The 72,089-nt window shown below is 39.7% G+C and overlaps 1 protein-coding gene across 2 annotated transcripts; it reads left to right on the top strand.

Annotated features, from left to right (window-relative positions):
- Positions 1–53,024: 53,024 nt before the first annotated feature.
- Positions 53,025–61,357, top strand: LOC145520397 (sodium-dependent phosphate transport protein 2B). Of its 2 annotated transcripts, XM_081526697.1 has the most exons (2): positions 57,492–57,545; positions 57,576–61,357. In XM_081526697.1, exons 1-2 carry the CDS (start codon positions 57,492–57,494, stop codon positions 59,571–59,573), a joined length of 2,052 nt encoding a protein of 683 aa, XP_081382823.1. In that variant the 3' UTR covers positions 59,574–61,357. The 2 variants fall into 2 exon arrangements, with proteins under 2 accessions (XP_081382822.1, XP_081382823.1); XM_081526696.1 differs by having other exon boundaries at positions 53,025–61,357.
- The last annotated feature ends 10,732 nt before the right edge of the window (positions 61,358–72,089 follow it).

Genomic DNA, 72,089 nt, shown 5'->3' with positions numbered 1-72,089 from the left:
ACTGTTCTAAGGTAAAGAAATGGGTCCATTGCTTGTCTCAAGACAAGGATGTGGGCAGAGATTTATCAAGGATTGGTGTCTCATCTTTGGACTTCTGAAGCCATTTGGCCCTAAGCTAAGTTCATAGATTAATTGAGGACACACCTAATAGGATCCTTTTTCCTAAAACTGCCATTTCAAAGAACATCATTATATCTGAAGGGACTTGGTTTCTTGTCTTTTATTTCTTGTTTCTTTTTAAACATTTTATTTTACATTTGTAAGTAGACCACATGTTGTTGTTTAGTCCCTAAGTTGTGTCTGACTCTGTGACCCCATGGACTGCAGCATGCCAGGCTTCTGTTCTTTCACTGTCTCCTGGAGTTTGCTCAAACTCATGTCCATTGAGTCAGTGATGCCAGTGATGCCATCCAACCATCTCATCCTCTGTTGCCCCCTTCTCCTCTGTAGGTAATCCTAAAAGCTTGCTGAGTGAATGGTTATCATTGACAGAGAGGACCGTGTTTTGTATTATTGTTCCCAATTATTATTTATTAGTTATCATTCCCAATTATTCTTACCCCAGAGTGGTCTCTGAATTCCTCCCATGGGACACCCAGTGTCTAAAAAAAACAGTTTATCACTGGTCTAGGTCAACCCTACTACCCAGTTTACAGCATCTCTGATGATTGTTCACCCAGCCTGTCTTCAAATATAAGATTTTAGACTTCCTGTTTAGTGGAATCTGAGCTAAAGATATATTATAGCCATCATCAAAATACAGAAGTAGAAGCTGCTGATATCAAGATCTCCCTGGGATACCCAGGATAGGATCCTTCAAGCAACAGTCAGTATGCATGTGGGTCAAAGCACTCAGAGTAGCAGGGTAGAGATGCAGTGTCAACCTCTGGGTCAAAGCAGCTTTCTCCTGCCCAGGGGAGGCAGGCAGGAGGAGTCCTACCAAGCATTCCTTGGAAAATGGGGTTGGGCTCTTTGGCAGCATCTTTATTCCTCACAATTGCTTTAAGCCTCGGGGCTGCTGGCTGTTTGAAATAGCATTTTAATTAAAACATTTACCCTAAGTGACAGGATCAATCTAATGAAAGGTTGAAGCGCAGAGAGTATTAAAAACGTGTTTCATATTGCCGTTTCTCCACTAAGGCCCTCTCAGGCCTCTCTCTTCTGTTTTGAAGTCCAAGGCTTCAATAGATGAGGTCTCCTAAGGTCACAAAATACATGTCTCTTTCCCTCCATAAAAGAGAGCTTAACAACCAATAAACATTTACAGGTGGCACTATGGGAAGAGGGCTTCCTCATTTCAGGTTCCACGTCCGAATGAACTGAGGACAAGAAGTACTATATGTGACAGGTAATCGTGAATAAGCACAAATGGAAAGCTGGACTTCCTACTGGTGGTTGTCCAGAGCCTCTTGGTGTACCCACCGGAAGGCTAAGCCAGAGTTCCCACCCCACCTGAGTCAGGTGTTACGGTCTTCCAAACACCTAATACCTAACAAACAAACCGTCAAAGCCCAGGCTTGTGAGAGAGAAGAGTGGAGAGAAAGGCAGAACTCTATATGAAAGGAAGTAATTCATTTTAAAATATACTGTATTTAAATACAATATTCAAGTGAGCATAGGATTCCACACTCTGCTGTGAGGAAGGGTGTGGCTGCTGGAAACCAAACTGGGAAGAAACAAAGAATCAAAGTTGGATTTTGGTAGAGGTATCCCAGCCCAGGAGTAAAATACCAGCAAGGTGCCGGCTGGGAGACTTTATATACAGAGCACAAATAAAGCAGTGTTTCTGTCAAAACACTTGGTGAACCCTCAGAACAGAGAACTCAGGCAATCAAACAGAACTCTGAAACACAACACAAAACCTAGCAATCAATCTCTTTGCTTCTGAATTATGCTGACAGTGGCAGCGTTCTTCCAAATACAAATGATTGGTTATTGTACGGTAGCAACAAAGTGCTGGCATGGGTGGTTTCAGGTTGTCAGTGTATGAATAGGAGTCAGTTGGGTCCCTGTTGCATAATTCGCATTGCTGGAGATAAACCATATGTGCAGTTTCTGTCCCCAACAGATCAAAAGGTGAAGTGTCTTGAGTGAAGTGACACTGGGTGGTGGTCCTGAAAGCAGGGGGCTCTGGGTGGTAACGGTCAGAATTGTATTCCGTTCCCTGCACTTCTGCTGCTTCCACTTTATTCTAAACTCACCTCCTTCAAGAATTTTTCTGGAGGCTTCCCTGGTGTTCCCATGGTTCAGACTTCACTTCCAATGCAGGAGATGAGGGTTCAATCCCTGATCAAGGAGCCAAGATTTCACATGCCTCACGGCCAAACAACCAAAACATAAAGTAGAAGCAATGTTGTAACAAATTCAATAAAGACTTTACAGTTGGTCCACATCCAAAAAAAAAAAAAATCTTTCTACTTGCTGGCATTCAGTCTAAATATGAGGCACAGAATGAGAACATTTGCTTTCTGCTTGAGAGCCATAAAAATCTTTCAGAGAGAAACATCCACTTAAAAACCAGAATTTTTAAATCTAATTTCCATGTATATGTAGAATAATTAAACCTTGAAATTGGAAAGGATTTCAGAGGGTATCTAGCCCAAACTCACCTATCACCAACCTGGCATGGAGCAGTGTATGAGACTGGCAAAGTACAAACAGATATAGACAGAGAGGGAGATAGACTAGAGATAGCCCAGTCTTCAGGCCACCATCTTATTTAATGTATGCTTAGTCGCGTCCGACTTTCTGAGACCCCATGGACTGTATAACCTGCCAGGTTCCTCTGTCCATGGGATTCTCCAGGTAAAAATACGGGAGTGGGTAGCCATTCCCTTCTCCAGGGGATCCTCCCAGCCCAAGTATCAAACCCAGGTTTCCTGCGTTGCAGAAGGATTCGTTACCATCTGCTCCACCAGGGAGCCTAACGCGGTGTGTGTGCGCTTAGTGGCTCAGTCATGTCTGACTCTTATTTAATGACAAACATCAAGGGCACACCCACTAAAACTGGGTTTAAGACACGGGTGAATACAATCACCATTATTATTTAACCCGGTATTGATGTGTTAGTCAATGCTGTTAGAAAAGAGAAACCAGCAAAGGCATAACAATTGGAAAAGAAGCACAAAATTATCTCTTCGGGGAAAAATCCAAAAGACTTGATGGAGAACTACAAATATTTAGAGAGTTTAGTTAAGAAGCAGGAAATTGTGTCTCCCTCCACCCCACCGCCCTGACACACACACACATTTAGCACGGCACATTTCTGTTTACTCTTTGTTTTATTCCATTAGTCTATTTTTTAATTTGTAGTCCAGTGCCACATCATTTTAATTACTTTAACTTTACAATATGTTTTGATGGTGTTAGGAAAATCCTAGTTTTTTTTTCCTTTTCAAAGTCATCTTGATTATTTTTTCTTGCATTTTTTCCTGTTCAATATGAAACTTACGGCCAAATCGTCAGGTTCCATTAAAAAATCTTTTGATGTTGTGATTGAGAAGGTCTTGAATTTGCACATGTATTTGTGGGAGAAGTGACATCTCTATGATAGAAGACTTCCCACTGTGTAGCATACATTGTCCCTCTAAGCAAAGCCTTCCCTGACCACCCTGTTTTAAATTGCATTCCTTCTTTTTTTTATTGTATTAAAAATAATAAAATTTTTTATTATTTTATGGTTGATTTACAATGTTGTATTAATTTCCTCAGTACAGTAATGACTCAGTTATGTATATACTATAATATATGTATTATTTTTCATATTCTTTTCCATTATGATTTTTCACAAGATATTGAATATAATTCCCTGTGCTATACAACAGGACCTTGTTGTTTATCCATCATATATATAATACTTGCCTCTGTTAATCCTAATCTCCTAACCCTTCCCTCTTCTACCCACCTGCTCGCCTTTGACAAATACAAGTCTGTTCTCTATGTCTGTGAGTCTGTTTTTGTTTCAAAGATGTGTTGATTTGTATAATATTTTAGATTCCACATGTAAGTGATATCATATGGTATTTAATGTCTTTCTATTTCTGACTTACTTTGCTTAGTATAATAATCTCTAGTTCAATCCATGTTGCTGCAAACAGCATTATGTCACTCTTTTTATGGCTGACTAATATTCCATTGTACATATAGTGTATGTGATAGGTATGTATATATCTTTATCCATTCATCTGTCAGTGAACATTAAGGTTGTTTCCATGTCTTGACTATTGTAAATAGTGCTGTTATGAACATAGGTGCATTCCCTTTTTTTAACCTCCTTAAGTAGGTTTATTCCTGTGTATTTTATCATAAATCTCTGGAGGTCTGTTTCTAAAATCCCTATTATATTTTATCAGTATATCCTTTTGTAAATAGCATGTTGTCTGAATTATTGCAGCTTTATAGTGAACTTTGTTATCGAGTAGCTTTACCTTCCAGCATTTGTCTTCATTAGACCTATTCTTACTATTCTTCACCTTGTCAATTTCCACAAAAAGCCTTCTTTTTAATTAGAATTGTGTCAACTATGGAAGAATTGACATGTTTATAACACTGAGCCCACCGACCCATGAACACGATATCTCCCTCTATTATTTAGGTCTTCTCTAATTCCTCTAAGTAAAGTTTTGGACTTTTCTGTGTAGGCTCTTCCACATATTTTGCTAGTTTTTCTTCCTGGATATTTGATTTTTTCATGTTATAGATATATATTTATAAATACATATTAAAATAATCATTTAAAATTTTGTTGTCTATTTTATTTCTGGTGTATGGAAATACAATGCATATTTTTGTATTGTATGCTGATCTAGTATCTAGCAATTTAGTGGTTTGTCTGTAGATTCTTTTGGATTCTGCATGTGCAGTCGTGTCATTTGTGGATGATGACAGTTTCATTTCTATTATTCCAATCCTTATATCTTTTTTTTCTTTCTGGCCTTATTATGTAGCTGGGACTTCCAGTATGTTGGCTGACATGTGATAGCAGATATTCTTGTGTTGTTCCAATTTTAAGAGAAAGGGTTTCAATATTTCTTCATTAAATATATTTGCTATGTCTTTTCTTATTTGGTTGGTTGTGTGTGTGCATGCTAAGTTGCTTCACTCATGTCTGACTCTTTGTGACCCTATGGACTATAGCCCGCCAACCTCCTCTGTCTATGGGATTCTCTAGGCAAGAATACTGGAGTAGGTTGCCATTTCCTTCTCCAGGGGATCTTCCCAACCCAGGGATTGAACCCAGGTGTCCCGCATTGCAGGAAGATTCTTTATCATCTGAGTCACCTGGGATCTAGATTCTAGATAAACAGATTTTAAATTCAGTAGGTCTTTGTAGATAAGGATGTGATCAAGGAATCTAGTTTTTACAACACTCCTCTAAAGATTCTGCTGGTAGCCAGGTTTGAAAACTACTCTCTTAGGGAAGTCTTGGGAGTTTGAATTTTACATGCTGAATTTTAAAAAGCCACAGCTAAGTTTCTACTCACATCTATGTTCCTTTACAATGAAAGTCAGAATTTATATTCTCTCTATATTTTTTGCAAAGGACTTTTATATAATTTCATCATTTGACCCTCACAAAGTCCTATATTATCCATGTTATAAATTAAGTCTAAAGTAAACAGGAAAGAAAAATTAATTTTTTTGTATTCCTTCCAAATACTGTGCCAAGTGGTTTAACTTGACTCATCTCATTTACTTTTTAAAACAGACCTTCATAAAGTATCCTTGCCCTCAAAGACCTTAATTATGCTACTTGCCAGAGGACTTGTAACTAATAAGTACCAAATTGAAATTTAAGGCAGTGAAATGGTTGGGAGTTTGGGCTCCAGGATCAGTGTACTTGGGTTCATTTCCTGGTTTTGTCAATTGTAAGCTGTGTATTGGAGAAGGCGATGGCACCCCACTCCAGTACTCTTGCCTGGAAAATCCCATGGACGGAGGAGCCTGGTAGGCTGCCGTCTATGGGGTCGCACAGAGTCAGACACAACTGAAGAGACTTAGCAGCAGCAGCAGCAGGCTGTGTATACTTGGGAAAAGTTACTTAAGCTTCACAGTCCTCAGTGTCCTCATCTATACACGGGTAATAATAATAATACCTACTTCACAGATTAATTTATTATGAAGATTCAATAAAACAGACAAAGAGCTTAGTACACTGCCAGGCACCTGGTAAACCCTCATAAATGCTAGTGGTGTTTGTTATTATTATTATGTTTTACTCCAAAGCCCACACTTACTGCATCATGCCAATATCTCCATAAAGGAATGTGATGAAGAAAAAAAAATACATAATACCCAGTGGCTCATTATTTATTAATTTTACCTCTAAAGTCCTAAATTATATAACTTCCTATTCAGTAAGAATTTCATACATATACTTCACAAATTTCCAATTGATAGCATCTGAGCTAACAGGTTTGATCCTTTGTCTTACATGGTTGTATGTAGTTTCATGGTGAATGTTCCGCCCCCTTACATGCCTCCACCAGCTGAATCTGCATTATTTCTGTAAGCTTTTGGAAGCTAGAACTAAGTTTTGCCCCTATATAGTACTATGAAATCATTAAAGGATGTGATCACAGTTTGCTTTGTACAATAATTATCTATATACCTATCTATCTTAAAAGACATCCCAGGCCTAGGCCGTGTCTAATTCAACTTTGTATTTCCTTGGTGTTTAGTTAAACTTTGTATTGTTTTAAATAAATATGACTATTAACTGAATGTTACTATAATCTACTATAATCTTTAAAAAACTTTTAGAAATAAACTTTATTGAAGTATAGTTACACACAATAAAATCTACTCACTTTTAAAGGATACACAGTTTGATGAGATTTGGCAAATGTATACTCTCATGTAACTCTCCCCCAGTCAAGGTAGAGAACGTTTCTATCCCCCTAAAAGCTCCCTCATGTCCTTTGCAGTCAGTTCCTGCTACGTTACCATCATCCACCCTCCCCCAGGCTATAGGCAATCCCTGATCTGATTTCTATCACTAAAGATTTGTTTTATCTGCTCTAGAATTCCATTAAATGGAATCACATAGCGAATACTCTTTTGTATCTGATTTCCTTTGCTTTTTATAATGTTTTTGAAATCATTCATGTTGCATATACCAGTAGTTTACTCCTTTCTATTTCTGAGTCATAGTTCATTAAACATCACATTGGTTTATCCGCTCATCTGTTGATGGACATTTGAGTTCTTTAGTTTGGGAGTATTATAAATGAAAGTGCCATAAGCATCCATTTGCAAGTCTTTGTGTGGTTCCTGTTTTTACTTTTCTTGAGGAGTATCTAGGAATGAAATTTCTGGGTCAGACGGTACGAATACACTGACTTTATAGAAGACTGACAAATAGTTTTCCAAAGTGGTTGAACTATATTACACTCCCTCCAGCAATGTATAGCAGTCCTAGGTGTTCTATTCTTGCTAAAAACTTGCTAAAACTTGCTAAAACTTTTTTGTTTTAGCCGTTCCAGAGTGTATAGTGGGATTTCCTGGTGGTTCAGAGGGTAAAGAGTCTGACTGCAATGTGGGAGACCTGAGTTCAATCCCTAGGTCAGGAAGATCCCCTGGAGAAAAAAAAAATGACAACCCACTCCAGTATTCTTGCCTGGAAAATCCCATGGACAGAGGAGCCTGGTGGGCTATAGTATCCTTGCCCGGAAAATCTCATGGATGGAGGAGGAGCCTGGCGGGCTACAGTCCATAGGGTCGCAAGAGTCGAACAGGACTGAGCAACTTCACTTTCACTTGCAGAGTGTATGGGCTTCCCTTGTGTCTCAGCTGGTAAAGAATCCTCCTGCGATGCGGGAGACCTGGGTTCAATCCCTGGGTTGGGAAGATCCCCTGGAGAAGGGAAAGGCTACCCATTCCAGTATCCTGGCCTGGAGAATTCCACGGACTCTATAGTCCATGGGGTCCAAAGAAAGTGAAAGTCGCTCAGTCGTGTCCGACTCTTTGCGACCCCATGGACTGTAGCCTACCAGGCTCCTCCGTCCATGGGATTTTCCAGGCAAGAGGACTGGAGTGAGTTGCCTAATTGTGGTGTTAGTTTTCATTTCCCTAGTGCCTATATTAAGTATCTCTTGTATATCCTTTTTTGTGAAGTATCTATTCAAATCTTTTGCCCACTTAAAAAATAAGTTTCTTTGTCTTCGTAATATGTATAGCTTCTTTATATTTTCTGCATATAAGTCTCTTGTCAGTTAAATGTTTTTTTCTTCCATGCTGTGACTTTTTTTCATTTTCTTAGTGGTATTCTTCTAAGAGTAGATTGCCATCTTCATGAAGCCAAATTTATGTTTATTTTTCTCTTACTGTTAGTTCTTTTTACCTCTTATAGAAGAGATCTTTACTTATCTTAAAGTTTTGAAGATTTTTCTCCTAAATGTTTTTCTAGAATATTACAATTTTTGATTTTACATATAGATTTATGATGCATTTCAAGCTAGCTTTGTGAGATGAATGTGGAGGCTTGTTTCTTTCCAGTTCTTCCAGGACCATTGGTTGAGAAGACTTTTCTATCCCCATTGAATTACCCTGAAATATTTTGTTGAAAATTAATTAAATTATTTATGAATGGGCTTCCTAGGTGGCGCAGTGGTAAAGAATCAGCCTGCCAATGCAGGAGACGCCGGCTTGATCCCTGGGCCAGGAAGATCCCCTGGAAAAGAAAATGGCAACCCACTCCAGTATTCTTGCCTGGGAAATTCCATGGACAGAGGGCCCTTGCAGGCTACAGTCCTTGGGGTCGCAGAGTTGTACATAACTTAGCAACTAAGTAACAACAACATATATAAACACACACACATATTTTTTATTGCACTTTGTGTTACTGTGCTTTGTAGCTACCATGTGTGTTTTGTTTTGTTTTGTTTTATAAATGGAAGGTTTGTGGTAGCCTTGCATGGAGCAAGACTATTGGAGCCATTTTTCCAATAGTATTTGCTCACTTTGTGTCTGTATCATATTGTGGCAATACTCGCAATATTTCAAACTCTCTACCAGCAAAAACGATTATGACTCACTAAACCTCAGATAATGGTCAGCATCGTCTAGCAATAAATTATTAATATTTTAAAATTAAGGTAGATATATGTTTTTTGTAGACATAATGCTAATTTATACCTAACACACTATAGCATAGTATAAACATAACTTTTATATGCACTGGGAAACCAAAAAATTTTTGTGACTCACTTGACTGCAATATTCCCTTTTTGATGGTCTAGAACAAAACCCACAGTATCTCTGAGGTCTGCCTGTACGCGCAATGGAATATTATTCAGCCACAGAAAGAAATGGAGTTCTGATACTGTATGTCATCCATTTCAACATGAATGAAACTTGAAAACATTGTGAAAAAGAGCCAGATACAAAAGGGCAAATATTATGTGATCCCACTTACTTGAAATAAATGGAGTAGGCTAACTCATAGAGACCAAAGTAGAATAGAAGAAACCATGGACTGAGGGGTGAATGACAAGAAATTATTTCTCTTATTGAAGTATAGTTGATTTACAATATTGTGTTAGTTTCAGGTGTACAGCAAAGTGATTTAGTTATATCTATGTCTATTTCAGATTATTTCCATTATAGGTTATTATAAGATATTGAATATAGTTCCCTGTACCGTACGGTAAATCCTTGTTGCTTATCTATTTTATGTATCAGTTCAGTTCAGTCACTCAGTCGTGTCCAACTCTTTGAGACTCCATGAGTCGCAGCACGCCAGGCCTCCCTGTCCATCACCAACTCCCAGAGTTTACCCAAACTCATGTCCATCGAGTCGGTGATGCCATCCAACCATCTCATCCTCTGTTGTCCCCTTTTCCTCCTGCCCCCAATCCTTCCCAGCATCAGGGTCTTTTCCAATGAGTCAACTCTTCTCATGAGGTGGCCAAAGTATTGGAGCTTTAGCTTCAACATCAGTCCTTCCAATGAACACCCAGGACTGATTTCCTTTAGGATGGACTGATTGGATCTTCTTGCAGTCCAAGGGACTCTCGAGAGTCTTCTCCAACACCACAGTTCAAAAGCATCAATTCTTCGGTGCTCAGCTTTCTTCACCGTCCAGCTCTCACATCCATACATGACCACTGGAAAAACCATAGCCTTAACTAGACGGTATAGTAGTTTGTATTTGTTAATCCCATACTCCTAATTTATCCCTCCCCTTCCCTTTCCCTTTAACCAGAAGTTTGTTTTCTATGTCTGTGAATCTGTTTCTGTTTTGTGTATAGATTCATTTGTATTATTTTTTAGAGTCCATGTATAAGTGATATCATATAATATTTGTATTTCTCTCTCTGACTTTACTTGGTATGATATTTCCTAGGTCCATCCATGTTGCTACAAATGTTTCATTCTTTTTTGTGCCTAAGTAATATTCCATTGTATTAATATACACCACATCTCCTTAAGCCAATCATCTGTTGATGGATGCTTGGATTGTTTCCATGTCTTATATGCTGCTTTGAACCTTGGGGTGCAGTATCTTTTCAAATTAGAGTTTTCATATTTTCTGGATATATGGTCAGAAATGGGATTGCTAGATCATATGGTAGCTCTATTTTTAGTTTATTAAAGACCTTCCATATTGTTTTCCAAAGTGGCTGCACCAACTTACCTTCATACCAACAGTGTAGGAGGATTCCCTTTTCTCCACATCCTCTTCAGTATTTATTATTTGCAGACTTCTTAATGATGGCCATTCTGACTGGTGTGAGGTGGTACCTTATTGTAGTTTTGATTTGCATTTCTCTAATAAGTAGCAATGTAGAACATCTTTTCATGTGCCTATTGTCCATCTGTATGTCTTCTGTGGAGAGATGTCTATTTAGGTCTTCTGCTCATTTTTTTATTTGTTTTATTGAGTTTTATGCACTGTTTGTATATTTTGGAATTAAGCCCTTGTCAGTTCCATCATTTGCAAATACTTTGTCCCATTCCATAGGTTGTCTTTTTGTTTTGTTGCTGTTTTCCTTTGCTACGCTAAAACTTTAAAGTTTCATTTGGTCCCATTTGTTTATTTTTGCTCTTATTTCTTTTGCCTTGGGAGACTGATTTAAGAAAATATTGATCTGATTTATGTCCAGGAATGCTGTTTTGCCTGTGTTCTCTTCTAGGAGTTTTATGGTATCAAGTCTTTTATTTAGATTTTTAAACCATTTTGAGTCTATTTTTTTATATGGTGTGAGAGAAGGTAGTCTAATTTCATTGATTAACATGCAACTGTCCAACTTTCCCAACATCACTTACTGAAGAGACCATCTTTTCTTCATTGTATATTCTTATCTCCTTTGTTGTAGATTAATTAACCATAGGTATGTGGGTTTATTTCTGGGCTCTCTATTGTGTTCCATTAATCTGTATGCCTGTTTTTGTGCCAGTACCATGCTATCTTGATTACTGTAGCTTTGTAGTATTATGTGAAGTCTGGGAGTATTGTGCCAAGTAGTTCTTATTTCATGAGCATGGAGTTTCTGTTTTAGATGATGAAATTATTTTGGAAGTAGATAGTGGTGATGTTTGCACAACATTGTGGGTACAATTGATGCCGTTGAACTTAAAATGGTTAAAAAGACAAATTTATGTTCATATATATATATACATACACATTATAGATAGATATATATAGGCACAATAAAAAAATTCAAAAATATTCCATTCCTCCCTCCTGCCTTTGTATACTTTTAAAATTCTGTACATTATAAACACTCAATACCTTGTTGTTATTTTCCCTTCAAACAGTAAATTATTTTTTGAAAGAAATAAAAAAGAAAAAATCTTTTATATTTGCCCACACATTTGTTATGTCTGAGACTCACCATTCCTTTGTCTAGATCAAAATTTCCTTCTGATATTGTTAGCCTTCATCCTGAAGTGCTTCCTTTAGAACTTTTTGCAGTGCTGGGCTGCTGCTGCTGAATTCTCCCAGAGTCTGTTTGCTTGACAATGTCATTATTTCACCTTTAGTTTTTAAGAATATTTCACTTGGAATATTTGAACTTTTTCTATCAGCATTTAAAAATCATCTAGTTTGCATGGTTTCTGAAAAGAAGTTAAAAGTCATTATTATCTTTGTTTCCTCTGAATTAGAATGTGTCTTTTTTCCTCTGTCTACTTTTAAGATTCTCTCTTTATAACTTGTGTTCAGCAATTTGATTATGAAGTGTCTTGATGTAGTTTTCTTTGTATTTATTTTGCTTGGAATTCATTGAGTGTCTTTGACTCATGGGTTCATAGGTTGGTTTTGTTTTGTTTTTGGTTTGAGGGAAAAGAGAAAGTGTTAGTTGCTCAGTCATGTCTAACTCTTTGTAACAACACAGACTATGGCCCTCAAAGCTCCTCTGTCCATGGAATTCTCCAAGCATGAATACTGGAGTGGGTTGTCATTCCCTTCTCCACGGGACCTTCCTGACCCAGGGATCGAACCCGGGTCTCCTGCATTGCTGGCAGATTCTTTACCATCTGAGCCACCAGGGAAGTCCAGTTTGAGGGAAATTTGGCCTTCATTTCTCCATTTTTTTTTTCTGCCTCTCCCCCTTCTTAGACTTTAATTACATTCATATTTGACCACTTAATTTTGTCACACAAGTCGCAAAGGCTCTGTCTATCTTTTTCCAAATCTTTTTTTCTTCTTCATGGGATTTTAGTCTTCATAGTTTCTCTATCTATGGCTTCAAGTTCCCTGATCTTCCTTCACATGTTCTTAATTACTATTAATCTCATCCAGGGAATTTTTCATTTCAGATATTGTATTTTTCAGCCCTAGAATGCCTATTCAGTCCTTTTACACATCTTTAATTTCACCCTTCATTGTGTTCATGTTTTTATTCAAACCCTTGAATATTTGTGTTAGCTTTCAAAGTTCTTGTCTGATATTTCCACCATCTCTGTCATTTTTACAACTGTCTTTGTTGACGAATTTTTAATCATGCCTGTGGATCACATTTCCTGTTTCTTCACAAATCTAACAACTTTTTCTTGGATACTGGATATTGTGACGTTTTGTGTTGATTGTTTGAATTTTGCTATCTTCCTTCAAAGAGTATTATGGGCTTTTGGCAGACAGTTAAAATACCTAGAGATGAATTTGGCCTTTTCAAGGCTTGCTTTTTAAGTTTTGTTATGTATGTATGTTAAGGAACAACCTTAATCTATAGTTAGTTTAGCCTTCTTTCTAAGATATGGTCTTTCGGGGGTGCGTACTGAGTGATCTGGGTGCTTAAAGGGGTCCACACTTGAATGTCTCCTAGCATTGTGTGACCTCTGTGAACTGTGTTCCCTGCTGCTTATGTTTTCCCTGGTAATTGTTATACATCATTGTTATTAGCGCTGCTTTGTGGTCTCATTCTATGCATGTTCTTATTCAGGCTCACACAACCTCTGGAGCTTTTTCTCAGTGTAGCTCCCACCTCACTATTACTCTACCCCATAAACTTAAGGATCTTCAGCCTCCCAGAACCCCAGTCTCTGTCTCCTTGCTTAGCAAGACCTACGTGTTCTGCTTATGTCCCCCTTCCCTATACTGAAGTCCAGAAAGTGCAGTGGCAGAAAGCTGGGGTGAGCATAGAACTTCCCTCTTTTGTTTCTCTTCTCCTGAGGATAGCAGTTCTAGGCTCTCTATGGTCTAATGTCTAGAAAACAATTGTTTCATAAACTTTGTTCAGTTTTTTAGTTGTCTAGTGGGAGGGCAAGTCTGGTACTAGTTATTCATCATGGCTGGAAGCAGAACTCCAATCTGCATTTCAGTCTCATGGAAAAAATAATAGCTTATAGCTGTGTTCCTGCTCAAGGTTAAATAGGGATGAGTGAAATATAGTCAAATAAATCACCAATTGTGTAATCAGATATAGCTTGGAGAAACTTTAACTTTTCACTTTAAAGAAAAATACTTTAAGTTATATTGCCAGTTTAATTTAAGGTCCCTTCTTTCTCCCAGGCCATGCATATTTCTAGAAATTTTCCCTTCACAACCGGCCTTTAGTTGATCTTCAAAACAAAAGAAATCTATCTCTAGTGACACTAGCAGTCTTCTGTGATTCCCTTCATCATAAAATTAGGAAAACTTGAGTATATTCCATATGTGCCTTCAGTCACTGAGATGCAAATAATAAGCTCCAATTTGCTTCAAGTTTACCGGAATTAAGTCATCCAACCATATTCTTGAGGTCAAGAATACTAACATTTGTATACGATTTCATAGAGAAAATAAAATCTTTCTTTATAAGATATGAATGTGTAAGATCTGCTTTTGAGATTATGTCCAATTTTGTCGATTTGGTTGACAAAGAGGTTGCCAGGGTATAATGTGTTATCCTTTTCACACTGTGAATCAATGTGTGTGCTAGAAATGCCATATAAGCCTGAAGGCCTATCTGAGGACAAAGGGCGATGAGGGGAGGAGAGAGACGGGGAATGGATCCATTTTGAGGTGCTGACGATTAGAAGCCTCCTCAGATCACAAGGAGATAGCAGCACTTCATCCATGTTTACTGCACCAGCCTTCAGAGTAACCAAGACACGGAAACAACCTAAATGTCCTTCCATGGACGAGTGGATAAAGAAGATGTGCCATGTGCATATAATGAAATACTATTCAGCCCCCAAATGAGGGAAATATGAGGCAACATGGATGGACTTTGAGGACATCATACTAAGTGAAATAAGCCAGTCACAGAAAGACAAATACCTCACGGTTCCACTCATGAAAAATCCAAAATAGTCAAATTCGTAGAATCAAAGAGTAGAATGGTGGTTGCCAGAGGCTTGAGGTGGGGGAAACGGGGAGTTACTAATCAATGGGCTAAACAAGACAAATATGTTCTAGAGATCTATACAGCCTTGTACCTAGAATCAACAGAGCTGTATTGTATGCTGAAAATTTTAAATGGGTAGATCTCATGTCAAGTTCTTACGACCATGTGCGTGCTCAGTCGCTCAGTCATGTTTGACTCTTTGCCACCCCGTGGACTGTAGCCCACCAGGCTCCTTTGTCCATGGGATTTTCCAGGCAAGAATGTTGGAGTGGGTTGCTATTTCCTACTACCATAAGAATTAAATAAATAATAATAATAAAAAAAAGGATTGCTGATTGTGTTCATGATATAAAGATCTCACAAGAATGTTAAAAAATCAAGGTTAAAAAAAACTGAAGTCCAATTCTTTAACGACTTTCAGGTTTTTATAACATGCCTGGTGCTTTGACTTTATGAATGGAAAAAGGTGGCATGTATCCACTGGCTTAATCTAAGGTGTCAACAATCCCTCTCTGAAGCTATTGAAATAAGAGGAGTGCCCACAATTACTAAAGATCTTCCGGTGATAAAAGAGAAATTGCATAAACTCCTGGCTCCATGCATCAGAATGATTCAGCGTTTCATTAAAAAAAAAAAAAAAGTACTTTCATTGACTTTCCAGTTAGGTTAATTTTCAGGAATACTTTCTCCTCATACTTAACCGTTGAAATGCAACAACTGCTCACTGCCCCCAGGTTGCAGGCATACAGCTTCTGAAAGCTGGTCCGAAATCTGCTTTTACTGCGTCTTCTCTATAAGACAGGAAAGAGACTGGCTGAATGGCTGAGCCAGAGCAGAATTCTACCTGCTGGCAGGAAATTTTCCTAAGCCATGTTAGCAAGGAAAAGATGACTGATGAGGCAAAGAGCATGCTCCAAACTTGCAATCGACCTGAAAGAATCAGTACCTGGCCTTGTGCTTATCAAGTGCACTCCCTAGGGGACCTGATTAAAGAAGGAAAGAAATAGGATACAGAGCCACTGCCATAGACGTGCAGTGGGAACATCTACCTAACAAAGCTCTTGTTGAAGCCATGCCTAGTAAGCTTCAGATCCTTCAGAGAAGGGGGTGGAGTCTGAATAGCCGTGAGTAAGCAGTCAAGCTTTTAAACCATCAACTATTCTGGAAGGAAATTGTTCTGAAATTTGTTTTGGCTTTATAAACAAAATGTAAGAAACACCGCTTTCTTGATCTGATCATCAGAGTGATGGGCTGTGTGATAGGATGATGTCATCAGGCACAGTGAAACGCTAGGATACGTTTTCACTACAACACTAACTGATTCTGGATGCCTTGCCCTTTAAGTTGTTGTCGTTGTTGTTTTTCCCTCCCTCGTGTCATTTTTCTTTGGCTCCTACCTCACAGATACATTGTCAGTGGTCACAATGTCCTGTTATCAAGACGTTTTTAATTCTCCTGTGAATGTGTTATTTCTCATCGAATGTGGGCGTAGATGACGTATTGCCAGGTTTCTTGCACAGAGACTCCTGTGAATCAAGTTTGTTATCTGCGGTGCATAGACTTGCTGACCTTTAGTGCAGGACTCAAGTCCTCCTTCCCCCAGGTCAGAACTATGTCCCCCAGTAGCTGACAGCACTGGCTGCTGAAAGCTTACAGTTGAGTTTCTCTCTGGGCATTGCCCTCAGCCCCAGGCAGCTGCTTCACCCAAGGTTCTCTCCCGGGTGCAGCTTACATCCAGTGACCGGTTCATGGGATTGTACAAAGACCCAATCTTCTCATTTTGACTTGAGCCAGTTTTCAAAGGCCACCCCAGCTCCAGAACTTTTGGCGGGATGGGCTGAAGCCTTTGTTGCAGCTTCTTCACAGCTCGACTTCTCCTCATGCCCAGTCCTGCTTCCCTCACTGCCTTCCAGGGCTTGCTGCTGAGAGGATCCCCGCTGACCCTCCTGCAGGCAGATCTCCACCTCCAGCTCTGTGTCCCAGGGAACCTCCACTTAGACAGGTGGTAGTGACCTCAGCCCTGCTGGTGTCCTTCACAGCAGTGGCACGTGTGTGCCTTAGGATAGGTCCTCCCTCTTGCCCCGTCTTGCTCCCAGTACTTGATTTCCATGTTTTCCTTGGAATTTCTTCTTTGTGTGGAGATTTTGAAGTTGACTAGTGAAGGTTATAAAAATGAGGTTTCCAAATATATTAGATTATAGGCTAACATTTATTCAGAGAACCACCTTTATTGAAGAGGTCTCTGCTGGTAGACTATGAAGTATCAAGGATTTTTTTTTAATGTTATTTTATTTCTTCAATGTTAGAAACGTTTATTTTGATCATCCTCTATGTTTTCTTAACTCTTTTAAACCAAAGTTGATGGTCCAAAACAAAAGATTATTTATGGACACGTATTTTCCTACTGCCGTTGTTTGTTGTTCAGATACTAAGTCATGTCTGACTCTTTTGTGACCCCATGGACTGCAGCATACCAAGCTTCCTTTTCCTTCACTATCTCCAGGAGTTTGCTCAAACTCATGTCCATTGAATCGATGATGCCATCCAACCATCTCATCTTCTGTTGTCCCCTTCTCTTCCTGCGCTCAATCTTTCCCAGAATCAGGGTCTTTTCCAATGAGTTGGCTCTTTGCATTTCCTGCTGTGGCTTTCTTCAAATTCCCTAGCTCTCATATTCTTGTTGGTAACATTTAGACAAGTATTATATACCTTCATTCTTTTCTTTAAGATTTCTGTTCTATTGTTTTGAAAGTTTGCTCTAATTATCTCCCTACCCATTAATTTTTTTTAATTGAGGTATAATTGACAATCCTACCCCATTGATTCTACCTGGAAGTTTCTAATTTTATTTAAATAGCCTGTTTAACCAAGTTGAATTCAGAGACTGGAAAAGCCATTGAGAAAATCCTAAGTATGCTAACATAGTACAAATTTTTATTTACTTAAATCACATATAAACAAAAATGTGTTGCTGATCAAACCTGGCATCCTCTAAAGTGATATCGCCTGTTTTACAGACTAATAGACACAGAAGGACCTCACAGATCATCTAACGCAAGCGCCTCATTCTATGGAGGCCCCAGGCTGAGGCGACAGACACTGGAGTGTGCAGTTAGAGCCCCTTGTCTGTCAATTCGGAAATCATGCTTCTTCACCACAGTTACCACTGAATTCCTTTTCCTTTCTCTCTAACTCCCTCCATGAAACCAGGACATTTTCTTGACTCAGTACTTTAGAGACCACAGTTATTTTAACTTTATTACCCTTTGAACCTCAAGCTGGTTTCTGGCATTCCTGCTTCCTAATTCAGTTATGCAATCCATCAGCAGAATTTAACCAACACAAATTAGTTCGGGTGAGAAAATATTTAGGCACTTTCATCCAATACTAGGGCTTTTTGTTTTTTAAAAAATAACCTTATGAGACTTTTTTTTTTCCCCTTTTAATCTGTGCCGGTTGACTCAAAGAACCAAGGACCCCAAGTGGCCCATCTGTATGGGCTGCTAAAATACCAAAGTCTGGGTGGTTTATTAAAAACAGAAATTTATTTCACAGTGTTAAGAGGTTGGAAGTCCAAATCATGGCATTGGAAGACTTGGTGTCTGGTGAAGACCTGCATCCTGGCTTATAGACAAAACCTCTTCACCGTGTTCTCACGTGGTGGGCCAGGGCAAGTAAGCTTTCTTCAGCCACTTTTAAAAGGGCACTAATCCACTTTCTAGTAGATTTCCAGCTTCTTAATCACCTCCCAGAGATCCCACCTCCTAATACCATGACCTTGGGGATTAGGTTTAAATATATGAATTTTGGAGGGAAACAAACATGCAGACCATAGCAGATATGACTAATACAAAAGTCAGTGTTATGAGCTGTATGATGTCCCCTCAAAATTCATATGTTGAAAACCTAAGCCTCAAAACCTCAGAATATGACTGTATCTTGAGATAAGTTCATTAAAGAAGTAACTACATTAAAATAGAGATGAGACATTTTTGGAAGCTGTGAAAGAAAGTGAAAAGTGTTAGTCACTCAGTTGTGTCCAACTCTTTGTGACCCCATGGACTGTAGCCCGCCAGGCTCCTCTGTCCATGAGATTTCCCAGGCAAGAGTACTGCAGTGATGAGTTGCCGTTTCCTTCTCCAGGGGATCTTCCCCACCCAGGGATTGAACCCAGGTCTCCTTCATTGCAGGCATATTCTTTACCATCTGAGCCATCAGGGAAGCCTTTTATAAGCTCTGCTTGAACCCTATGTACTAAAATAATCAGAAAATGTGCAAGTTCCTTTTACAAAGCACCTTACATACCATGCTTCTTTGTGTGAGTTTTAGCATCACTTGTGGAAGAATGAAACTCTTATTCTGATCAAAAAGTACATGCAAATTAGTTCACACCCCGTACACCTAGTCTGCCCCTGAAATAAATTGGTTTGCTAAACGAGTAACAAATAAATTATTCAATGATATAAATATTCGTCATAGAAAGGCAGGGTGAGCTTTCAACTTGAATAAGAGTCTTAGAATTACTCTAGAGAGATAAGAGTGGTGCCAAGTGGAAGGAGCAAGGACTCTAATTTTATTTCACAAATATTTTCCTTTCATATCTCTGGTCTTTGTCAGTCTCTCTAGAGTCACCAAGGGAGACAGACAATTGATAGTTTCTTGCAGTAAATCATTTTACTTAGAAATCCTGCATAGCAGGTATTGCCTGCCTTAGCTGAGAATGATAAACTAGCAATGTTGTTATTCAAGTTAGAAGGACCTGAAGGAGCATAAAAACTACCTGCTGTGTTGTTGTCATGGTATCTCTTTAAAAGAGTGATAAAGAACTTCAGTTTTGGGTGGGAGGTGGCTTGCAACTTTTTTTTTTTTTGCCTTCAGCATGACATGAAGAATTAGAACTCTCCAAAGCCTTCAATTTGAGTTAAACTATCCATTAAAGAAGCCGAACCTGGTCTTGACCTTATCTGTAATTTCGTGCTCTAGCAGTATCTCCAAAGATATGAGAGAACTACAAAGGTTTCAGTTACAGAAATATCTCCCAGTTCCCTGGCTCTCTCATGGACTTTTTTCACAAGCCTGATGTGGGTGGATTTGATGTTGCTTCTTATATTTTCCCAAAATGAATGGACCACGCCAGAATGAACCACATCCCTACCACAGGTCTGGTGGGTGCTGATACCTATGGGCAGTGCATCCATGAGGTGTTCTCCTTTAGAAATCCTTGACTCTCCCATACCATCACCATGACCGCCACCACCATCACCACCACCATCACCATCAAACGACTGATCTCCTGGCGTTCTTTACCAAGGCCCTGAGATTCAGGCTGAGACCTGCTTCTTTACAAAAGACTTGTTTCCTTCCTATCTGACATAGCCCAGGTAGCAATCACATTTCATAATGTTTTTCTCCTTTTGTTCTCAGGTGTTCTAAGCCGGCTCCCTGCAGCGCTCATCAATAGTAGAACACCTGGGGCGGACCTGGCTCCCAGACCATCAGGAGAGACTTGCCAACAAGCTTACTCAGGATGTTTCCGTAGTGGAAATTCTGGGACTGGGGCCTGTTTGGAAATACCAGAGATAACTGGAGGACCCCCCCTCCTGCAAAAAAATAATAATAGCATCAGTGCTTCCTATTAGAACAAGACAGAAAAGCACACATATCATTTTAAAGAAGCTGAGCTTTGGACTGGTCATGAGAGGAGATGGTGGGGAAGAGCCCCCTTCTTACTGGGCGTATGTTGGCTCGTTTCGTCACTCATAATTGGAAAAAGCTCTGTTGCCCTCTTTCTGCCGAGGTGTTCCCTGCATAACTTGGGTTCCAGTAAAAGCACCGAATGCCCACAGTATAAGAAGTCCTTCTGTCACTCTCTTTTCGATCACAAAGTATGTTGATTCATTAAAGTCCAGACTTTTTGCTGGCACCACCTCGACCTCCACTGCCCTACCTTGGCCTCTCATGATAGCCTCCATAAAAGCCACAGGTGAGTCAGCTGAAATGAGAAGGAGTAAAGAGGTGTGTTTCTGGCTCCTCCACTCAAGACTCTGAGCAATGAAGGACTGCAAACAAAGTCTTTCAACCTGAAACTCTCAAGGGTAGGGTGTGGGAAAGTGTGCGGCCCAGTGCATGTTCGGCAGGTCGGACATGTGTACTTTCCTTCCATTTAATGATTAGAAAGGAATTAACTCTCCCTGCCACACTGCAGCCCAGCTCTCACGCTCTCCTCATGGAAAATGCCACCGGGACAACACCAAGCTTCAAAACCCTTGTGTTTTCTGGCCAGGGATAAAGGGTTCCCTCTCTCCTACACTGATTTCCGCCCCCCTAGTTTCTCATTGTTCTGAAAATGTTTGTAATTTAATTGCTAAACATGAAAAACATGTTTAGTAATGTTTGGCTCCTCTGCTTTATTCTGTAGAAAGACTTTTTCACACATTGACGTCAAGCACCTGTGCACATGCTGGGCGGTGGTCCGCTAACAGCCCAGAGCCTTGGTTTGCCTCGCAGAGCCCGCTCCTTCCTGCTACACTCCAACATTCCTCATAGCTGGAAGAAGTTATCTGCAGGCCAACTGAGAAGACAACATCGCTCCTCTCATACCTCCGTGGAATGTAGCCTGGTAAGAAATAAGAATTGTTCATTCGAAGCCTGGGGAGTCTGATGGTCTGCCTCTCATGAAGGGTCAGCAAATATTTTTTCAGGAATCCTGAATTATTTTCCGTGATGTGAGAGCTTAAAAATCTAGAAAAACATTATGAAATGTGATTTCTATCTACTTGGCAGCGAGTGAGGGGATGGTGTTACGTTTAAACACCACACACACACACACAAAATACACTCTGTGGAGACAGGTCTTAACCTGTATGTTGGAACCCCTGCTTAAATCTCAGGAGACAAAAGCAGAGAGACAGTATAGAACAGGGGTTTCAGCACGTGGACCTGAATCAGGCTGCCCAGGTTCACATCCTCGCTCCATTCCTTGCCAAGCAGAAGACTCTGAGCAAGTTGCTTCATTTCTGTGTGCTGTGGTTCCCCCATCTGCAAACTGGCGACTAGAGTAGTCCCTGCCTCATGGAGCCGTTATGAGGATTAAATTAATGTTTGTAAAGTTGCTCACAGCGTGTCTGGCACATATAGTAAGCTCTAGAGGTGTTTGTTAAATAAATGAAGTAAAGATGCATGTCACAGCCGTGTTAGTCAGATCACGGCGCCGTGACCACACCACAGGACGGGTGGCTGAAACAACAGACATTTGTCGTCCCACAGTTAGAGGCTGGAAGTCCGAGATCAAGATGGCCTCAGGGCTGGTTCCCTGTGAGGGCTGGCCATGATGGAAACATCTGTTCCAGGCCTCTCTCGTTGGCTTGTAAGTGGCTGACTTCTCCCTGAGTCTTCCCTCTTGTACATATCTGTGTCCAAATTTACCTTTCTTCTAAAAAGTATTTACGTATTTATCAATTACTTGTCTGCAAATAAAAATTTAGTTGCAGCACGTGGGATCTTCGTTGCATCACATTGGGTATTTCGTTGCGGTGTAGGGACTCCCTAGTTGCAGCAGATGGGCTTAGTTGCTCCATGCATGTGGGATCTTAGTTCCAAGACCAGAGGTCAAACCTGCGTCCCCTTCATTACATGGCAGATTCTTAAGCACTGGGCCACCAGGGAAGTCCCCAGATTTATACTTCTTTATAAGAACATCTGTGATACTGGATAAGGGCCCATCCTAATGACCTCATTTTAACTTAATCAGGTCCGTAGAGATGCTGTCATCAAATATGGGCACAATCTGAAGTGCTGCGGGTTAGAACTTCACCATATGAACTGGGGGATGACACCCAATTCAGCCTGTAGCAACAGCAGTTTCAGCGGGGGTGCCTCATCTCCAGAGGCACCGCTTGGAGTGGAAGCAGCCACGTGTAACAGCAGCTGCCAAATCATGTGGAAGGGCGGGTCTTTTATTTGCATGTTTTCCTTTAAGCCTGTTGTCTCCATCAATCAAACTCTTATTCAACACTATGCTTAAGCCTCTGCCTCTCCTCCAGACTTAATGAGTTCAATAAGCCCATACTAATTCTTCAGAGTAGCGCAGTTCTTAAATGTTGTTTGGCTTATTCAATTGGTCCAAAGTCCATTTTCATGTCCTGTTGGATTCTCCCTAGTTCCAGGGTCCTTCACTAAAATCTGTCAATATTTATTCAACTTTGATGGTGTGCTCATAATCCTTCATCTTTCCATAAACTCAACACTTCTTATGAATAATTTAAAAATTTTGTTTCCAATTCTTCTTCATGACATGTCTTCATGGGTGAAATACAGAATGCTCCATACCACGCCATGCATGCAATGACTGTAGCTTATGAAAGACTGGATTTGTATTAACATCCACCAGGTCAGAAAATATCTCATGTTCTGAATGGGGAAGGAAACCCAGAGAAATATCACAGAGTCAATCGATTTTAGAAACAGTAGTGAAGATAAAAATCCAAGAATAACTTAGGATAAGTTGAAAGGAAATTGTGAAAAATTAATACTTCCCCAAACCTGGGATAAGAATAAGGAGGTGACAGAAGATGAGTTAAGTTAGATAGCATCACCCAACTCAATGGACATGAATTTGAGCAAACTCTGGAAGCTAGTGGAGGACGGAGGAGCCTGGTGTGCTACAGTCTATGGGGCTGCAAAAAGTTAGACACGACTTAGCGACTGAATAAGAACCACAACAAACCTGGGATGCCGTTCACTAGGTTTTGAGCTTCTTAAGAGCAGTACCACTGTGTTATACTGCTCCCTCTCTCTCTATTTTTAAGCCTCCATGGTGACTAACAGAATTCTGGACATATATAAGAGCTCAGTGGATATTTGTGTATTAAAAGCCTTGATTGAGGCTAAGGTTTAAGAGAGACAATATTAGCATTTATCTGTAGGAAATTCATTACATATCAAAGGCAGTACAAGTGGAAAATATATACAGACTCATAAAAGGAGTTCAGAAGCAGAGGCTTTTTTCTTAAGATATTGTTTACTCTAAGGGAAAAAAAAATCCAAAACAGTCTCATACAAGTGAGGAAGTATCTACTTGATTTAAGATAATAATTTAACCCTCCCACTTTAAACATAAGGAGAGAACAAGAAATTGCGCACCTTAGGAGGACATTCATCTAGACCAAATCCCTCAGTTTATAGATGTGTAGAGGACTCAGCAATAGTAACTTCTCCACGATCATACAGTGAACTGGACACTAACCTGATTTCCATATGTTATGCTTCCTGCCTTTCTCCTGTTGATTTATTTAGTAAATAAATAATGGAAGATATACTTCAGTTTCCTGATGTGTACAATTAAGGAAGAGGAAAAGGAACTGCTGGAAATGGAAAGCACACGTAATAGCCAAGAGGTGGAAGCACCCATCGACTGGTGAATGAATGGAGACCAAATGTGGTCCATACACACGACAGAACATTATCCATCCCGAAGAAGGGGGTGATCCTGACACATGCTGCAACATGGACAGTAAGTGAAGTGAAGTAAACTAGTGGCAAAGCAACGAAATCTGTAAGACTCCACTTATATGAGGTCCCTAGAGTCGTCAGATTCACAGAAACAGAAGGTAGCATGGTGGTTGCCAGGGACTGAGGGGAGGAGACGTAGGGACTTGTTTTTTAATGGTTGCAGTTTCAATTCTGTGAGGTGAAGACGTTCTAGAAGGTGATTGCACATCATTGTCAATATATGTAATGCTACTGAACTGGACACTTAGAAGTGGTTAAGAGGGTAAATTTTGTGTTGTATGGTTTTTTTTTAACCACATTTAAAAGAAAATAAAAGCAAATAAAAAGGAAAGATGAGACAAACACAAAATGACAAGAGAGAAAAAGACAAAGAGGGTGCAATGCAAAAAAAAAAGCAAAGATCAATACAGCATTTCCCAGGCACAGAGCTCCTCACCACCCACCCCCTAGCCCCCAAAGCCAGCCTCTCTTCTGATCCTTAGTTCTGCTTAATTGTGCTAACCAAGATCACTCTGCTATTCATACCAGCAATGCCTGCTCTACTGGCAAACTCCTGATCCCAATTTCTACACACACACACACACACACACACACACACACACACCATGGCAGGCCCAAACATGCCTCCATTCTGCAGTCCTCTCCTCCCCAGAGCTGACTAAGTCACCAAACTTAAAATCTTTGTCATCCTGTCTGTCAAGTTGGCCAAGAGTCAGAACTAAACCAAACTGTGAAGATAAAATTCATTTCAGGATCCCTTTCCCCTCCTTCCTCTCCTTTCTTTGGTTGCTCAGGGGCCCATGCAGTTCCCAGGCAGACAAGATGCTCTCACTGTGATCAACCAGAGGTTCCTGGGTCAGTTCCCCCACTGTTTTGCATACCTTTTTCTCCACGGCCCATGCACCATCTCCTTCCCTCCATCTCTACCCTACCCCACCTCTCACTCCCCACTAGGGTCCCCATCACCTGTACGTGCTCTCCAAGTTTGCTCTTAGGCAGTGATCAGGCTAGAAATAGAATCAGACCAGAAAAGTCACACTGTGGCAGTATGGAGAGATACTTTCACCACCAAACACATCGACAGCTGAGTGTTGTTTCTGCTTTGGCTCAGCCGCTTCATTCTTTCTGGAGCTATTCGTAATCCCCCTCTGCTCTTCCCCAGGACCATACTGGACACCTTCCGACCTGGGGGGGTGGGGTGGCTCATCTTCTGGTGTCATATGTTTTTGCTTTTTCGTACTATTCATGAGATTCTCACAGCAAGAATACTGGAATGGTTTGCTATTCCCTCCTCCAGTCTTCGGCAGATCTTCCCGACCCAGGATTTGAACGAGGGTTTCCTGCATTGCAGGTGGATTCTTGACCAACTGAGCTATCAGGGAAGCCTATCCAGTGGGCCATGTTTTGTCAAAACTCTTTACTATGATCATCCATCTTGAGTGGCCCTACGCAGCATGGCTCATAGCTTCATCGAGCTGATGTGAGCCCCTTCACCGTGACAAGGCTATGATGCCTGAAGGGGGAGAGATAATAGTGCATTAATGTGATGATCTCTCAGGGAATATTTGCTGTGTTTTAGGTTACAATTCAAATGTCCAAGTCTTTAATGGTGGAACTTTAGCTATGAGAGACAGGCCTTTAGGGACATGATTTTAGGGTGTTTACTGATTTGGCTGTCTCAAAATTCCTGTTTGTTCACATGGTCAATTCTGAAGAATCCTCACTGGGAGACTTTGAAGCAGTTAAAATATAATTCTTAAATTCCTGGTAAATAAAATTTCAGCCTCTTCCTCATAGACTCTTCTTGCCAATCTGCTCGCTGCTTTTGCATAGGATCCAAATTCTTGTTTGAACGCCACCTTTTAAAATTTCCTGTTGGTTCTGTTGGAGAAGCTAGCGGGCAGGGATATATGATAAAAAAAAAAAAATTCCTAAGGTGGAAGAGAAATGGTTACAGGTATTATGGAATTATCATCTCCTTATTTCACTGAAGGCCAACTTGGCAGAAAGGATTTTTTTGAACTCTGTGTTTCTATTATGATGGGGTGGGTACGTGTGAATTCTGGAGGCGAATACCTGAAAAGAAATTCTCTTCTGAAAAGCATTTCAATGAATGTCACATATACCCTTCTAAATACCAGAAGAAGGTCAGGCCCTGTGGTCAATACATGGCTGGCCTTATGACTGACAAGGAGATGAAGATTTGTGGCTCCTTGTATGTCACTTTTTCTATTTTTGCCACACTGCACAGCATGCAGGGTCTTAGTTCCCTGACCAGAGATCAAACCCCATGCCCCTTGCAGTGGAAGCATGGAGTCTTAACCACTGGACCACCAGGGAAGTCCCTCCCTATATGTTTTTTGAATGATAGCTCATCTTTTATCCTCTAGTGAGACATCCAAATATCTGCCTGTCAGGCTTCATCCTAAATGAATGGCCTTTCTGTTCTCACTCACCGTGAGTTGTAAGAAGGAAAGATCAGATAATGTTCACTATTTTTAATTGCACTTGGCTCAAGAGTTCCCTCCTCCCATTTTTCCTTTTATTGCTCTTGAAGTGTCATGCCAAATAAAGCAAGACTCTCTCCCCTAGCATATTTAAAGCCACCCCCATGTTCCTAGCACCAGGATCAAGCAGGAGAAAGTTCAAAATGAGCATTGATTTTCACAGGAAGGTAAGTAGAAATAAATCATCTCTCTAACACAGAGTGCCATCGAGAAAGAAAAATTTGTAATCGCCAATAAACCAGTGAAGCCACACCACCATCTAGCTAGCATGGTGCCTAGTAGTTAGAATGTCTTCGAAAGGCAATCCTGTTCTGTAAGGAGAAGTGAAGTGAAAGTGTTAGTCACTAAGTTGTGTCCGGCTCCTTGTGACCCCATGAACTGTAGCCCACCAGGCTTCTCTGTCCATGGCAAGAATACTGGAGCAGGCTGCCATTTCCTTCTCCAAGGGATCTTCCTAACCCAGGGACTGAACTCAGGTCTTCTGCATTGCAGGCAGGTTCTTTACCATCTGAACCACCAGGGAAGCCCCCTTTGTGGAGAAGGGTTGTGCTCTTTGTGGGTAATCCAATAAAGCTTCCAGTAATTCTGCTTTTTTCTGCTCTTATTTAGTTTTTTCCTTTGCTTATCATTTGGGATGATGACTCATATTTACTATTGGGCAGTTACCTTCAACTATTCAACTTTTATTTCAGACTTGAGGCATACTGCACCCTTTCTAATAGCATAGAATTCCTTTTCCAGGGAACATGTTATGGCAAATACTAAAGAAAATCCAGAAACCTAAATAAGTCTTATTTATAAACCAGTTACCTCCTTTCATCTCCTGAAAAGGCATTTATTTTTCTTTTAAACACATTTTAAAAAAAGAAAGAAATGGCATAGTCTTCCCAAGGGCTAAAATCTTAGTTTACCTCTATTTCAAATATTTCTTTATCCCACTTGAATTCCAATATTTTTTGAACAAATTAAGCATAACCTGGTTATTAGGGGCCAGGAAAGAAAGGTGCCTCTCCTTGCTTTTATTGTTCAGTCAGTAAGTCGTGTCTGACTCTTTGCAACCCTGTGGACTGCAGCACGCCAGGCTTCCCTGTCCTTCCTTCTGCTAGGATCTCTCAAATGTTATTAAGTTTGGCTTGGAATGAGACCCTGGGCTTCCCTGGTGGCTCAGTGGTAAAGAATCTTCCTGCAATGCAGGAACCTCAGCGATGCAAACTTGATCTCTAGATCAGGAAGATCTCTGGAAGAGGGCATGGCAACCCACTCCAGTATTCTCCTCTTGGACAGAGGAGCCTGGCAGGCTACAGTCGATAGAGTCAGACAGACCGAAGTGACTTAGCATGCAGGGGTGGAACCCTAGAGCGATTTAATTAATTTTCTTTTGCGGAAACCAGTGTTTTGAAAGGAGGGGTAAGACAAAAAGATTTTCAAATGTCAGGCATTAGAATGTCAACGTTTGCACTATGTTTTATAATTGTCGTCATCATCACATTGAAAAATACTTATTAAGCTATTGAGTGTGTATGGTGCTGTGGTAAGCAGAGTATAAGGAGAACTATGTAGAGATAATTCCCATTTTTCTGGATGGAAAGGGAAGCTGAGACCATGACACAACATGAAGAATATAGATTGGTTCCAGTGGATAAGGCATTATGAAGATTAAAAAGAACAGGTTTTTTTTTTTGTTTTCACAGTTAAATTTGTTAAAAAGCAAAGCAACCATACAAAATTATAGAAGTAGGAAAAATATTTAATTTTATAGATCAGAAAACTGCAAGAGAAAGGCAGAGTGACTTGCCCAAAGCTACAGAAAATTAAAGACACACTCGGGATGACAACCTACTCATCCAATTTTTAAAACTATTCACTTGGTTATGAATTTGGCTGTGTTGGGTCTTAGCTGCTGCACACAGGATCTTCTTTGCCTGGCACCGTTTCCTTGTAGCTCATGGACTCTCTAGTTGTAGTGTGTGAGCTTAGTAGTTGTGGTGCTCAGGTGTAGTTGCTCTGAGGCATGTGGGATCTTAGTTCCCAGACCAGGGATCAAACCCACGTCTCCTGCACTGTAAGACAGATTCTTAACTACTGGACCACCAGGAGAGTCCCCTATATCCAAATTTAATGTTCTTTTCACTGCACTGTTTTGCCACGATGTTTTTGAAAACATATCAGTAAGTTGTTGATTGATGTTATCTCAGCAAAGATTCAACACTTTAAGGTTAGAAGATACACAATTAGTTTATGAGAACCAGGAAAAGATCAGAGGCAAGCCAAGAGCATGTCTGGGAGATAGAAAAGTTATGAGAGTCAAGCGGGAACAAGGGTGATGCATGCCCCTCTCACGCAGGATGGGAGCACTACAGCAGAGAGGGCAGTGCTGGGGGACGTGATGCCTGGGCTCTGCCACCTGTTAGCTCCAGGACCCAGGATCAGGGACTTAACATCTTCCTTCCTTCCTGGAGAGGGCTTGTCTGGTGGCTCAGGCAGTAAAGAATCTACCCGCAATGCAGGAGACCTGTGTTCAACCCCTGGGTCAGGAAGATCCCCTGAAGAAGGGAATGGCAACCCACTCCAGTATTCTTGCCTGGAGAATCCCATGGACAGAGGAGCCTGGCGGGCTATAGTCCATGGGGTTGCAAAGAGTTGGACATGACTAAGTGACTAATACTCCCTAATGGAGAAGGCAAACTGAATTCCCTCTGAGGTGTCCTTTCCTGCTCTCACGTGTTGCAATTTCATTATTTGATAGGCACCAAACCATAGGTGGTTCTGGAATGAGAATCCTGTATTGTTATAGAAGAATGGTAAGCTTCCCACAGGGTCATACGTGAAACATTGTCGTCCAGAGCCAAGAAGAATGTTCTCTCTCACTAAAGACCTCAGAAACTCAGAAAACCAGGCAGCGCTTTTGTTTGTTTCCATCTCCATTACTTCTTTATCACGTAGGAGGATTTGGTTAGGGACTTCTTTTCACTTAGATGTTAGAACTATGAGAGGTAGGTTTTTTTGTTGTTGGCTCTAGATCTACATCTATGTATGTACTCATGTATATTAAAAGTTTTAGGAGTAATGATAAAAGGAAGCATTTCTTTCTTTCTTTTTTTTCACTCATACGTTTAAATTCTCTCCTCTCTCTTAAGTTTCAAATTTGGGGTAGTAGGTGAGTTTAGGAAAATGTTCCTCCAGGGACTGTGTGCTCCTCATTCTCAAATCTCCTGGGGAAATACTGTGGTCTGAGAGGATACTCATTCTTGCTCTGACTTCAGTTCAACACCCCAAAAGACAACTAGGTCACACCTGGTTTCTGTTATGTTTAAAAATTCAGCCACAGGTTGTCCGCTTGAAACCAAACTGATCACTAAAATAAACGTAACCAACCCATCCTGACCCAGGTTTAGAAACCCCAGGGTACAAATCTTTTTTTTTTTTTTTTGATGTGTTAAACCACACAGTCAAACTTGTGCATATGATTATTAAAGAGTTGCAATCATAACTCATTTCAGCAAAAAGCCAAGCTAACTTAAGACAGATTTAAATAAAGTCATGAGCTCTGCACAGCCCATTTCCTCAGGCATGAGATCAAGAGCAATGCACATCCAGTCATACCACCCAAATATCAGGACACAACCTGCAAGTTTCTGTGAAATGTCTGTGTTTGGTGTTACGTCACTTGTTATATTTTGTCTGCATGGTACTGAGTGTCTAGATGTTTGGAAAATCCAGATAATGGACCTGAAAACTTACATTTTGACGGGCTATTTGGCATTATAACCAAGAAGCACTTCCAATCAATAACGTTGACATCATCAGCCTTTGATAAAGCACATGCTTTGTTTTATTTCAGATTGACACGAGAGAGTAAAAAACCCCATAACCATAACATTTTAACTCAACTTTGCATGTTGGCGTCCACTTGCTATTAATACAAACTATAAAGCAGTTAAAATGCCTCTCAAGTTTTTAGAACATTCTCAGTCCTTGCCTGCTTGCTTGCCTGTCTTTTCTTTTTTTTGCATTAAAAATTTGATCTTTGCCTTATTGGAACTGTGAAGAAATCTAAATCTGAATAGCCCTTTTTATAATACACAGTCATTGTTTGTACTTGCAAAATTGGATTAAGAAATCACTGGTGTTCTTACACATGTCTTTTTGCCAAAGAAAATTCGGCGTACTTCTGCCTAGCCATGAAATTTCCACCAACCAGAGTGAGTGATTTTGTACCACCCACACTCTTCTCCTTGGCGTCCCCACTTCCCTAGGGAAATATCAGCTTGAAACCCATAGAACATGTAGAAACTCCTCTTGCACCCTGCTCTGTTACACCTGTCCTGCAGGTGAAATAATTCCGCAGCTTGTACCACATTATGGGGTCTAGCGCCTAATCTGTAAAAATAAAATAAACATCTTTCCTATTTCCCCTTTTCCATCCTGTTCTTTATCCAAAATTAAAGACAACAACTTTCTCTTGATCAGAACCCTTCTCTCTGTACTTCTTTTTCTTACTCCTAGGTATCAAACTCCACTTGGATGCTAATTACTCTCTTGAGCACAAGCATAGGTGGTTCAATGGTAAATGCAGAAGATGCAGGTTCAATCCCTGGGTCGGGAAGATCCCCTGGAGAAGGGCTTGGCAACCCACTCCAGTATTCTTGCCTAGGGAATCCCAGGGACAGAGGAGCCTGGTGGGTTACACTCCATGGTGTTACAAAAGAGTCAGACATGACTTAGCCACTAACCAACAACAAAAACAACACGAATGATTAGAAGTTCCTTCTTAAGTTTTGCCGCAAATACTTGATTTATTCAGAACCAAAAACTTTTCTTTTCCTAAAACCAACACACATACACACATACACACACACCCCACACCACATTAATTGTTGTTGTCACGTTGCTCAGTTATGTCCGACTCTTTGCAACTCCATGGACTGCAGCACACCAGGCAGGCTTCCCTGTCCTTCACCATCTCCCAGCGTTTGCTTAAATTCAAATCCATTGAGTCGGTGATGCCATCTCATCCTCTGCGGTCCCCTTTTCTTCCTGCCTTTAGTCTTTCCCAGCTTCAGCATCTTTTCCAATGAATCAGCTCTTCGCATCAGGTGACCAAAGTATTGGAGCTTCAGCTTCAGCTTCAGTCCTTCCAATGAATATTCAGGATTGTTTTCCTGAACAATTGATCTCCTTGGAGTCCAAGAGACTCTCAAGAGTCTTCTCCAACACCACGGTTCAAAAGCATCAATTCTCCAGTGCTCAGCCTACTCCACGGTCCAACTCTCACACCCATACATGACTACTGGAAAAACCATAGCTTTGACTAGACAGACCTTTGTCGGCAAAGTCATGTCTCTGCTTCGTAAATATACTGTCTAGGTTTGTCGTGGCTTTTCTTCCAGGAAGCAAGTGTTTTTTAATTTCATGGCTGCAGTCACTATCTGCAGGGATTTTGGAGCCCCCCCAAATAAAAAGTCTGTCACTGTTTCCATTGTTTCCCCATCTATTTGCCATGAAGTGATGGGACCAGATGCCATGATCTTCATTTTCTGAATGTTGAGTTTTAAGCCAGCTTTTTCACTCTCCTCTCTCACCTTCATCAAGAAGCTCTTTAGTTCCCCTTCGCTTTCTGCCATAAAGGTGGCGTCATCTGCCTATCTGAAGTCATTGATATTTCTCCCAGCAATCTTGATTCCAGCTTGTGCTTCATCCAGTCTGGCATTTCACATGATGTTATTCTGCATATAAGTTAAATAAACAGGGTGACAATATACAGCCTTGACGTACTCCTTTCCCAATTTGGAACCAGTCCATTGTTCCATGTCTGGTTCTAACTGTTGCTTCTTGATCTGTTGTGATCCACACAGCCAAAGGTTTTAGCATAGTCAATAAAACAGAAGTGCATGTTTTTCTGGAATTCTCTTGCTTTTTCTATGATCCAGCGGATTTTGGCAATTTGATCTCTGGTTCCTCTGCCTTTTCTAAATCCAGCTTGAACATCTGGAAGTTCTCGGTTCATGTACTGTTAAAGCCTCCCTTGGAGAATTTTGAGCATTACTTTGCTAGCGTGTGAAATGAATGCAATTGTGCAGTAGTTTGAACATTCTTTGGCATTGCCTTTCTTTGTGATTGGAATGAAAACTGACCTTTTCGAATGTGATCTTGACCCCACACTAATAGTTTTAAACAATTAACATGAGAATATAAGTTTTATCGTCAGTGTAACAATCAAAACTTTTTAACTGGCAGCTCCTCTTGGCTTTACCTATATCCTAGTACTATCAAAAAGGGAAATGCAAAATAAATTTGTAATCATCATACTGAGCAGAAATCTGGAGTTAAAAATTCTTTTTTGGTCTCAACAATGCAAGTATATACATCAAATAGCATTACAAAGCTTGCCGCAAGCAAACAAACAACCCCCTCCCCAAACTGCAGTTCACTTCCTCACACCACCATCTCTGAGTTCTGCTCCTCAGAACTTCTCAATCTTTCACTTCTTTCTTCTGCTATTTCTCTGTTTCTTCCAATATTTCCTCCGGTATTTAGAAATGATTTACTTATACTGCTTTTTCTGTATCAGTCAACTTGGGCATTATCTCACTTGCAACTATGGAGGCTGTGAATTTAGCATCTTACATCCTCACCCACCCGTGTCCATCCCTTTCCTTCACTCTTTTTTTTTTTCATTTTTCTCAGTGCAGTTTGCTCACAATATTCGGACAGATGAACATTCTGTGTTTACATGTATTATTTCAATGTAAGTATTTCTCACAAAATATTCCTTTTCTTGTACAAAGTTATTTTCCCCTAGAGTTAGTAATTGTTGTTTCTTGCTTTTTTTTTTTTTTTAATGCCACTCTTTCTTCCCAAACTCTGTAAAGAACTGTAGAATTCCTTTCAACACAGTCAGATCATCTATTGGTATTATTCTAGGGCATGGGGTGGTATCTTTCTAGGATCTCTCCATCCTCCTCCTCCAGAACTTGGTCTCCGGTGAACTTGCCAGCCTTGTCCTCAACATTATCCTGAGAACTGCCCTTCCCTTCCCAGTGGTGTTTCCGTTTCCTGGATTCTTTGTCTTCCTTGTCATTGTTTCACTCCATTTCTTTGTTGGAGTTCCATCATCAAGTAACTTGCCAAGGAAAGGTGAGTGGGAAGCAGTTTTTAACAACTTTCTCTTTGTAAATAACTTCAAGATTACACGACTAAATTTTAATTTTCCCCAGATTCTCCTATTTGTAACATTTTGCCCCATTTGCACACACATACACATGTGTGTGAGTATACATATAATAAAAATATTTTCTCTGAACCATTTAAAACTAAGTTCAGTACATAATGGTCCTTTATCCCTAAATACTTCAATTTATATTTCATAAGAATAAAGATACTATCTTGTATGTTCATAGTTTTGTTGTCAATTTTGGTGAATTTAACACTGACACAATACTTTTATCTGCCATTCAGTTTTGTCAGTTGATCCAAAGATGTGTTTTATAGTATTTTTTCCCCTCCAGTACGGGATCCAGCCTAGGATCAGGCATTGTGTTCAGGAGTCTGGTTTCTTTCGTCTCCTTTAATCTGGAACTTTTCCACAGCCAGTCTTTTGTCATTTATGATGGTTTGTTTTGTTTTTTTAAAGAATAAAGCTCCCCCCCCCTTTCTTTTATTTTAAATAGAATGCTCCACATTTTCATTTCCCAGTGTTTCTTCAGAGTGAGATTCAAGTTATGCGTCCCTGGTCAAAAGTACAACATAAGCGATGCTGTGTCTTCCAAGTCATCACACCTGGAGATGTCCAATGTCCATCTGCTTCTCACTAATGATGTTAATTTTGATCACCTGGTCTAGGTGCTATTCAATTTTTTCCCCCATTGGATAGTTATTTTTTCCCCTTTTGGTAAGAAACTTGTGGGAAGACACTTTAGGCCATGCTAATGTCTTCTTCATCATTGAAATTTCCCCCTAGATTTCGTAGTCATTGATGACTCTTGCTTGAAACAATCTTTGACAATTGCAAATGATGATTTTAACTCCTGCATTTACCCATCAGCACTCAGCATTCTACCAAAAGCAAGAGCACTCCCTTCTCTCCCCATCTGTCCATCCATCCTTCTGTCTACCCACCCACCCTCATCTATCAGTATCATGCTGCAGTCCACGGGGTGGCAAAGAGTCAGACACAACTTAGCGACTGAACAACGATAACATTTAATCCTTTCTATTTCAAGTGGAAATGGCTTCTGGATATGAGTTAGGTGCATGTAAGTTCGTTCTGTGGTCAAGGAGAAAGACATGATCCTAAAAGATTAGTGTAAGGGAGAAATGTGATACAGCTGTTTAGGGAAGGGCACAAACAAACAAAAAAAAAACTATGTTATATTTCTTTATATAATGTGTAAAACTGTATTTCATAGGCATTGACCCATATAACCTTCATAGGACAGATTTAGAAAAATGGGACAACTTTAAGAAGACCTGGTAGCCTGATGTTAAGACGATAGATTTTATTTCAACTTCCTTCATGAGGCTTCCCTGGTGGCTCAGATGGTAAAGAATCTGCCTGCAATGCAGGAGACTTAGGTTTGATCACTGGGTGGGGAAGATCCCCTGGAGAAGGAAATGGCAACCCACTCCAGGATTCTTGCCTGGGAAATCTGGCAGCTATAGTCCATGGGATCGCAAAGAGTCTGACACGACTGAGCGAATAACACTTTCACTTTCTCCTTCATGAAGTTAAGCTGCAGGGAGGATTGTTACTGTCCTATTGGAAACCTCTGGGGGTCATCTTGGTAGTTGCTGAAGAATAAAAGCTATTTCATTTCAAAACATAAAAAAAAAAGAAGACCCAGTAATGGAGATTATCATATGTATATAATACAAATGACCTACACTTCACCATTTAAAAAAATAAATAAATAAAATGACAATTCAAATATAATATGGAATACAAGGATAAATGTAATATAAAATTAAATTAGAAAATGACTTTATTTTTGCATATTCAATAACTAATGTACAGCACCTATTATGTGCCAAGTACAATATTAGATGCTTACTTCCTAGATTCTCTTGTTATGTTTTCATGAATATCCTCATCAGAAGAAAATGTGTTTTTGACAGAAATGCAGACAAACCCAAGTTACAATGATGAAATGGGGAAACAGTGGTTGACTCTATACAGTTTAAAAAAAACAAAACTGGAGAATGACTAAAATATAATCTGTCTAGGGTGCAGTTTGACTTATCTCAGAGGGATTCACTCAATAAAATATTGCCTAAGCATCTAGGAAGACTACATTTTATATCTCGTGACTAACTTGAAATTAAGCAATCTCACGGAATCAATAGTTTATATATAAATATTTGTGTGTGTGTGTGTGTGTGTGTAACCACAGCAAATTTTCATGTAAAGTTTATTTTCACAGGGACATAGTGTAGGAAAAGGAAGACCCATTGTATGGTCCACTAGATTCACAGTAAGAAAGTCCATACATTGTTTAGGATTTTCAACTTGATACTCCATTAAAACTTTACAGAGTTTTAGTTGAATCATGTGCTAGAGAAAGAAAGGGATATTTTTCCTACACAATTTCTTTATAGAATTTGTTGCTGGCGAGGGGTAGAGGGAAGGGGGACTGGAACCCTCTGCTATGTACTGTTGAATTAAAAAAGGAGCCCATCTATGGTTGATTCATGTTGATGTTAGGCAGAAACCAATACAATTCTGTAAAGCAATTATCCTTCAATTAAAAAATAAGTAAATTTGAAATTTAAAAAAAGGAGGTCATGATATGTACCATCATATCTACTCCGTGTTTAAAGTGAGGGCAATATTCATATATTTATAGAGAGTGTCTATAAGTATTTACATGGTTAAAAGAGTTTATATCAAATTTGCAGCCTACATCAGGCCAACTGGTGACCATTGTAGTTCCCAACATTTCAAGCTTAGTCAAGGCTTGTGGTCAAGATATCATGTGGGTCAAGATAAATGCTAATATGCTTCTATTGGGAGTGAAATTTGGTACAGCCATTTGCAAAGCATTCTAGAGCTTCACACCAGAAAAATACAAAATAAAACAGTGCACATCAGGTTGGAAGCAATTTTAAAATCTGACCATACTAAGTGTTGGCAAGTAGGTGGGAAATTTGATACTGTGTACGCCTGATAGATACCGTTTAACTCCAGAGGATCATTTTCAAGAGCACTGTGTGTACTCAGTCACTCAGTCGTGTCTGACTCTTGGTGACCCCATGGACTGTAGCCCCCCAGGCTCCTTGGTCCATGGGATTCTACAGATGAGAATACTGGAGTGGGTTGCTATTCCCTTTTCCAGGGGATCTTCCTGACCCAGGGATTGAACCCATATCTCCTGAGTCTCCTGCTTTGGCAGACAGATTCTTTACCACTAGTACCACCTGGGAAGCCCATGAAGAGCATTGGCAATGGTTAGTAAAGTTGAGAATAGGCCTTCTCCGTGACTCAGATACTGCAACTTTTCATTTCAATGGGCTTCTCTTGTCATTCAGCTGGTAAAGAATCCTCCTACAATGTAGGAGACCTGGGTTCGATCCCTGGGTTGGGAAGATCCCCTAGAGAAGGAAAAGTCTACCCACTCCAGTATTCTTGCCTGGAGAATCCCATGGACTCGATAGTCCATGGGGTTGCAAAGAGTTGGATATGACTGAGTGACTTTTACTTTCACTTCATTTCAATTTCTGGTTGAGTACTTATATCATCAAATATACTTTCTAGAAATGTTTTATCTGCAGAATCTTTGCCTGTCTGAGGCTATCTATTGCCTGTATGTTTCTTGTGTTTATCTGTTGCCTGATGACACTTGGGTATAGAATTTTTCAGTGAAAAAACCCTTATCACTCAAGACATTTAGAGGTTGCTTCACTGTTTTCAGATGAATGTTCCTGTAAAGAAGGCTCAAGGCAGCCTGATTCCTTTTCCCTATGTAAGTGGTTTGACCCCTTGTGCAGGAGGCCTGGAAGAACTTTTCTCTGTCTTTAGCAGCCCCACCAATATTCTTCTTGGTGTTATTTTCTATTTTTTTCCCTGAATCCCTTTGATATGCAAATTGAACTAATCATTTAAGAAATGTTTCTCTCCATCACTGAATATATCTTTGACATGGTTTTCCACATGTTCATTCCTCGCCTTTTAATTTTTTAAACATCTCTTTGTTCTGGAACTGTGTTGCTTAGTCCTCCATTCCTTTTCTTGACAAGATCTTTTTGGACCTTACTGTGTTATTTTGTTATTTCATTTTCTTCTTCACTTTCTCAAGAGTGTGAAGAATACAATATCTAAACATTTCTTCTCTTTCCAGGGTAAGTTTTCTTCCAATTTGGATTCTTTGCTATGTTGGTAAGTTCTCCTTAACTCCAGACATTGCTTATCTGAGTAACATTTGAATCCAACCCTCAGAACATGAGTTTAAGGACTCATGTTAATGGGTTGTGGTTATGATCTATCCTATGGGAGTAGGAAGGGGCTTGAGAGGGTTGGGACTTGGAACAGATGAAGTCTTGTAACTTTACCACCACCCTTTCTAATGAGTCTTGTATAAAGAGGTCATTTTCTTGAGTTTCGGGGAGATTGGCTGTACTTATACTCAAATAGCTAAGGCAGTGAGGTTCTCTTGAGTTTCAGTGATGTTTCCCTGTTTTAGGGTCATCAAGCTCATGTATTTAGTATGAAAGCACTGGCTGTTTTCAACGTTGAGATTGGTGTACCCTAACGTTCCTCCCTCCCACCCACTATCCAGAGACTTTATTGGCTACTTAGAACAAAACAAAAATATCTCTTTCACTGGTAAATCCTATGAGGACCTTTAAATTAGATTCATGAACTATTTATCTAAGGTCAGACAGAGGAGCTGTAAGTTAGAAGTTCTCTACATTTTGTCATCTGTATCTCCAATCTCCATACTACCACACCTCAGTGAGGTTTTCCAGGATTTTGTCTGATTACTGATCACCCCACTGCATTTCTCTCAGTTGAGAGTCTATTCCCTGTATCTTCTTTTAACTCAACAAAAGGTGTGTTGTATCTGATGATATTTCTTGAATTTTGTAGCATAAGATGGAGACCCTTGCACGGGGTCTCCATCAGTTGCATATTCTTTACTCTTTTCACTTCATTCCGTACATTTGGCTTAACTTAGGAGGAGAATCTTCTCTTGTGATATTGCATTTTAATTACCATCTAAAAGTCTTTGCAAGTTTATATTGTGTATATATCTTCCCTGTTGTGAATGTGATTGGGTTAAGTATAGAAGATTATTTACATTGAAATTCTCTATGGCAGACCAGATTTTCAAAGTTTTATTTGAGTGTTTCTTTCTTTAAAAAATATTTTGTGATCATCATTGCTATTTTTACATATTTATTCCTACAAGCAGCCTACAGACCAGAAGAAGATGGAAGAAGGATCTTTTGAGCAAAATACATTTGATTATTTTTAAGTCTTGAAGAAAGGACTTAACAGTAATAGCATACTTAGAGCAGGTAATTTTGTTTAGGTTAGTGAGTAGCATAATCTTAAAGGTTCTCCATCCACTATGAGTTTACCTTTAATATAAATAAGTAGATTATGAAGAAAAATTAAGTTTAATAACTTCCAAGATATTCATAAATTAAGTTTTCACAGAATGATTTTTGTCAGATTTTTTTTAACAAGTGTATCTTCTACTTAGATTTATCCAATATTTCCCATACATTAAAATGTCATTTGGGCATTTATATTAATAATCTAATATCAAAATGTCTATAGGAAAATTTAAAACTGGCATTAACAAGCCATTGAAGAGAAAAAATTACAAATAGCCATTAAAAATGGTCACCTCATTAGTTATCAAATACATTCAAATTAAAAGAAGATACCTTATTTGCTCATCAAATTCACAAAGATAAAGATTTTATTCTAAGCATGAGAAGAGTGTAATGAGATACTCTGATATGAGTAAAAATGAATACACTCTTGATGGAAATGTAATTTGAAAATTCTTAGAAAGAAATATTTGAGAATTTAGCATTTTCATCTAGACATTCAGTTGCTAGGACACCATCCCAAGGAAATGACCAGAGAAAATTTAAGTATTTAGGTACAAGAACATTTATTGCATTATTACTAATAAGAAGGAAAAAACCAAACACAACCTAATGTCAAGTATTAGAAAAATGCGTAAATAAATTTTACTACTTATAGATATAATATTAAGTAATTATTAAAATTGTATTCTGGAAGAATTTGGGAAGAGTACAAGGTATAATGTTGAGTGAAAGAAGCAGACCATTCTACTTATCTTAAATCATGACATATTATACACATGAAATGAATTGGGAAAGAAATATACTAGAATATCCTCGGTCAAACTATCTGGGTAAGGGATGACAGGCTATATTTATTTTTTTTTCTTTAAATTTGATTATATTTTCCAAATGTTCTTCAGTGAGCACACATTATTTTATAATAAAGTAGATTTTAAAATATGTATTATATACGCCATATATAATATCTATATATCCACAATGTGTCTCTGGCAGGACAGGGACATATACATCCTTAAGAAGAACATCTCAGGGCTTTCACAGTAGGTTCTCTACTTCCTGTACTAATTTTATTGTTTGCCCTTCACAGATCTTTCCCTTCATTTCAGTCATGCTGAGAGCTCTTGCCTAATCTCGCTGAACGTGCCACATTTATCTACAGATGCTGTGTTTTTGTGTGGGTTTTTTTTTTTTTTTTTGTCATTTTTCCTGTATGCCCTGGGCTTGATTTCAGGAGAAAAGACATTCATTCCTTTGGAGAAATGGCTTGTAAGGGCAAGACAGGGCCTAAGGTGGAGAGGGTCTAGGGGCATTGAGCAGAACATGAAGACAGGAACTTAGGTAGAGGGGAATACAGAGGAACTCCAGCTATCAGAATCAGGACACCAAGAAACACATTAAATTAGTACCTAGAACTACTTGATGTTGAACTGTCTGCAGAGATTCCCTGGTGGCTCAGTGGTACAGAACCCACCTGCCAATGCAGGAGACATGGGTTCGATCCCTGAGTGGGGAAGATCCCCTGGAGAAGGAAATGGGAACCTACTCCAGTATTCTTGCCTAGGAAATCCCATGGACAGAGGAGCCTGATGGGCTACAGTCCATGGGGCCGTAAAAGAGTCTGACACGACTGAGTGACTAAACAACAACAACCTGTGGTGCTGGTTTAAAAACCCTTCAATTCCCACACTCAAGGATATGGGAGATGGCCACATTTTGTATAAAACAAAATAAAATTCTAAAGCTAAATTTAAAAATGACTTGCAGTTAGGAAATTCCTGGTGGTCCAGTGGTTAGGACTTGGCACTTTCAGTCCCGGGGTCTGGGAACTAAGTTAGGGAACTAAGATCCTGCTGCAAGGCCAGAAAAACAAAGAAAGACTCAAAATTATTGTCATCATCATTTATTTTCATGAGAAGGCATGATGGGGAACTTAGTATACCCCTAATCCTTATTGAATAATCATCTAGTTCAACTTCTGGCAAGCTTCGTCTAAATATGAGCTTCCCAACCTTTCTCATATTGTGGGAGCACATGGAAAATGATGAGAAGGGAACAGCAACCCACTCCAGTATTCTTGCCTGGTGAATCCCATGGAGAGAGGAGCCTGGCGGGCTACAATTCATGGCGTTGCAAAGAGTCGGGCACTACTGAACGACTTTCACTTCACTTCATTTCAGGGCTGAATCCAAGAGGACACTTGTGAATGAAAATGGTTGGTTAGCCTTGGGTCTCTGTGGGCCCCAGGCCCTGCCCGGCTCCCCCCAGGGCTGAAACGATTGCTATCTCTGCACACTCGAAACACATTCCCTGCACACCAGCTCTGATCTACATCGCTTAGCCAGAGGTCCCTCTCTTCTGTTTAGAAATGCCCCCAGGAGAAGAGATCCTACCCCTCTTCCAGAGGTAAATTTTTCCTTTTGGCTATCTCCTCAGATTTCCCTATTTGAACAGCAGTCAGAGATCCCTTATTTCAAATCCTGTGCTCCTCTAGGCCACCATATCATTGACGGGCCTTATTTTAGGTGTACACTCATGAGTGCATTCTTTAAAGAAGCCATTTCCTATCATGCTTTCTTTTGCAAACCACCCTCCGTAACACATACCTCACTCAGTGACCAGGCTCTGACCTGTCCTTTCACAGGTTGCTTAATAAATATCTTTACTATCAGGGGTGAGCAAAGCTCTACGAGCAGATACAGAAGTAAATCAGTTAGCAATCAGCCAACAGGTACTCGGGTTTGGTGTGGGATTTGGGGAGAGAACAAGGAACAAAAAGAAGAGAAGGCAGGATGGGTTTATGTAGACCACTATCTTCTGGTGTTTTCCTATTCATTAGAAACAGGCTTATTTCCATGTTTCTTATTCTCTGCTAAAGGACTAGGCTGAAATTGTCGTGCCTAATTCTGCTGACCTTACTTCAAAGGAACAATGGGTATGGTCAAAGGCATTATATAGAAGCACTGATAGCTTATTTTTTAAGGGAATAAGTTAAATAATATCTATTACAAACTGCTTGGGTTTAATTTCTTTCCACTGAGGCCAGGAGAATGACCAAATAGCCTTTGACTTTTTAAACATGCCAGTCAATAACCAAACTAGTTCCTACCATGATTGGTTAGCGGGAAGTGGTATGCTAGACTCTAGATTCATTGTGGTTTTTTTTTTTCCTGTCACTCTCCTTCCCCAGTGTAGTAATGTCTGTGTATAATATCTGTATAATCATGTCTCTTCTTGCCTTCTACCAAATGCTTTCTTCAGATGATATATACATCCCTTACACTTGAAAGTTGTAGCTGCTGCCCTTTCCTTAGTTCCAATTTTCTTTATAAATAATACTTGATGCTAATAGTAATAGTGCCCACCTTAGAAGAGTTTCAAAAAGAGGATTTGGGCAAACAACTTACTCTATGGATCTTGAGGAACATCTAGACCTAGGACACTCAGAGCTTTCTCATCATAACTTTTTAACAGAAACAAGTGATAAGTGGGATCTAGTTTCTTTTTTCTCTTCCCCAGTGCGTATAAGCCATGTTATTTGTCATAGGTTTACAGAACGAAATGTGTAGGCAGGCTTTTATGAAGCTGTTTTCCTTCATCTCAGTCAACATGCCTGCAATTTGGGTACCTGCCAACAGGTTAGAGGTGGAGCCTCATGTTGTGGCTTTATACGGCACTTGGCTAGGTCTTCCTAGCCCTGTGGATGGCTGAGAGCAGGGACAGCCCACTGCCTAGTCGGCCTTGTTCTTTTTATTGTAAAAATAGCTCAGTGATACCCAGCAACTCCACTGCCAAGGTGTTTAGCCAAGAGAAATGAAAACATATGTCTACATAAAAACTTGGGTACAATGTTCATATCAACATTATTCACAGTAGCACATTCATTTGGATTCAAGCAATCCAGATGTCTATCAACTGACGGGTGGGTCAACAAAGTGTGGTGAGTCCATACAATAGACTTCTACTCAGCAATGAAGGGCAACACAGTACTGATACACACTACTACACAGACATGCTCCAAAACATGCTCAGTGAAAGAAGGCAGCCACAAAACACCATGATTCCATTTGTATGAAATGCCCAGAATAGGCAAATCCATAGAGACAGAAAGTAGATTAGGTTGCCATGGACTTGGGGAGGGGCTAGGAGAGAAAAAGGGGAATGACCGTTGATGGGTACGAGTTTCTTTATGGGGTGCTGGAAATGTTTTCAAATTGATTGTGGTGGTGATGTTTTCGCAACTCTGTAAACATACTGAGAGCTACTGAATTGTGCACTTTAAATAGATGAATCATATGGCATATGAATTATGTCTCCATAAAACTGTTATTAGAATAATAGCTCAGTTATAACTCTCCACCCCTTAAGTATGGGCTGGGAATAGTGACTTCCTTCCAAAGAGGACAGTATAGAAAGAGGGGAAAAAGAGTCACTTCACAGTGGAGAAACCCCAGCAAACACTACCTTAGCCTGGGATCAGGGTTGACATGATATGGTGAGAATGGCAAAAGGTAAACCTCTATAGTCTGCTCCCCCAACTCCATAGTCCTAGGCTAAACAGGAGAAAAACATCAAACAAACACCAACCGAGGGACCTTCTACAGAACACCCGATCAGAACTCCTCAAAACTGTCAAAGTCACTGCGAACAAGGAAAGTGTGAGACACTGTCACAGCCAAGCGAATGCCAAGGAGGCATGATGATAAATGTAACACGGTGTCCTGGATGGAATACTGGGGCAGAAAGAGGACATTCGGTAAAAACTAAGGGGATGTGAATAAAGCATGAACTTTGATAGTAATATATGTAATGCTGGTCCATTACCTGTGGCAAAAGCACTGTGCTAATGTATAATGTTCATATCAAAGGAAACTGGGTGTTACCTAACTTCCCCTTGGCTTAGTTTCTCCTTGAAATTGAGGATAATCATAGTACCCACCTTATTGGTTTGGGGGATTTCAGCCATTTTACATATAATGCTTGAATGCATGCATGTGTACTAAGTTGCTTCAGGCATGTCCAACTCTTTGTGACCCCATGGACGGTAGCCCACCAGGCTCCTCTGTCCATGGGATTCTCCAGGCAAGAATACTGGAAAGGCTTGCATGCTCTCCTCCAGGGGATCTTCCTGACTTAGGGCTCGAACCCGTGCCTGTTATGTCTCTTGCATTGGCAGGTGAGTGCTTTACCACTAGCGCCACCTGGGAAGCCCCGTGATGCTTGAATAATGCCCGACAAATCGTCAAGTGACCAATAAATACTAGCTATTATGATTACTAAAGTCACTCACACTTTCTTTCAGATACTTATTTTAAAATGAGAAAAAGGTGAAGAAAAAAATCGACCTAGTGCAACTTATAAGGTTGACTTTTATAAGAGGCTCAGAAATGCTGCCTTTTACAATGTTTTTTAAGCAAATACATGCCTATTTCAGAGGGAGATGATCTGGAATGAAATATGTAGGTACATTTTTCTCTTTAAACCACATATGTTTCAGATGGAACTGAAAGGAAGTGAAATTATATACATATATATATATACACACACACACACACACATATATATATATATCCAGGGGGAAAATATAAAGTCAAGAGATTGTTTTAAATTCAGAGTTAGTGATGGAGAAACAAGTGAGAAACTTACTGGTTGTTCTCCCAGACCCTCATGCTAGAAACAGGAAAATTATTTTTAATTATAGTTTTTTTTCACTGTCACTCATCTTTATCCAGTGGCCATCCACAGGAGTAGTAAAATTTCAGTGGGAAACTGCACTAGGGATCTCTAAATATAGAAGCAGCAAGGAACTCTAAATACAATTAGTCCCCAAATTAAAAGCACCCAAATACAAGTATATGTAAAAGATCAATCATAAAATACTGAATGCCCAGTTAAATTAAATTTCAGATAAACAATACATACTTTTTTAGTATATGTATGTCTCAAATATTACACAGGACATACTTATACTAAATAATTATTTGCTCTTTATATGAATTTATATTTAACTGAATGTCTTTTATTTTTACTTATTTATAGGCACCCCTACCTGAGCATAATTATGCTTTTCAATGTTCATGATAGTTTCCTTCTAAAATTTTCCTAAGAAACTTGGGAAAGAATTAACAGAAGCCCCTTTGACTATCTCATACATTTCCTAACTGGTAATGCTGTAAACCGTAGTAAGAATGCTTTCTTACTTACTTACTTACAGATCACTGACTCACAGGCACAAAAATTAGAAGTTACCACAGCTGTATCTTTGAAGAAATAGATATTGTATCAAACCACCAGCTTTCTCATCTAAATTCAGGAAAGAAAATGCTTTAAATAATAGTTTAGAGAGTTTTTACAAGAAAAAGAGAGAAAACGTGAATGAATGAAAGAGGAACAGGGAGAACAGCAGACATAGAGACAGAGGGAGGCACGCAGACAGATACAGAAAGAGAAAAAAAAAACATGGAAGACAGAGGAGAGGACAAAATGGGGAGGAAGAGGGAAATAGAGGAAGCGGGTCTCTGACATGTGCATTCATGGAGGCACAGTGAGTGCTGCCCAGAGCCTCGGTCTTCATAGAACAGCCTGCAGCGCAGCAGGGCTCTTTAGGGTACAGTGGTCCGAATCGCTCGGTCACCGTCTCCCTAAGGACCAGACGCAGTTAAACTGAACATTGTGGGAGTAGGTATCCTACCTGCCCTGATGCCAAAGAATCCTGAGATGACACTTTTGCAAAGGAAGGAAGAGAGGGACGGAGGGAGGAAAGAAGGAAGGAAGAAAACGTTCCCAACTTTCTCTTAAGTTCTTTTTTGTTTTGTTTTTTCCTTTAAAAAAAAAAAAATTGAAGTATAGTTGATTGACAATGTGTTGGTTTCCGCTGTACTGAAAAGTGACTCAGTTATACATATATATGCATGATTGTTCATTTTCTTTTCCACTATGGTTTATCACAGGATATTGAGTATAGTTCCTTGTGCCATGCATTAGGACATTGTTGTTTATGCATCTTATATATAATAATTTGCATCTGCTACTAGACTCTCAATCCATCCCTCCTCCAACCCCTCTCCCGTGGCAACCACAAGTCTATTCTCTATGACTGTTTCATAGATAAGTTCACTTGTGTCATACTTTAGATTCCATGTATAAGTGATATCGCATGGTATCTCTTTAGCTCTATGTATTTTTTTTTTTGTCTACCTCGGCAAAAGAGTCCCCCTGGAGGAGAGCATGGCAACACTCCAGTATTCTTCCCTGGAGAATCCCATGGACAGAGGAGCCTGGCAGGATACAGCCCATGGGGTCACAAAGAGTTGGACACAACTGAAGCAACTTAGCACACACAAGCACACAGCAAAAGATTCTTTTTTTTAAAAAAAAAAAAAAGGGCACTCTGGTGTTTGACTTGGGAATTAATTCTGTCTCCGTCCTTCTCTGTGTCTCTCTGTCTCTCACACACACACACACAGACACCCCCACCCCGTGATTTCACTTTACATGTATGACCCTGACTCAGTTCAGCTTCCTTTCAGCATCCTTGAACCTGATTCAAGTGCCAGAGTGAGAAAGAGCTGAGTCACCAGAGATAAAGTATAATTCAAGTAATCCATCTATAAATCATAAAGATTTAGTTGTACATTAAGTTGTTACCAGGTCTAAAGAATCAGACTTTGAGAAAAGATTCTGAGCTGCTATAGTTTGGGTCATTCAAAGAATGAAAATTGGTGTAATAGCATTTTACTACCAAGGGTAGGATAGGGTGCATATATCTTTTTAAGGAAATACAGACATGGAAATTTTAGAGGAAAATTTCCTTATGTGTCATGGAAATAAGAAATAAGTGTGACCTTGGTTAAAGCATAGACATATCAAAACTCTTTCTTATATGTGCCCTAGTTCTCTAAAGAGAAAATGACTAATATCAAGAAGCAAGGATGGTGAGAGTTGTCTTTGGGGTTGTTTAATTTAGAAAGAAGGCTGGACAATAGCCAATAAATGTCTTGGCTTTAAATAAGACCCTGATGACATGTTTCATTTTGATTTCTGAGATTAATTAATTATGGGAAAAATCTTAGAATTTATTTAAAGGGTCACATGGGAAAAGTCATACACCAGTAGAGGGGTTTGGTCTGAGATTGAAGAGTTCCAGGACAGGATGACTGGCAAGTGGAAAATTACTAAGAAACAAATCACGGCTAATGTTTTGGTTTTCCAAATTAGAAAAGAGAGATTATTTTTGATACCGCTGTAGAGATCATTAGAACCTTTACAAGCTGTTGCGAGGAAAGAACTTGGTGTACAAGTTATACCAGTTACAGTGAGAATGGGAAACTTTTCTGAATTCTTCGGCATTGTGTCTCAAGTGCTTAGCACAATGCTTGGCATACACACACACACACACACACACACACACACGTTTTGTGTGTACTAAAACAATGGATTGCACGATCAAACCTTTAAATGGAAGAGCACAAATTCAAGAGAAACTTCAAATTCTGATAAATGGAAGATTAATGAAAAGGTTTATCAAAGAAAGAAATCAGATCTTTTTACTACATTGGATATAGTTTTAGCAATGGAGATTCCTCAAGCATTTGCCAAGATTATGGCCAAAAGGACTGCAAAAGTAAGAGCAGCAGAAGCATCAGACTTTAACCACTATAACTCTTCTGTTGAACTTTAAAACACAAAGGTGATGATTTATTTTTAAACTCTTCTCTATCTCTGAGAAGAGTTTCACATACTTCATTTGCTTTTCAATTTTTGTTGTAAACTATAAACCATTTGAGGGATTTTTCTACACAAAATATATCCCCTAAAAACCACTTTTTTTAAAGAAAAAAAAGGAAAAACAAAAAATCCAACCAAAGATCTCATCTAGAGACCTCAATTTTAGCTGGTCTTCTCTGCAACCGTCTTTCCTCGTTTGTCTGAGGTTTTCTGCAAAGATAATAAAAATATGACCAAGTCACATGTCCAGTCACATACTCCTTTCTCAACTTCCCTCTTTATCTCATGCCTCTCTGGTGCTGGAATTCTTTTACAACTTCTGATTATTTTTAAAAAGCAGTACTAATAGTTCATCCCTAAAAGTGTTATTAATAGTTCATTCTATATATTACTTTTGTCAAAAAAATCCTTAACTATCATTTTTTTTTTCCACCAAATGTTATCCTTGCTTAATATGCCTGTAACTCCAGACTTCGCAGCTTTCCACATACATTGCTTCACATTTTCCTATGAAAAGATCACTTTTTTTTTTTTAGAATTGCCACTCTAGAAACATTTTTCTTATAAGAACTTCTGCTGAAACTAAATTCATCCCCGCCAAAAACATCTGTTTAGGTAAACAAATACTCAAATGATGTTTTCTGTTTGGTACCATTTGCAGTATTGAGGAAAATAATTAATCAAGTAATTTTTAAGAACTATGTAGATAGCTATAGTTTGATTCAAAATCATGAATTTTTCAACTATAGCACTGAGTTATATTCTGCAGTATCTATTCTTCCATGTGAAAACTGCTCAGCATAATCAAACTCTGAAAAAAAATCTTATCACTAATAATTGCTATCCCACAAATTCGATCATATTCATGCCAAGAGTAAAACTTTCACTTTTGTGCTGAGTAGTAAGTGGAAAAGTGGGCTTTAATTCTTTCCCCTAATTTAGGACGACTATTTATTCAGTAGCTACATTTTTTTGGCGCTGCGTGGGGATACAGGTGCAGTTCCTTTCCAGATTTCACATTGTCTGGAATGTTCCATGTTTTGATCCAAAATATACTTTATGTTCCACAAATGAGAGGAAGAGCTTGGAGGCCTGGATTATTTTTACAAAAGTAAGTTTGTAACTTGTAAATAGTGACTTACTTAAGAAAACTCAGTGCTTTACATATTTTATTCACATTTTCCCGATCAATAGGACACTCTTCTCCCTGTTTCTCTATACCATACTAAATAAGAAAGTCACATATGAATTTCTGAAAAGTTCAGGAAATAGCAGGAAAAGAAAAATTGCCAGTGCTCCACATCCTAGAGAGAAGACCTTTTAACAGTTTGAGGTGTTTGTCTTCAGGTTGTCAGTCGATTTTAAATTTTATGCAAGTTTTGCATCTGAATTTTAAATAATACATTGCATGCCCTTCCTTTACAACTTCCTAAGATGGGAAAACAGTTTTATTAGCTACTATCTCTCCTCAAAAAAAGTCTTGGATTTGCTTATGTGAAATCGGGAGAGAGATTCAGAAATTAAAATATCTGTTGTGATATAATAGAGGGAAGACCACCAAAGGTAGTTAGCCTAAAGACCACGTGTGCAAATTGATGAGCCCTAAATACATCATACAAAGCTTACAGGGCTTTGACTACCTGCAGGTTGAAAACGCTTAAATAAATTTTACCCTGTGATCCCCTTTAAATCTTTTCCAGTTGACATTTTTGTTGTTTGCTTGGGCTTGTTTGTTTGTTGTTTTGTTAGTTTGTTTTGTCTGAATGATTATGGTCTTGGAAGTGTTCAGTAATATTAGCTTATAAGAAATGTTCTTTTGGTATCAGTATCCTAGGTTTAAACAATGAGTACTAATTGTTACGTATTTTCAAATAACTTTTTGGTCTGAATAAATTATGGCAAATAAACTCTTTCCCTCAAAATATAGTCACCAAGTAAGAGCAATCAAAGTCCGAGATATTTTACCTTATGATGCATTTAGCGTTCATTAGGCTATTTATTATATTTCAATATTTAACTAATCATTTCTGAAGACAAATATTTTCTTCCTTTCAAAATTAAATGAACATACATGAAGTCTTACTTAGGGTTTAAACTGAGTGGCCCGAAGCTTGTTATTTCTTTCTAAGACAGAACATTTAGGGTAGGTGCTGAACTAACATGTTTATGATTTCTATTGGCATGCAAAATAGAATGTTATGGTGTTTCTTTGGTTTGGTTTTTGACAATCAATTTCCTGCACTGATAGTCTGGTCTTAGAATTTTTCATCAGTTTTCAATTCAAGTTATTAACATGGCAGCACGTGTCACCTTGTTCTGTTGTTTGTTAACTAAACATTAGCTAATTCTTTAAACTGGAAATTTCTGGGGAGATGATCCAGAAACAGAGAGAAGACGACTATTGCCAAATATAATGGGATACATTGCAATGACATTTTCATAAGTAACTTGTAAATCTGTATACTACCATTTCCCAATACATACTACTTGATCTCTCAGGCCACTGGCTTCAGAAATTACACTCTCCCACAATACAAAAAAAATAATGTCACAAAGGTGAAGTCTAAGACACATATTGACAATGAAGGGCCACAGCACACAGTGGGCAAAAGTCCTAACAAACTTGAAAAATATTTAACCGAACAATAATGGAGCAGTGCCAAATGCTAAAAGTCACCAGAGATAATTTTAATTGTTGTAGATATAATGGTGTTCAATGACAGCTGTTTGGGAACAAAAAGGTTATTTCCTGCAAATTTCAGTAAGTTTTCTCCTAAAATAAACTCTCATTGATTGTTAAAATTACCAATTGTCCTTAATGGCAAATGGACACTCAAATTGGCTAATAACTCTGAATATGGAGTCACTGCTACATGTTGATTTGTAAACACTATCTGGAGGAAAAATTAAAAAGACATCATTCAACCCAAGGTTATTTTTCCCTATGGAGATATTACAGGATTCTTATGTAAGAGAAGTAGTTGAAAAAAACATCTAAAGCAAAAAGCACTTACGAACTGATGTTGCAACTTTCCCAGTAAACACAGCTTCCTCTCTCCTCTCCCCTGTCTTTTTTTGGAAATGACAAGAATAAGCTTTCGAAAAACTGAATTTTGCCAAATTATAAATTAAATATAGTAATCATTTAACAAAGGAAATCTAAAATATTAGTCAATAAAAATGCATTTTGTGAGCTGGCCTAATAGTACTAGAACAAGCTACTTTAGATGATGTGTTTTATTTATGCGTTACAAGTCTATTTTTTAGTTTATCTGACATGAGGTTATAATTTAATACATTATGCTTAATGGTACAATGCTATTTTTTGTTCTTCTAAATTTTAAAAGTTTGACAGCTAACTTAAGTAAAAGTAATGTGGGAAAATATAAAAAGGCCACGGTTCTTTTTCTTAAATCCAGAGAAATAGTCATTCAGTTCATTAATTGCTAATTCATTTTATTTTTTCTAATTAAAGAAACAAATACATACTTATTATTTTTAAATTGGAAAGTTCAGAAAAAAATAAAGACTGACAATCACCTTGAACGCATCACACCACCTAGCAATAACCACTGTTAAAACATACTTATTTTTCTCTAGGCATTTTTCTATTCATGCGTATGTAAATGATTTTTTAAGCGAGATGTATATAGCATCTTGGTTTTTCTTTAAGATTTTAGTTATCAGTTTAACTATGATGAGAAAAGAACTGAAATATTTAAAAAGATCCCCTTAGGTACTATTAGGATTCCCATTATTATTAGATATGTAGGAATTTTTTAATTTTATTTCACTCTGTTTCTGCATCATGGGATCCACAGTTTTCAATTGTAGCTTGTTAGGTAATATTCTGGTATTTTGTACCTAAGGATTCCTTTTAAGAATACTTTGGGGCTTCCCTGGTGGCTCAGTGGTAAAGAATCTACCTGCAATGCAGGAGACATGGGTTCGATCCCTGATCCAGGAAGATCCTACATGCCACAGAGCAACCAGGTCTGTGCGCCACCATTATTGAGCCTGCACCCTAGAGCCTGTGCTCCAATGAGAGAAGCCACTGCAGTGAGAAGCCCAGGCACCCCAACGAGAAAGTAGCCCCCGCTCGCCACAACTAAAGAAGAAAAGCCCTCGCAGCAACGAAGACTCAGCGCAGCCAGAAATACATACATAAAATTATATATAGGTATATACATATAATACTTTGTTTTGAACAAAATACTTATGTACAGTCTTTTATGCATCAAAATAATGCATTAAATCTATGTTCTTAAAAGATGGAAAAGAGGAAATTCCTATGAGGATTAATTTTCTCAAACAAGAAATTAAACATGGAAGTAATTGAATATAATCACTACTGTTTGCCCATCAAAGGTTTTAGAACTTAGGCATGTTATTTCACTCTCTTGTAAGACACATTTAAAAATGTATTCTACAGTGACTTTAAATAGAATAGATAAGTATGTTCTGACATGAAAGGCCTTCTTGAGTAAGAAAATTCACAGCATTTCAAATAATTTAGGCTAAACAACTATAAAAGTATGTGTGCTAAAGCCTGTATGGACTTCTGTATCTAAGAAATTGCACAGGACACCTCATTCTGGGAAGGGAAGTGGAAGTGGGGAGGAAGTAACGGGGAACTCTTACAGTTTACTCTAGATATTTCTGTATCCCCTTCAACAAAAATAAATTCCTGCACTACCGGTGTAATTATTTTTAAATGGAAGAAATTAGGGTGACCCAACATCATTTCACCATTTCACTGGCCTTTCACGACTCTGAATTCTTGTCACTTCTGCAACCAGCAAATCTCTCCTAAGAAAGTTGAAAGCTCTTGGAGGGCAGGCACAGCACTTTGCATTTCCCCCCACAGCCCTGGCACTGGAGACTCAGCACAGGAAGTCCTAGTATGTCTAAAGGTATAAAATAATGACCTAGACTCTGATTTCTTTAATTTTTGTTTTATATTGGAGTATCGTTGATTAACAATGTTGTGTTAGTTTCAAGTGTACAGCAGAGTGATTCAGTGATATGTACACATGCATTTGTTCTTTTCTCATTTAGGTTATTAGAGCATAGAGCAGAGTTCCCTGTGTTGTACGGTAGGTTCCTTGTTGGTTATCTATTTAATTTTTTTCTTAAACAATAGTCTTCATTTTTACACAAAGCACAGTTCCCCAAAGAGTAAGCTGGAGCTAGAAAATCCATGCCGAGTGTGAAAGTGTTAACGTTAGTTGCTCAGTCGAGTCCAACTTCTTGTGACCCCACGGACTATAGCGCACCAGGCTCCTCTGTCCATGGGATTTCCCAAGCAAGAATACTGGAGTGGGTTGCCATCCCCTTCTCCATGGTTATCTTTCTTAAATACAGCAATGTGTACATGTCAATCCCAAACTCCCAATCTACCTCTCCCTCTACTTTTCCTCCCTGGTAACCTTAAGTTCATCCTCTATGACTCAGAAGGACAGAGGAGCCTGCTGGGCTACAAGTCCATGGGGTTGCAAAGAGTCGGACATGACTGAAACGACTTAGCTCACTTGCAGAGCAGCAAAACTATGACCTTTTGGAGAGAAATCTACAAAGAACTCTGGAGAGTCTCAGTAGGGAATTCATTATGAGTCCTTTATAAACTAAACATGTTGAATTTTACTGCCCTTTCTAGTATAATTGGACTTCCCTGGTAGCTCGGACAGTAAAGAATCTACCTGCAATGCAGGAGACAGTGGTTCGATCCCTGGGTCGGGAAGATTCTCTGGAGAAGAGAATGGCAAACCACTCCAGTATTCGTGCCTGGAGAATTCCACGGAGAGAGGAGCCTGGTGGGCTACAGTCCATGAGGTCGCAAAGAGTCAAACATGAGCAAGCAACTAGCACTTCTAGTGTAATTACTAGAAGTTCAGTTTAGATAAAGTTTACCCACACATGGCATAATTTTTTTTGAAAACAAGATTTGGGAGAAACGAAACTAGTCAGTTCTAGTACCAGCAGGATCACCAATGGGCACCTTTTTTTTTTTTTTCTGTTATGAAGAAAAGAACTCTGAGCATTCCACCAGAGCACAGCAGCTGATGGAAGGAAAGAAGATGCTAGATTTTATCATGTGAACGTAGGAAGGGATCGTGTACATAGGGCCTATCTCTAACTGTTAGCATTGACCTTGAGCATAGATAGGTAGGGCCAACTTTGATATGGTGAGTAAAGTTGTGAATTGTAGTGAAATAAGAAACTCAGTCGACTTCATCATGAATGATATTAATTATATTTTAATGGATTCCAGAGTGAGAAAAAACTGGATGGACACCCACTGAAGGTGATTTCTTTCATAAAACATATGGATAGAGCACCAAACAGCTTCAGTTATTTAAACTGACAGCCTCTCCCCAGATCTGTTCTGACCAGAAATACATCAACACTTCATTCTAGAAACTACTCTGTTTTCTTTCTCACTAGCTCTGGTCCTCAGCTTATTATCATGGGCAAACCTCCCTAATCCTAAAAACAAAAATAAAAACCACTTTGTTTAGACCCAGCTTCTCCTTTGTAACATCTGTCCTCTTTCCTTCACTGACAAACGTCTCTAAAGAGTTGCCCACATTCATTATCTCCAGTTTTTCACCACCACTGGACACCAGCAGTGGCTGAGAGGCTGGACCCAAAGTCAGGTACAGCTGACTTATTGTCCATCTGTTGTAGGCAAGTCATCTTGTCTCTGGTCAAGGCCTTCCAGTGCCTCATTGACTCAGCTGTAATATGAGGATGATGCCTTAATACCTCAGAAAGCTGCAGTAAAAATTAAACAGCAGGATACTTTACAACACCTGGCACATAGTAGGTGCTCAGTAAATGTTCCTGATGGACATGGTTTCTGCCTCCGTCTCCTCTTTCACCAAAGTCACCAGGCACATCTTAACTGACCGCTCTGTGCCATGTGACAGTATTGTCTTCCCTCTTCCTTTGACCTTCATTGTTCCAAGCCATTCTCATTTTTCTTTTTTCTACCCCTCCAGTGGCTCCTTCTCAGATTCCCTCTGTCCCTTACAAGTTCATCACCTGCAGAGATGTCTCTTCAGCCTCCTTTTCTTGCTCCCCCTGGCAACCCAGGCACATCAAAGGCTTCAACTGCTAGCTTATGATGACAACTCCATTGAATTTCCATCTGAGAATCCCTTCCAAAGTTACAGGCATGGGGTGCCAATAGTCCATGGACATCTTCACCTGGATTCTGTCCTACAACCAACACCGAAAACTCAGTCTCAAACTCAGCCTATTAACTGCTCAAGTTGGAGCAAATCTTTTTCTTCTGTTTTTCTTTTTAAAGGTCTTGGACTCTGCCTCCTAAGTTGAAGTGAAAGTGAAAGTCGCTCAGTCGTGTCCGACTCTTTGTGACTCCGTGGTCTATACAGTCCAAGGAATTCTCCAGACCAGAACACTGGAGTGGGTAGCCTTTCCCTTCTCCATATGTTTATTATTAATATGGCTGCACTGTACTCATCCTTCAAGATTAAGCTCAGGTATGACATCCATGTACCACTTCCCTTCCTAGCCTTTCTGTGTACCCTCCAGAATCATGTAACCCCTCTTTCATTGTACTTACCCATTGTATTCTACTTTTCTTTAACTTTCTGCCTCCTCTACAGGACAATAAGCTCCCTAAAAGCAGGATGTTTCTCTTCCAGCTAACACTGTGCGTGGCAAAGAGGATGTGGCAAAGAGGATGTACTTAATAAGGACTTGACGGTGAACCTATACCAGCCTCCCCACCCCCATTCAGCTTGGTTAATTCCTCTGCTATCTCAGGCACACGATACATACCCTAGAATTTAGTAAAATGATGAGAGGAGGCTCAATGACCTTACAACTTCCAAAACAGTAAAATCTGTTCCTCGATAAGTAAGAGTTAACTATATACTAGAGTTCAAGGGATCCTTGCCAAGTCAATAAATTACTTGATGTTTACTGAATACCAACTGTTTTCCCCATACACTGAATATGTTTACTATTTCTATTGCTCACATTTCTCACTGAGGGTAACTGAAATTAAACTTTTTTTTTTTTCGTGAGAAGGGAAGAGATTCTTTTGGTAAGATATCATCTTAAATCAAGGCCCTCAAATACTTGAAAAGGGAGTTCTTCTGTCTTAACTGGGACTCGCACTCTGTAATTCACACAACAGCGTGTGTATATGTGTGTGTGTGTGTGTGTGTGTGTGTGTGCAAATGCGCTCAATCACATCGGACTTTTTGTGACTCCACAATAGAGAAAACATTAAAAATGTGGCCTTGTATTTAAGTTCTAGCACAACTTTTCAGTTTACTCCTTCTGACCTGTTCATTCTGGCAGTGGTTCTCAAATTTCTAATGTGCGAAAGAAGCACACCCATGTCAAGGAAGGAAAGAACCAAGATTAGGACTGATGATGAGAATTTGGCATTCTTCAAAATCTTTCCACTTTTTTATGAAAAAAATTCTGATTATGTATAATTTGTGTAGTTAAAAATAAAACTTAAAATAATTACCTAATGCTTCTTAAATTTGATTCATGAGCTCAAGCAGGTGGTACTAATTAGTCTAGGAATCCTGGATTCCACCTTTCTAGGGCTGAAAACAAACAAGCACAAAAACATTAACTGTTTGATGTGCAGCCAGATTTGAGAAACACTGATCCTTGATTTTTATGTAGAAACACTTCAAATATTCATGAAAGTTAACAGTAAATACTCTTTCATAAATAAACAGGCAAAGTAGACAAAAAAAACTGCTAAAGAAAATTGGCAGCTACAAATATTTAATACTAAAACAATGGTTAGTTTGCCAGAATTGTGGGATTCATCTTAGAAGTAGTCATTAATTATATCACATTTTTTACATTAGCTTCCGTTCTTTCTCTAATGGTAGAATTAAGGACCTATTAAATTCTAGGGTTATTTGTCAGTGTTGGGCTATCACAAATATGTTTAGGTATCACAAATAAACAAAATTGCTCTTGTTCATCGATTCACCTACTAATACTTATTGAGTACCTACTACATGCTAAGTATATAAGTATTTTGTATGTAAAGTACCATGATTTGGGGGTTCTTCCTGTTTGGAATATATTGTTATTTTGAACATAATAATAACTCAATAAATGTGCACTGACTCACTGATTAAATTTAGTGTAGAAAATACTATTATTTGAGCTCTTTTGAAATCTCTACAAGAATGCCTTCAGAAAAGTTGCATTGTTAGAACAAGTCAGTATCAGGATATCCTCTTAGTAGTGATGGTATCAAATATAAAAACTGTATTGGAGGATCATAATGTAAAGTTGAACAATACACCAAATCCTTTTTAAACAAAAAAGGCAAGTTTAAAGGAACTGTATAACATATTTAAAATAGAAATGTGGTGCCTGCTCCGGTCCATTACCTGCTCAGAGAGCGCCAACCATGGCTCCTTGGCCTGAGTTGGAAAATGCCCAGCCTACTTCGGAGAAATACACTGTAAAGGCCGATGGTGAGCAGTCTGCCAAGCCTGAGAAAGGCAAGGAGACTGGAAAAGATGACACCGGCGCCCCTATCACCAAGATAGAACTTGTGCCGTCTCATTCCACTGCGGCACTGATCGAGGAGCCCACCGAGGTAGAAGACCCCTGGGACCTGCCCGAGCTTCAGGACACGGGGATCAAGTGGTCGGAGAGAGACACCAAAGGGAAGATTCTCTGCATCTTCCAAGGGATTGGGAAATTTATTTTACTTCTGGTGTTTCTCTACTTCTTCGTGTGCTCCTTGGATGTCCTGAGCAGCGCCTTCCAGCTAGTTGGAGGAAAGGTAGCCGGGAAGTTCTTCAACAACAACTCCATCATGTCCAACCCTTTGGCGGGGATGGTGATTGGGGTGCTGGTGACGGTCCTGGTGCAGAGTTCCAGCACCTCCACGTCCATCGTCGTCAGCATGGTGGCCTCCTCATTGCTGCCCGTGCATGCTGCCATCCCCATTATCATGGGGGCCAACATTGGAACTTCAATTACCAACACCCTCGTGGCGCTCATGCAGGCAGGAGACCGGAAAGAGTTCAGAAGGGCCTTTGCGGGGGCCACTGTCCATGACTTCTTCAACTGGCTCTCCGTGCTGGTGCTCTTGCCTCTGGAGGCCGCCACCGGTTACCTGGAGCGCCTGACCAACCTCATAGTGGAGAGCTTCCACTTCAAGAATGGAGAGGAAGCCCCAGAACTTCTGAAAGTTATCACAGATCCCTTCACAAAGCTCATTATCCAGCTGGATAAAGATGTTCTCAACCAAATTGCAATGAATGATGAGTCGGCCCAAAACAAAAGTATGATCAAGATTTGGTGCAAAACTTTTACCAACATGACTGAGAGAAATGTCACCGTCCCCTCGCCTGAGAACTGCACCTCCCCTTCTCTCTGTTGGACGGATGGTTTGTACACCTGGACCATCAAGAACGTGACCTACAAGGAGAACATTGCCAAGTGCCAGCACATCTTCGTGAATTTCAACCTCTCAGATGCTATTGTCGGCGCCATCCTGCTGGTAACCTCCCTGTTGATCCTCTGTACCTGCCTGATCCTAATCGTCAAGCTCCTGGGCTCTGTGCTCAGGGGGCAGGTGGCTGCTGTCATCAAGAAGACAATCAACACTGATTTCCCTTACCCCTTTGGCTGGGTGACTGGCTACCTGGCCATCCTTGTGGGGGCAGGCATGACCTTCATCGTTCAGAGCAGCTCTGTGTTCACGTCTGCTATTACCCCACTGATCGGTATCGGTGTGATATCCATTCAAAGAGCATATCCACTAACGCTAGGTGCCAACATCGGCACCACCACCACCGCCATCTTGGCCGCCTTAGCCAGCCCAGGCAGTACTTTGAAGAGCTCACTCCAGATTGCCCTGTGCCACTTTTTCTTCAACATCTCAGGCATCATCCTGTGGTACCCAATCCCGTTCACTCGCCTGCCCATCTTCCTGGCCAAACGGCTGGGCAGCATCTCAGCTAAGTACCGCTGGTTCGCCATCGTCTACTTGATCATCTTCTTCTTCCTGATTCCACTGGCGGTGTTTGGCCTCTCCCTGATTGGCTGGCCAGTGCTGGTGGGCGTGGCATCGCCCATCGTCCTTGTGATCTTACTGGTGGTGGTCCTCAAGATCCTGCAGTCCTACTGCCCGGGCGCCTTGCCCCAGAAGCTCAGAAACTGGGACTTCCTGCCCTTGTGGATGCGCTCCCTGGAGCCCTGGGACAAGCTCATCACCTCCCTCACCAGCTGCTTCCAGATGCGCTGCTGCTGCTGCTGCCGGGTCTGCTGCCGCGTCTGCTGTGGGCTGTGTGGCTGCTGCAGGTGCTGCCGTTGCAGCAAGTGCTGCGAAGACCTGGAAGAGGTGAAGGATGAGCCGGTCAAGTCCCCTGAGGCATTCAATAACTTGGCCATGGACAAAGAGGCCCAGGATGGGGTCACCAAGTCTAAGGTGGATGCCTCAGGCACCAAAAATATTTCCAGCATCACAGCCTTGTAGGTAGGGGCTGCCCGGAGGCGGGAGGAGGGCCCCATAGTCCACACGCTCTCACTCCCTCCTGGTTCTTCCTCCACTTCAGGGGAATCCCTTCCCCATTGAGAAATGACATCCATCCCAGCTCTCATTCCCTTGGCCCAGTGTATCAAGCCCACACAGTAGTTCCATCCCAGCCTCACGCTCCCTGAGCCTTCGAGGCTCGGGAAGGCACAGAACAACACCGAAAGAGAATTAGTGAAACCTGGTCAGAGAGATGATCACAATTGCCCCAGCACACAGCTGGGTTGGTCAATAGGACTTTTTTTCCCCCCGACCATCCTCTTCCAAAGGAAAAGCCCCAAGGGAGGAATTTAAGGAAGGTTCTCAGACGTGCATGTTCACGTACACTTTTCTTTATTATGATCCAGCTCAGGCTTCTCTCTTTTACCAAAGACTGGCTTCAACCAAGAGCAGCTGCTCCCATACAGTCCAAGGGCAGCCCAATTCAGGGGAAAAGGTGTAATTGTCTGGGGATTTGGAGAAGACTGTCAGTGTGGCCTTTTCCCCTTCTCAGTGCTCCTCACATCCCCTGGCAGGGTTTTCGTAAGAAAGCAGTCCTGTCTCTGAGCTGGCAGGTGGAGGATGAGAGCTGGGAATTGGGGAACATTTGGTGGAGATGGTTCATCTCTGCCACAAGAACCTTGGATGCTTCTTAACCCAGTTAATTTAAAAACCAAATCGGCATACATTCTTGCTAAAGCCTAGTGCTGATAAAAATCACCCCTGCTGAATCTTCTGGAGTAAGATATGCCGGTTCTGAGTCCCCTCCACTCTGCCCCCTGAATCATAAAGCACCTGAGCATAGGACAGCTCTATACCTCTCTCTGCCCCTTGGCTCCTTGTACAAAATGACTATCTGGGTCAGCTTTCAGTGGTCAGCTTCCGTCCATACTTCCACCCACCCGTCTGTCCCTCAAAGGGAGAACCTCTTTCCAGACATTCTCCCATAGTCCCATCCATAAATGAACTTTGGTTCATCTGCCCTCTCTCCATGTCTGCAAAGCTCCAAATTTTTCACTGAGGGTAGAAACCAGGGCATGGCTGGACTGCCAACAGAACCATGATCATCAAGTGGCATTAGGGTACGTGCATGTCTGTGGATCCAAGAAGTGCACTCCTTCTTGGCCCAGATGTCTTCTCTGTGCCTTCAAGAGCCCCCGTTATTATTTACACCTCCTCTTGCCATTGCTTCTTACCCTCCACAAACCTAGTTCTCCCTGGAGAGAACTGGGAGCCTGGGAAAGGGGATCAATGCAGCCATGCTCCCAGACCCTGTCCTTCCCCATTCTAGCTTCTCAATCACTTTAGCAGGTTGGGATACCAAACTGAGCCTTCCCCTGACCTTCCCTGTGTAGATACAGATTCCCAAACAGAGCCATTTATACTCTATATTTATACTCCTGCAACTGTACAGCATTTTTCGTAAGTTATATAGTAAGTAGTACTGTGATTTGTGTTATGTAGCGCTCTCATTTGGAAACCAGGCCAGGTTCTACTAAGAAAGACCACCTTTGTATATTTTGTAATACTGCCTTTTAAACGTGCTTCCGCAGCCACACCCACACCACACACCTCTCCAAATATGTAAATATGTAAGTTAAACCTGGGCAGGGCTGTGGTCCTCTTTGTACTCTGATTTTTAAAAATTGGATCCTTGTACCTGCGTTGACTGTATCTTTTTTTCTTTTTTTTACTGGTTGTGGGAAGTGAGAGAAATAAAAAAGATAATCAAAACCCTAAAAAAAAAAAAAAAATAGAAATGTATCTTTTAAGCTTAATCAGATAATTTTCAACCCAACTTGTAAAGAGAGGGCCAAAGAGTGTTCGCTTCTAGAAAATAATCCACTACAGCATTAGAGTAAAATGAAGTGCTTGACTTTTTTATTTTATCGAATTTTTTAAATTGAAGTATAGTTGATTTATAATGTTGGGTTAATTGCTGTACAGAAAAGTGATTCAATTATACATGTATATTGTTTTTTAAATATTCTTTCCCCATTGTGATTTATGATAGTGTATTGAATATATCAATAGTTCCCCATGCTATACAGTAGAAACTTGTTTGCCCATTTTATATGTAATAGGTTACATCTTCTAACCCCAAACTCCCAATCCACCCCTCCCCCATGGCAAACAGCAGTCTGTTCTCTATGTTTCTGAGTCTATTTCTGTTTCATAGATTCATATGTGTCATAGTTTAGATTCCACATATAAGTGATATCGTATGGTGTTGGTCTTTCTCTTTCTGACTTATGAAGTGCTTGATTTTTAAATCAAGATAGTAGATTAAGTACATGTATTTACCAACCTTAGAAAGCGTCACTACAAACAAAGCTAGTGGAGGTGATGGAATTCCAGTTGAGCTATTTCAAATCCTCAAAGGTGATGCTGTCAAAGTGCTGCACTCGATATGCCAGCAAATTTGGAAAACTCAGCAGTGGCCACAGGACTGGAAGAGGTCAGTCTTCGTTCCAATCCCAAAGAAAGGCAATGCCAAAGAATGCTCAAACTACCGCACAGTTGCACTCATCTCACATGCTAGTGAAGTAATGCTCAAAATTCTCCAAGCCAGGCTTCAGCAATACGTGAACCGTGAACTTCCAGATGTTCAAGCTGGTTTTAGAAAAGGCAGAGGAACCAGAGATCAAATTGCCAATATCCACTGGATCATCGAAAAAGCAAAAGAGTTCCAGAGAAACATCTATTTCTGCTTTATTGACTATGCCAAAGCCTTTGACTGTGTGGATCACAATAAGCTGTGGAAAATTCTGAAAGAGATGGGAATACCAGACCATCCGACCTGTCTCTTGAGAAACCTGTATGCAGGTCAGGAAGCAACAGTTAGAACTGGACATGGAATAACAGACTGGTTCCAAATAGGAAAAGGAGTACGTCAAGGCTGTATATTGTCACCCTGCTTATTTAACTTATATGCAGAGTACATCATGAGAAACGCTGGGCTGGAAGAAACACAAGCTGGAATCAAGATTGCTGGGAGGAATATCGATAACCTCAGATATGCAAATGACACCACCCTTATGGCAGAAAGTGAAGAAGAACTAAAGAGCCTCTTGATGAAGGTGAAAGAGGAGAGTGAAAAAGTTGGCTTAAAGCTCAACGTTCAGAAAACTAAGATCATGGCATCTGGTCCCATCACTTCATGGCAAATAGATGGGGAAACAGTGGAAACAGTGTCAGACTTTATTTTTGGGGGCTCCAAAATCACTGCTGATGGTGATTGCAGCCATGAAATTAAAAGACGCTTACTCCTTGGAAGGAAGGTTATGGCCAACCTAGATAGCATATTTCAAAGCAGAGACATTACTTTGCCAACAAAAGTCCGTCTAGTCAAGGCTATGGTTTTTCCAGTGGTCATGTATGGATGTGAGAGTTGGACGGTGAAGAAAGCTGAGTGCTGAAGAATTGATGCTTTTGAACTGTGGTGTTGGAGAAGACTCTTGAGAGTCCCTTGGACTGCAAGGAGATCCAATCAATCCATCCTAAAAGAGATCAATCCTGGGTGTTCATTGGAAGGTCTGATGTTGAGGCTGAAACTCCAATACTTTGGCCACCTCATGCGAAGGGTTGACTCATTGGAAAAGACCCTAATGCTGGGTAGGATTGGGGGCGGAAGGAGAAGGGGACGACAGAGGATGAGATGGTTGGATGGCATAACCGACTTGATGGACATGGGTTTGGGTAGACTCCGGGAGTTGGTGATGGACAGAGAGGCCTGGCGTGCTGCAGTTCATGGGGTCGCAAAGGGTCGGACACGACTGAGCAACTGAACTGAACTGAACTGATTCACCAACCGTCCCGATTCCAAAAGCCTAGGCAAAGTCATCTTTACATGAATTAGAAGAAAGCCCTCTCTTTCAGATAGAATGAGTGCATGGCTAGGACATCAGACCCTCTTTGTCCACTTGGCCAGCCCCGATGGGCAGAGTTATAACCTGAATGGTAGTCTGCTGCAGCCCTGGAATAAGAGAATAAGAGGACAACAAAACAAGGTAGGTGGCTGGAGAAAAGAAAAAACATTCTGGGTGTTATTTGGTAAGGGAAGGATATAATTAACCATCTTTTTCTCCCCATCATTCTTTTAGTTGAGATATAATCCACAGACCATAAAATTCATCCTTTTCAACGTACAATTCAGTAGGTTTTAGTATATGTAACAGAGTTGTGCAACTATCACCACTACCTGAAACATTTCATCACCCCTCCCCAAAGAAACTGTGCTCATTAATAATCAGTCCTGATTTTCTCTGTGCCCCCTGAAATCCCTTGGCAACAGCTAATCTTCTTTCTGGCACCATGGACTTGCCTATTCTGGACATTTCATATAAATGGAATCATATGATACGAAGTCTTTTGTGACTGACTTTTCACTTAGCATAATGCTTTTGAGGCTTATACTTGTATTATCAGCACTTTTTTCCTTTTAAATGTTGAATACTATTCCATTGTAGGACTTCATTCTGTTTATCCATTCATCAACTGATAGACATCTGGATGGTTTCCACTTTTTGACTACTATGAACAATGCTACTATGAACATTGGTATACAAGTGGCTTGACTTTTTACAGGAAGCTTATATTCTGTAATTTTTTTAAGATAATTAAAAACAAAAATTCACAATTTACATAAAAGTCCAGAGCTGTGATTTCTTTCTGTTTTCTATTTTGTTTTTCCTCTTAGATTTAAGTATCCTTCCATTATTTGGTTGTATTGACTTCTGTTGCCCCTATATTACAATTGTTACTGATTTTTGTGGTTTGCAACTATTTTATTGGTTTTATACAACATTGCCTCTTTTAAGCATGCTACATGATAGATTTAAAAATTGGAGGTGGGGGGAATGTCTAGTCAGTCTAGTATTAAATATAGTAATTGAAAAATCATAATGAGAATTATGTTCTGTAGAACCAGATGAAATACTGCCCTAAATGCTAATAATTCTATTTCTGTCATTAATAAATGATGCAATTCATCTAGGCCACTGCAATTCCACTTGGCAGGTTAAAGAGGTCAACTAAATTTACCTTCTTAAATCCCTGTACAGGGAAGAATCAACTTCTTACTACCACAGGAATAAAAAAATATTTTAATATTCTGCACTCTAGGTAAAGGTATACAGAAATTGACCTACTGAAATTTTGAGAGAATAAATGGATAATTATAAGAGATTAAAATCAGAAAAATATTTTTGGGAGGAAAAAAATCCATGTACCCATATCACAGTGGTAGGAAGAGTGGCTGCTAGATACAACGTCAGTAAACAAAGTATTCAGTTCAGTTTGGTTCAGTTCAGTCGCTCAGTCGTGTCCGACTCTTTGTGACCCCATGGACTGCAGCACGCCAGGCCTCCCTGTCCATCACCAACTCCCAGAGTTTACTCAAACTCATGTCCATTGAGTCGGTGATGCCATCCAACCATTTCATCCTCTGTTGTCCCCTTCTCCTCCCGCCTTCAATCTTACCCAGCATCAGGGTCTTTTCAAATGAGTCAATTCTTCGTATCTGGTGGCCAAAGTATTGGAGTTTCAGCTTCAGCATCAGTCCTTCCAATGAATATTCAGGACTGATTTCCTTTAGAATGGGCTGGTTGGATCTCCTTGCAGTCCAAGGGACTCTTAAGAGTCTTCTCCAACACCACAGTTCAAAAGCATCAATTCTTCGGCATTCAGCTTTCTTTATAGTCCAACTCTCACACCCATACATGACTACTGGAAAAACCATAGCCTCAACTAGATGGAACTTTGTTGGCAAAGTAATGTCTCTGCTTTTTAATATGCTGTCTAGGTTAGTCACAACTTTTCTTCCAAGGAGCAACTGTCTTTTAATTTCTTGGCTGCAATCACCATCTGCAGTGATTTTGGAGCCCCCCAAAATAAAGTATGTCACTGTTTCCACTATTTCCCCATCTATTTGCCATGAAGTGATGGGACCAGATGCCATGATGTTAGTTTTCTGAATGTTGAGTTTTAACGAAGTATTACCTACTGTAAAGCATACACATCTCCCAATGCCCTCCCCCCCCGATCCCACTAGTGTACAAACGTTCCTAAACATATAAAGGCGATTCATGATAAATCTACCAGTTACTCATTTAAAAGGCAGTAAAAATGCAAAACACAAGTGTACCGAAGGCCAAAGCATCATCTCCAGAAAGCGGGTCCACATTTTCTGTCTCAGATGTGTAAAAAGTGCCCCTGTAGGTGTCAGAACCAGGACTGGAGAGAAAGTTGTGGGGATGGCCAGGGCAGCAAGAAGTCTACTGCTAGCTTAGTTCACATCTTTATACCTTAAGGCATTTCAGAAATAGGCCCCTGCGTGCCTGAAAACCTCTTCTGTAAAAAGGGATAAGGGAAATAATGTGACAGGACTGTCACCGTGGAAACAGAGTCGCTGAACTCACCATAATCAAGAAGCCTCACTCCTCAGGCTTTGGTTCAAACTTCCCCATCCCCAGTTTGATACTATGTATCAGTAGTAGTAGTTGTTTGGATCAAGAGCAAAGTTGGCACATGGGTCCAAATATTCAAAATAAAATTATGTTCATAGAGACAGAAAGGCTTGTGGCTACCTAGGTAAGGCTCAGTTCAATAGCTGAGCCTGAGATATCCTGAGGGATATCATTTACGTAAATGATATCCCTCAACTTTGTAGACATGAATGATGAAAATACAGCCTCTAAAGGTGACTGAATTTATGGCATTACTATTTTTTCAATAATAAAAACATTTACCATATGTTAGGCATACCATAAGCCAAGGTTACAACAGCAAATTAAAAAAAAAAAAACAACAGCCTTAGGGGGATTATGGGAAATCTCTGTACCTTTCTCTTAATTTTGCTGTGAACTTGAGGCTGCTCTAAAATAACAGTCTTTAAAAAAAGAAATTGCTGCTTTCATGGGGTTCATGTTCCCGAGTGGAAAACAAACAATAAATAAATGTTAAAAACATAATTTCGGGTAGCGATACATGTAGAAAGAAAAATAAAACTGTTAGAATAAAGAACCATAGTGATGGAGGATCTCTTGACAAAGTGACATTTGAATTATTTGCTTAATAGTAGGCTTAGGTTTGCAAGTTAAACACTCAGCAATCAATCATTCAACAAACATTGATGGCCCACTTATTTGGTTTCAAGCCGTGTAGGGCAACAGGTCCTGGGCGTAAAAAGATCAATAAACCATGGCTTCTGCTGTCAAAGTGCTTACGTCTTACTAAGGGAAGACAGATACATCACGGACACACAAGTGTTGGGATTTTGTTTATGATTTTTTTGTTCCGTTGGTTCTGTTGTTAGCAACTGAAATACTGTAACTGTCTTTTCCCAAGTCCAAGCTCCTTGCACATTACTCAGCCTGGACACAGCATTTATATCCTCGGGTCCCGAAACTCCAGAATAAGCAGATGGCAGCCCTCGGAGCTGTCAGCACGTTTTGCAACTTGCCCCACGATGGACATTAAGAGTTGTGAAAAATATTAGCAGAGAAATTTTTCTGATAAATTGAAAATCTACCAGAGCTAATTGTTTGAACCAACTTTTAAATGATGAAATTCCTTTGAGGAGTTTTAGAATGGTACAGAAGAGGGAGGCGGGTAAAGTACAGATAGATGGAACAGAATTAGCCATAGAATGAAACCAGGTTATGGGCACAAGGGGGATTCACTACACTATTCTGCCTACTTCTATATTTGTCCACTGTTTTCCATCATAAAAAGGGGTTTTTTTTCGTTTTGCTCTTTGTTTTATGTGACAAAGCCTAAGGCCTGTAAGTTCCACGCATGTCCTGAGAAAACCATTCTTATACAGATATCTGGGATTCATAGCTATTTCAAAATTTACTTATTTCGGCTAGTGGTTTTTTTACATGCAAGAAAGATAGTAGAGTATCCATGTAGGCTGATGACTAAAGATGAATGTGTATATGAAAAAATCCTCAGTTTAGCATCCAAAATGTGTATTAATGCAAGTGACTATCAGAAAAAGGAAAAAAAAACAGTCTAATTGCTTTCACCTAGTTGATAAGCCACATTCACTGAGTTCCTACTAGGAGCCTGACTTGATATTTTCTCAGTTATGTCACTGATGAGGTTATGAGAATATATTTCCATTTTCTAGATGAGGAGACTAAGCCTGAGAGGGTGGGTCTCTTGCTCTAGGTCACAGTGAGCAGAGATAAAGGTTAGGGCTCTTTCCGTTCTACCATTACTTCATGAAAACGAAACTCTTGAAACCAAAAGACAAATAGAAGGTAGGACAATTCTCCTGGATTGAAAACCCTGCTTGGCATTCTCTTCTTCCTAATAGCTGACTACTTCCTACCTCTTGATATTTACAGGGCAATCTGAAAGGCAAAAGACATCAATTCCTAGGGATGGGGGAGGAATGAAGAAAAACTGAGAAAGCAGGGCAAACCTCTTTTTTATTATTCTCTGAATAGCAAAAATATTTTTTGAACGTTTAAAAGATGTTTTAAACAATTAAAACTTTTTAAATAGTCTAACTCAAAACTACTGAAACCACCAAATGGAATTTCCTTAGAATTAAATATTATTATTATAAATTATGAGAGATAAAACATTTTCAAAACCAGGAGTCATCACAGAAATGGCCTAAAAATTATGTCTGTTTCAATCTTTTCAAATTATCTAAAAGAAAACTGTAAATTGGGGTACTAAGAGAAAATAAAATACAAAGTTGTGTATATTTTCCATTTTTAAAATTTTGAACCAATAGCTGTATTATACTATAACCTAATAATTTATATATAATCAAGCATTTATTAAAATATTCTGGCAAAATTGTTTTTTATTTATAGGCAATCACTCCAAACAAAACTGGAATGTGAATTAAGCAGAGATGTACAGTAAAGGATCAGGCAACTGAAAATCAGAAGAAATGATTGCAAGCCTGGCTTTGGTACTTAAGACCTTATGAAAAGGAGCAAGTCGTTTGGTGAGAGGCAAGATAAGAGAAGACAGAACAGCAAGAGAAGGAGAAAAGGACCTTAATAAAATTCAAGTAAAATTGAGAGATTGCAGGTAAAATTTCATAACTAGATTTAAAAATCATGTGTAGAAACACAACAGTCATTCACAAAGTAGGTGTGTGTGTGTGTGTGTGTGTGTGTGTGTGTGTGTTTGACTTGTCCAACATGTTGAACTGGTTATAAATTTTTTTTAATTTTAAATTAAGATCTTATAAATCTCCTGGGAATTTATGGTGTCTAGAGACTGAGAAATGGTATTGCAGATAGAGGAGGAGCAAATGTCAGAGACATGACGGCACACAGCTGCTGTAAAGAAGTGACCCTCCTCCCACATTGGACGACTAGAAATGCAGCATATTAATTTTCCTAACCTCAGTCTGCAACATGGTTAAATGTCATTCACTACTGATGCAACACTGTTTTGCTAAATGCCTAGAAAATAACATTTGTCATGATTTCAAAAATAATATACCAGTATTTAAAAATATCTGAGGACTGAGAAGGAAAAAAAAACAAAACAAAAAAATTGAGGTCTGTCAGTAGGGGTAGTTTTAGTTGGAATAAACTGGAAATCGATTCAGTTAAGGCCAACTCCCATGACTAGACCTGTACTTCCTTCCCAATACAATAAACATAGTATGTAATTATGAACCTGGGAACAAAGTTCCCCTAGTTAGAAGAAAAGCAAATATGCCTGCAAATCTCAAGTGAGATAAACAACTGAGCATTAACTGCAAAAAAAAAAAAAAAACAAGGGCCCTAGGACCAAACCTCAGTATTTGGAATAAGCCCTTGTAGCTGGGGAAAGTGAACCAAGGCACAATCTTTCATTTCTAGAAATTGCATGTGGATAGAACTGCATTGTGCACTGTTGCAGGGCAGAGACCGTGTGTTATTTATCATATGATCCCCAGAATTTAGCAGAGGACCTGGCACAAAATAAGCACTCAGTAGATGTCTGTGGAATGAAGGAATTCTGCAACTATAGTTTATACATTGTTTGTCCAAGTTTTGAAAATGTAGCCCCAAACACAGTAAGAAAACAAATTATACATCAACTGCTGGTACACACAAACACACACACATAATACAATGAAGCAACATTTTAATTTAGGAGAGAATGCTGATAGTTTCTATTCTGTTCTGTATTATTTGACTTATAAAAAGTATTTGGTTATGACACACTAACTGATTTCATAATCCACTAATAAATCAAGACCAGTAGTTTCTCTTTCTATTGCTTAACTTCTAACATTTTTAGGCTTCACTAAGTATAGGTCACTTTTTTAAAATCACATTTTTCATTGAAGTATAGTTAATTTACAATGTTGTGTTGAAAATTTCAAGTATATAGCAAAGTGATTCAGTTATACATTTACATCTTCTTTTTCAGATTCTTTTCCATTATAAGCTTAAGATATTGAATACAGTTCTCTGTGCTATATAGTAGGTCCTTGTTGTTAACCTATTTTATATATAGTAGAAAAATCACTTTTTAAAAAAAATCTGGAAGGAAATTTAGAAAGTATTGAGATCAACTATAAAAAATGTTGCACCAGTTATGAGCTTAGGTGGGTAGGTAGGTTTAATCACTAAGTTATGTCCAACTCTTGCAACCCCATGGACTACAGCCCACTAGGCTACTCTGTCCATGGGATTCTCCAGGTAAGAATATTGGAGTGGGTTGCCATTTCCTTCTCCAGGGGATCTTCCCCAACAAGGGATGGAACCCAGTTCTCCTGCATTGCAGGCAGACTCTTTACCAAAGAGCCACCAGGGAGGTTATGAGCTTACTATGATGGAATTCCATTCAGTCAATATTGTTTAATTATGAGTATTTCTCTACCAAAAGCAGATTGGTCCTACCTCACACCGTACAAAAAATTTCACTCAAAATTATGTCGCAGACCTAAATGTAAGAATTAAACCTATAAATCTGTGGCTATCAGATGTGTGTGTGCGGGAATTAAAGGAGGATAGTCAAAAGGTACAAATTTTCAGTTATAAAATAATTTAAGTCTACTAGAGATGATGGATATTCACTCGACTTATACTGCGATGATCATTTCATGATGCATGTAACTCATATCATTATGCTATACACCTTGAAGTTATACAGTGCTGTATGCCAATTTTATCTCAGTAAGACTGGAAGAAAAATAATTTAGTACTAGAGATGTAATACACAACATGGTGACTATAGTTAACATTGCTGTGTGATACGAAGAAAATCATTAAGAGTTTAAAGCCTAAGAGTTCTCATCACAAGGAGAAACATTTTCTTCTGTTTTTATTGTCTCTATATGAATGTTAACTAAACCTATTGTAATCAGTTCACAAAATATCATAAATCAAGCAAGCCATCATGCTGTACACTTTAAACTTATATAGTGATATATGTCCATTATTTCTCAATACAAGTGGGGGAAAACGGTCAATAAACTAAAAATCACTGGGTTGTACATTTAAATTAGATCATTATTTAAATTTCAGATTCTGTAAATTATATTTCAGCTTTTTTTTTTTTTTTTAAAGCAGATTGGCACTCTGGAGCGATCAAGAAGAGGGACGCATGCAGCACTTCGATGCCTGAGTATAGAATGCTGAGCCAGTGTCAAGCTGTCTACCTACCTGGCAGGCAAGAAAGTAGGGTTTTTCGGTGATGGTCCTCTTTTAAGTCCCTCTAGAGCTATGATTCTTCAACTTCCTATTTTATGGGCCAGGCAGAGGACACGGATCTGTTGAATTAAACTCTGAAAGTTCTCCAAGATGATAAACATCCTCACAATATTATACTTGTAACTGCAAACAAGGACCAGCTTCCCTAGAGGAAAAAGAACCAGCCAAATTAAGACGCTAAGGGGGTGGAGAGCAACGTGGGCAAGTAACTGATAGCGCTTCTTGAAATCACGGGCTCTGCAGCATTCGCTCCCCAAGGCCTGCCAGTCTCAGAACAGGGTGTGTTTTTCAGCAAATGGGTTTGGAAAAAGACAAGGTAAGTAACGCCTCATGTCCAGAAGACCAGAGGCTTTCTAGCTGGCCATCTCTCAGCCCCGCTTTGGACAGGTTCACGGGAGAGGCAGGAAACGAAGGTGCCCAGAGTCCACCGTGTCCATGCACCAGGCAGCTCGGACCCCAAACTGCGCCTCACTCACCCAACCTGCGAGTCCCAGGCCCCGCCCCACCCACACACACCACGTGTCCGGCTCCCTCGGCGTCAGAAACACTGCTAAAAGAATTTCAAAAATTCTGTCAATGAGTGTAAGGAATACTTTAAATTTTTACAATTAAAACTTTGTCACTTTAAGTGAACCACGAATACTAGCGGGAAATACGAAATGCGAAAGAGTTGAGTGGGGTGGTGGGGGTGGTGGGGGTGGTGGGGGTGGTGGGGGTGGTGGGGGTGGTGGGGGCGGGGAGCTGAGAGTGTGCAGCGTCACTGGGTAGGGGATTAAAAAAGCCAAAAAAACCACAA

The sequence above is a fragment of the Giraffa tippelskirchi genome, chromosome 9 (assembly GCF_054371585.1).
Source record: "Giraffa tippelskirchi isolate mGirTip1 chromosome 9, T2T-mGirTip1v1.2.pri, whole genome shotgun sequence".
Taxonomy (NCBI): Eukaryota; Metazoa; Chordata; class Mammalia; order Artiodactyla; family Giraffidae; genus Giraffa; species Giraffa tippelskirchi.
The sequence above is the reverse complement of the archived record's forward strand: the minus strand, read 5'-3'. Positions and strand labels throughout refer to the sequence as shown.

What these genes read in the sequence shown, in the direction of transcription:
- LOC145520397 (XM_081526696.1), top strand. Translation starts at nt 57,492, where the DNA reads ATGGCTCCTTGGCCTGAGTTGGAAAATGCCCAGCCTACTTCGGAGAAA.